Raw genomic sequence first — 51,522 nt, forward strand, 5'->3', positions numbered from 1 at the left:
TCATTCTGTCCTGTCTCGTTCAGCTGGGCTGTGCTTTGTTTCTGTGTTTTGCTTTTGATTCTTGGTGGAATCCAGCCCTGCAGAGATAGATGGATACAGGAATGGCAGAGAAATAACATTAGACAGGAACCACTTATTTTTCTTTTTGCTTCAAAATGTGTGTCATTCATTACATATTTTCCATAAGGAAGGGCTGATGCACTATTTAGGCACCCTTTTCCTAGGTGCATTTTATAGACATGGTAAGTCAGTGCTGCCCCAGCACTATCCCACTGTACTCAATTGAATTCTTCAAGTGTGGAAACAGGAAGAAGCAGTGGTAATTACATTTCAATATAGTAACAGTGCAGAGTCCTCTTAAACATTTAATTTAACTCCTTCACTTAACAGAACTGTAAGATGAAAAGAAACATTGCAATTAATGAATCAGTTTTAAGTGATAAATGTTACACTTTTTTTTTCCTTTTCCAGTCATTTTAGAAAAAATCCTCTGAATACTTGTCATGTCAATGGATGGTGTGACAAATGAACTTGACTTGACCTTTCAACCTCACTGAGCTGTTTAAAGCTGGTGGTGGCAGAGGTTTGTAAAGACTGAAACTTGTGTTGAATCCAAAGAAACACTTCCTCAAGATGAGGTGTGCTGAAATGGCAAATTTGGTCTGCATGCAGTAGGACATCTCACTTCTCTCCAACACCTCCCTTCCAGGACTCAAGAAAAGTGAAGAGCAGGGGGAAGAACAGGGAGAACAAAATCTCCTTTTTCCACTCAGTAGACTCACAGTTGTTTTAACAATACCTGAGTTTACTCAAAGGAGACTGTGCTGGTTTTGGTTGAGGTTGAGTTAATTTTCTTCAGAGTGGCTGGTGTGGGTGTGTTTTGGGTTTGTGCTGAACTCAGGGTTAATAATAGAGAGTTGCTGTGCAGAGCTCACACAGAGACAAGACCTTTTCTGCTTATTTTACTTGCCCACCTTGAAATCAGGAGTGCCATTTGCTTTCCTGCAGCCTTCAGGTTATGTTAGTACTATTTGCCATGTTATTTAGAAATGTATTTATTTAGGGAAGAAATAAGGATTTACAAGGAAATAAGTACCACCAAAGTAAAGACTTTATCAATTAATTTGTTTAAACTATAAATATTATTGTCGGAGAGCTTTTTGGATGCCAAAACCTAAAACTGGTCTTCAATTAATAGTGTCAAAGGAGCAAAAGTCTAGCACTCTTGAACCCACTCATCCTTCTATGAATCTCTAACCTCAGGATTTCCAGAATATCAGAAAATATGCAAATGAATGTTATTTTATATTTATAGAAAATATTTATATATTATATATTTATATAATATTTATATATTTATATCCAGTGATAGAATACAACTTAAACAGTACTTAGAATGGTTCAAGGTGGCTATTCTCCCTGAGTGTGCTATATTATGTTACAACTGACAGAAGTGAAACAGAGTGATATGTAATAATCTGACTAAGGTAAGCAATGCAGACAACAGTGAAATCCACGTATCATATCCATCTCTGTAAGTAGAGAGCTCTGTGAAAGGATGACTGTCATCAGACATATGATGTCCTCAGAAAAAGTTGAAGTATGCATCCAAATGTCACTGTGCTTGCCCAGGGAATGGTTGTCCCTTGCTCCCTTAGCTCAGATTCATGGAGCATCCATGGCCTTACAGTTATTAGTGGTTACCCTCATTCCTCTAGTCATCATTAGCTGTATTTCCCTCCTTAGGAATCTTCTCATATTATTTATAGGCGATTTATTCACATAGCTAGGAACAGACCAAAATTTTCTAATTATATCTAGTAACATCACTTTCCAGATTTCAGTTCATTCAGTTTGCCAGACAATGCTTTGCCAGAAACAAGGTTTGCCAAAAATGCTTTGCCCAAAGAAAGAGGAGGCATCTGCAGCATGCGCTGACCAGACCCTATAAAAGAGTCCTTGAATCTGGGCTGTTCTGCCTGCAGAGGAAACTTCATGGTAAGTGCACGTCTGTGCTGGCAGAAAGGGGCAGTGTCCCTGCAGTCCCACTTCAGCCCTGCTGTCCTGATGTTTGGACATGTACCTAGAAGGATTTGACATCTGTATGATAAAGCACGTTGGTATTTTCACTCTGTGACCTGTCTGTGGAATTCTGTGCAGCAATAATGAGAGATCTGCTGTTTCTGCTTTGCAGCACTGATCACCTCCCAGCCTGCAAGGCATCTTCTCGTAGCAGAAGAGGTAAGAGCCACATTTGCTTGCATTTAAGGGGCACAAAAAGGTGGAAGATTTCTGCAGAACAGATTTCTTCTTGGTGACAAATTACTGCTAAATTTTGTAGGCTGTTGCTGTATGCCCATGTGTTCCTTGCCACTGCTCTGCTGTGACAAATGAAGCATGCTGATGGTTGGGCAGGCTGCTCACAGCTAGCAAGATTTCCTCAGTGGCTGTGCTTGAAGACACCAGCCACTATGTAATGCCAGGAAATGCTTCTTGGGGATTCCTTGTGTTTAATTATGGAACAGTGAGGTAAATGATCTGCTCTGGCATGAAGTCCAGACAGACAGAGATAGCCAACAGAACAGAACACTGCAAAACCTTACAGACTTGTAACTTGTAATTATTACTGCATATGAAACTGGCTAGTAAATGTTATGAAAATGCTTTCCAAATGGTACTTCAGGGTTATAATATGCATGTATGCCTCCTACTAGTAAACTTGATAAAAATGCAAAAATAACTATCCAACTAACCAAACAACAAAAAGAGGGAGGTACTGGTCCTCTTCCTCTGAAAGAGGACTGAGTAAAATGGAGAATCTGCATGCTACTAGGAGCAGCTGCAAATGTTTGTTAACATTTTTGTTATTTACCTAACTAAAAATTATGACATCTTATCAAGCTGCCTGTTTGTCTAACTTCCTTGGAATTCTTTCTATTACTGACCACGTGTATCTCTTTGGAAATCCAGTACTGCATTTAGATATGTGTCTTTGATTTATCAATTCTTCAACTGAGGTTTCTAGCTTTGCCTATAGGTATTTCCACAAACAACGTAAGAAGAAACAGTTGGTTGTACATTATTTTAACCTGATGAATTATTTGTCCTTACACGGCAGTTGCTCACATAGTACTTAAATCATTTGGGATGAGAAGCAAACAACTCTAGTGAATGATTCAGAGCATCAGCAAAAGAGTAAAACATTATGCCCTAGATAGTCCTCAGAACATCTTCTGGACCATTAGCAACACAAATGGTGCATGGGATGCATCCTCAGGAACTGTAGATGACAACAAACAGCGATCTGAAATTATGCTACAGAGCAATGTTACCTTGGAGAGGATCTTCATAGGACTTCATCCCAAAGCTGATAAAAATGTCACAAATTTTAGAAAAGGCAATGTAAAATCCTGCATGTGAGAAAGAATATTCCCATGCAACAGAGTGGTATTTCATTTTGGCTGGAAAGCAACTTTGCAGAAAAGGGTAATGAATTCTGGTGCAAGTGTCACAGTGTGCATTTGGGAAAAGGAAGGTCAGCAGCACATTGTCAGACACTCATAACAGCATGGGCAGCAGGTAAAGACAAGTGATTCTTTCCCTGTATTCAGCTCCCATATCTGCAGCACCATGTGCAGTTTGGCGCTTTCTGGTGACCAGACAGTGACATTCTGGAATTAATCCAGTGGAGATATTCCAAGATAAGCAGGAGAAAATTATGTATAAGAAGAGCCTGCAATGGTGAGGTTTATCCACACTGGGCATGAAATTAAAAAGTGGATATCTTAGTGTTATCTGCAACAAAAAGATGGTTATACCATAGAAAGAGTCAGACTCTTCTCAAATGGGCAGAGTGAAAGGCTGAGGGATAAAAACCACAGGTTTCAGCCACATAAATTTTGATTAGGCAATAAATAAGGGAAATAATCACCATCAGGATCATCAGACATTAAACTGGGATGCAAGGGGACTGATAAATATCCATTCTTGGGCGTAATAAAAACTCCACTGGAAAAAGCTGTGAGAAACTGCATCCAACATTTGTCCTGGTTGCACAGAAAGGTGAACCAAAGAACTACTCAAGATTCTTCGCAAATCACACTTCCTATTACGCTGTTAGGATCTATCCATAAAGAGTGTGACAACAAAAAGCATTGGCTCATTTGGGTAACAAATCTGCTCTTCCACAGTGTTCTCTGCTCTGGCAAGCCCCCCCATAGAGTGCAGCCATGTCGTCAGACGCCGAGATGGCCATCTTTGGGGAGGCAGCTCCTTACCTCCGAAAATCAGAGAAGGAGAGAATTGAAGCCCAGAACAAACCTTTTGATGCCAAGTCATCTGTCTTCGTGGTACATGCAAAGGAATCCTTTGTGAAAGGGACAGTCACGAGCAGGGAATCAGGCAAAGTCACTGTCAAGACTGAAGGGGGAGAGGTGAGTGAAAACAAGGCTGAAGGAAAACATTTGATCCCAACACTTGAGCTTTTCAGTGACACATGTGGATCTTTTGTTTCCTTGGCAGACCCTGACCGTGAAGGAAGATCAAATCTTCTCCATGAACCCTCCCAAGTATGACAAAATCGAGGACATGGCCATGATGACCCACCTGCACGAACCCGCTGTGCTGTACAACCTCAAAGAGCGTTACGCAGCCTGGATGATCTACGTAAGTGGCAGCAGCAGCTTCCTCTGGGCAGCCTCAGGAGCTGCTGGGCCAGGCCCAGGGGAAGCCAACGTGCTGTGTCCCTTCTCCACAGACCTACTCGGGTCTCTTCTGCGTCACTGTCAACCCCTACAAGTGGCTGCCGGTGTACAACCCCGAGGTGGTGTTGGCCTACCGAGGCAAGAAGCGCCAGGAGGCCCCTCCACACATCTTCTCCATCTCTGACAACGCCTATCAGTTCATGCTGACTGGTGAGTGGCTCTCTCTGTCTCAGAGGCACTGGAGCATTCATTTCTCTCCAGGGATACTCTGTCTCAGCAAAGGGAAGAGGCTTTTTCAAAGCTTTCTTGGTTCTGACACACACAGCTGTTGTGGGGTTTACTATCTTCATAGCATTGTTTCTACTGTTTTAAATGAAAGACACCTCTGCACTCAGTGCTGAGCTTTGGAGGCTTGCTTGTTTAAGTCAAGCTGACATCAGGCCAAAGATTAAACTTACTTAGGCTTACTATGTTTCATTTTTTCTCTGTTGTTGACTGAGTTTTGAGTGCTGTGTTTCTGCCTTGTTCCCAGATCGGGAGAACCAGTCCATCCTGATCACGTACGTACACCCCCTGCGCGGGTCCCTGCGGGGCTGCCCGGTGCCAGGGGCCCTCCTGCCTGACCACGCTCCCTCTGCTTCTCCCTTGGCTTTGGCAGCGGAGAATCCGGGGCCGGGAAGACTGTGAACACCAAGCGTGTCATCCAGTACTTTGCAACAATTGCAGCCAGCGGAGAGAAGAAAAAGGAGGAGAAGTCATCCGGCAAAATGCAGGTGAGTCAGGAAGAACAGACTGAATGCTTGGCCTGTCATTGCCCTGTCAACTAAACACAGTCACTGAATACTCATCACCCTGCAGGGAACGCTTGAGGATCAAATCATCAGTGCCAACCCTCTGCTGGAGGCCTTTGGAAACGCCAAGACCGTGAGGAACGACAACTCCTCACGCTTTGTGAGTTTTTGACTAGAGAAGTTGTCATTTATATGGGAACAAGGATGTCAGAACATGCTGTCATGTCTGAAGTGTCAAAGTCAGATGACTGTATTAATTAAAATAAGATTTTCCACGTATTTTTGCCAATTAAAGTAGACTATCTAATTAAAAATACATCCTTAGAAGTACAATACAGCATACAAAGGGGGATAATTTAAATAAGTTTTAATAACTATATTATTATCTATCTACAAATATATATACACATATTCTTAGTGTCTATCATATTGACTGAAGACACAATTTTGTAGAAATTGATGTAATACAGAAGAAGAGAAGATGAGTCATACAGGATAGAAATTGCTGGATGGAAATTTTTTTCTGGTCTTCATCAGACTGGCAAAAATATGAATCTCTGGGTTTTAGGCACAAAATTGGGCAGATGTATTAATCTGACTGTTCAGACCTTGATATATGTTGTCTAGAAACGGTTATGGAGAGGTTTCCTTCAGTACATCTTACCAGAAAACCAACTACTCTATGGAATGTTCTTTCGATCATTTTAATGCAAAAAGCCATTCTTAATTTCTATTAGTTTAACTGGGACTTTCCTTGAAAAACCACAGTGCCATACCACAATTTCAGGCTAAAGTTCCTTGTTTTGGGTGTGTTGCCTCTATCTCTACAACTCAGACAGTAACAGCTGACTTCTGTTTTCCATAAGACCAAAAATTTAATTTTTAGGCCATGAAAATCTGTCATCACGGCATGCTTTCTGATTAGGAAATGGCTTTCACTTTATCCATGTTTGAATTGCAACAAAATTGCAACAAAAGTGACCGAATAGAATGTGCTATTAGTGGTCTTTTCATTCATGTGCATTCATGGTTATCCATTAAATAGTAATGGATAATAAAGCTCAGATTTATCCACTAGTGCTGGCAGTATAGAGAAGTTCCTGAATTTAATTTTGTCCTGTTTTGCTTTGTTAAAGAAAAATTAAAAGCAGAACAACTTCTAACTTTGAAGCCTATCCTCTGTGTAAAATGTAAGGTCACATGCTTACAGTCATGGTGAGATTTCAAAATGTCTTTTTTTCTTTCCCCTCTAAAAGGGCAAATTCATTCGAATCCACTTTGGGGCCACAGGCAAACTGGCTTCTGCGGACATTGAAACATGTAAGAGACCACCTGACCTGATCCCATTCCTTCCTCCCTTTCCACCTCAGTGTCCTTTCTCAGGCCTGACTCTGTCCTGCCGTCCTTGCCAGATCTGCTGGAGAAGTCCAGAGTCACTTTCCAGCTCAAGGCGGAAAGGAGCTACCACATCTTTTATCAGATCATGTCCAACAAGAAACCGGAGCTAATTGGTATGAAGTATTATAAATTGTAATAAAATCTGAATGTATTTAATATTTATCTTCATCCTCACACCCAGATACGTCTTATTCCTCTTTCCAGACATGCTCCTCATCACCACCAACCCATATGACTACCAGTTTGTGAGTCAAGGGGAGATCACTGTTGCCAGCATCAACGACCAGGAGGAGCTGATGGCCACAGATGTAAGTGTCACAGAGCATATTGGTGTGGTGAAACTTCCTTGTAATTATCCAGAGGTTTATTTGACTGATTCTGTTGCCAGAGTGCCATTGACATCCTGGGTTTCACTGCTGATGAGAGAACAGCCATCTACAAGCTGACAGGGGCTGTCATGCACTATGGGAACCTGAAGTTCAAGCAGAAGCAACGAGAGGAGCAGGCAGAGCCTGATGGCACCGAAGGTATTGAAACCTTGTAGAACTGCTAATAACAGACAGAGTTATGTAGCTGGAAGTTGGCAATCATCTATTTTCTTTCTGTTTACTTTCACAAATACATAAATCTCAGCTTCCAGACTCTTCATGCTTCTAAATTTCCCTTCATGATATCACAAAATTTCAGTGCTGAGACCAACAACTACATCTTAGAGGATATAATTTTTTAGTTATCACTCCTCTTCTGTCACTTCCTCCCTCTCTCTTTGTGTTTAGTTGCTGACAAGGCTGCCTACCTGATGGGTCTGAACTCAGCAGACCTGCTCAAGGCCCTCTGCTACCCCCGAGTCAAGGTGGGGAATGAATACGTGACCAAGGGCCAAACTGTGCAGCAGGTAACAACTTGACTGGGAATCTCTGACTTGATTTACTCTCTTCCTTTGGGTACTATTTTTCTTCTTCTCCATTCTGCTTTGATTTAGGTGTACAATTCAGTGGGTGCCCTGGCAAAAGCTGTCTATGAGAAGATGTTCCTGTGGATGGTTGTTCGCATCAACGAGCAACTGGACACGAAGCAGCCCAGGCAGTACTTCATTGGTGTCCTGGACATTGCTGGCTTCGAGATCTTTGATGTAAGCACCACAGAAATCATAGTCAGATCTTGTATAGGCAATTCGGTGCCAAGAGAAATTGGAGATTTATGCTGATTTTTTTTTCTTAAACATTATACTCAGTTGTATATTCAAATTAGTAGTTCATTTTTTGAAAAACATTTACTTGTTATTTTCTGGAAATATTTTCCTTCTTTCTATATGTCAGTGCTTTTTCCATTGAACTTCAGTGGATCTTTATATAATATCTTTATAATGCACACAAGGAAGAAGCATCTGCTTTTTATATAATTAACACAAATGTCACAGTTTTTCAATAATTTGAACTTAATATTCAAAACACTCCAAAGGAAAAAAGGACAGAAATACTCAAGATAGAATATTATAGAGTAGAGGAAGAGAAAGGTAGACTTCAATCTCACACAGAAGTTAACCAAGTCTTTGGGAAAAGAGACCAGTATATATATACTTTTCTTCTTAAGAGCCAAAGGGTGATCCCAACAAGAAGGTAACATTGGCTGTTCCAGTTCAGACTGAGCAGTTCTGTAGATATTTATGGAGGGTATCTGAGTCCAGTTCAGAGCTGGCAAACACTGGGAACGTTTAATGTTTTTATAAGGGCAATGGGAAAATTTAATATAAATTAAGAGAAAGGAGTAAATTGAACCTTGATGGGACTAACAAAAAATAAGAAATTCAATTTAGAAATAAGTCATAGATCCCCTACAATCAAATAAAGCAACCTTTTTAAAAATAGATAATTGGAGGTTGTAAAATTAAACCCTTTGTCTTAATTTGGCATCCCTGCATAGGATTCTGAGATGGGATTCTGAGTGTGAAGGAGAAAGCTCTACAGGCAGCTCTTTGTCTTGAAAATGAGTAAACCTTGTCTTTGCCTTCTGCAGTTCAACAGCCTGGAGCAGCTGTGCATCAACTTCACCAATGAGAAACTGCAACAGTTCTTTAACCACCACATGTTCGTGCTGGAGCAGGAGGAGTACAAGAAGGAGGGCATTGAATGGGAGTTCATTGACTTTGGCATGGACCTGGCTGCCTGCATTGAGCTCATTGAGAAGGTATTTCTGTAATTCACAATGTGAGGTATTTTCAGAAATGCATTCATTTTCTGTATCTTTTTAAATTAAGCTTGAAATGGTAAATATGTTACTAGAGATAAATCAGTTTGTAGTATTTTATGATTTGCTGAGCAGAACAATCCCTGCAAACAGTAATATCATCCCACTCAGGAAGTTAATTTATCTCTGAGTCTTTCTGCCTTTTCATCTTGTCCTGCCTCCTTGCTTGTGCTTCTCCCAGCCCATGGGCATCTTCTCCATCCTGGAAGAGGAGTGCATGTTCCCCAAGGCAACTGACACCTCTTTCAAGAACAAGCTCTATGACCAGCACCTGGGCAAGTCCAACAACTTCCAGAAGCCCAAGCCTGGCAAGGGCAAGGCTGAAGCTCACTTCTCCCTGGTGCACTACGCTGGAACAGTGGACTACAACATCACTGGCTGGCTGGAGAAGAACAAGGACCCTCTGAATGAAACTGTCATTGGGCTGTACCAGAAATCATCTGTGAAGACCCTGGCTTTACTCTTTGCCTCTGCTGGAGGAGAGGCAGGTGAGTTCTCTGAAATATCATCTCTTTGATGTCCCCAAAGGAACACATGTTTCATTGTCTTTACTTTATCAGAGGCTAGTGGTGGTGGTGGTGGCGGCGGCAAGAAGGGAGCCAAGAAGAAGGGTTCTTCTTTCCAGACTGTCTCAGCTCTTTTCAGGGTACGTAAACACCTTTTCTTTTCATATATGCAGAGAATTATTCTGCATTTTTAGCTGGCTCAGACACAGAAAAAAAACCAAAAAATACCCAACAATTAACCAACCAAGCAAGAAACCAACTAGCCAACCAACCAACAAAAATTTCGAAGTATAACTTTTCTTTAGACGACCATTGGAAACAAAAATCTTATGGAATGAAAAACGGCACTCTAAAAACCTAAACTTACAATTAACGTAAATTTTGTCATAAAACATGCCCACTTTCTATCCTTCATAAGGTTGATGGTAAGTTTTTTCTTATCCTACAAGGTGATTTTTGATGCTGAGATTCAGGAGGAATTGAGAAACTGATTGAGGCATTATTAGCTGACAATTTTCAGCCTAGTCTATATCCATTGATGGATCTTTCATGTTAAATTCAAAGAATGCAAAGGGTTACTTTTTCCACTTTACTTATAAATGCACAATGAATCATGATCCCACAGGAGAATCTCAACAAGCTGATGACCAATCTGCGGAGCACTCACCCCCATTTTGTGCGCTGCATCATCCCCAATGAGACTAAAACACCTGGTAAGATGCTCAAGCGGAAAGATCCTGGCTCTGATACACCCGTTCATCCCTGCCTTCAATCTGTGCCATTCCTTTGTGCTCTGCATTGCCAGGTGCCATGGAGCACGAGCTGGTGCTGCACCAGCTGCGCTGTAACGGCGTGCTGGAAGGGATCAGGATCTGCAGGAAGGGGTTCCCCAGCAGAGTCCTCTACGCTGACTTCAAACAGAGGTGAGAGCATGGTGCTTGTCAGCATCATTAAAAGCAGTGTTGGTTCACTTATGGGTCCATGGTCTTTAGTGACTACTGTGTGTTGCTTGGAAAAAAAACATTCTTATCTTCCTCTGATTCCACAGATACAAGGTGCTCAATGCCAGTGCCATCCCTGAGGGACAGTTCATCGATAGCAAGAAGGCTTCTGAGAAGCTCCTTGGGTCAATCGATGTGGATCACACTCAGTACAGATTTGGACACACCAAGGTACAACCCCCTCCATTCACTGCCTGCCTGGGCTTTGCTCTGCCTGGCAGTGATGTGCTGCAACATTCCTTCTCTCCAGGTGTTCTTCAAAGCTGGGCTGATAGGGCTGCTGGAGGAGATGCGGGATGAGAAGCTGGCACAGCTCATCACCCGCACTCAAGCCTTGTGCAGGGGCTTCCTGATGAGGGTGGAGTACCAGAGAATGGTGGAGCGGAGGTACACCTTCCTCTTCTTCAGTTAAAGGCACTTTGCTTGGGGGAAAGTGTTGATATTTATCAGACTGAGAATATTCATTATATGTTTTAATTATGCCTCAGGGAATCCATCTTCTGCATCCAGTACAACATTCGTTCATTCATGAATGTCAAACACTGGCCATGGATGAAGCTGTTCTTCAAGATCAAGCCCTTGCTGAAGAGTGCAGAGTCTGAGAAGGAGATGGCCAACATGAAGGAGGAGTTTGAGAAAACCAAGGAAGAGCTTGCAAAGTCTGAGGCAAAGCGGAAGGAGCTGGAGGAGAAAATGGTTTCCTTACTGAAGGAGAAAAATGACCTGCAGCTCCAAGTGCAGGCTGTGAGTATCACCATTTATTTCCCACTCAGAAAAGGCACCTAGTTGTTCCGACCACTCTGTCTCGGGCAGAAGGTCAGGTGTCCATTATATTAAAAAGGAAGCTTAGAAAGTAGTGTCTTACGTAGTATGCTGTGCTCCCTGATAGACAGGAAAAGAAGCAAGGGACATCAAGTGGGTGTAAAGGCTCCTGCTTTTCTGAGGAAGATGCCATCTATAGATATCCAGGACAGGATTGTACCCTCACCCCCTACTCCATTTAATATTACCACAATTTCAAACTCTGAGAGATATTTTTGAAAGAGTAAAAAACATACAAAAAAATTTGAATGTTACAACTGAGAACTTGCATATCTATTTCCCAGGCAGAAAAGCTGCCAACATTGTAAAGCTGTTTGAGTGGATAGGCAAAAAGACAAATAAGAGAAACTTTCTAATATTATAAACAAATATAATCTTTTTCTACCCACCAGGAAGCAGATAGCTTGGCTGATGCTGAGGAAAGATGTGACCAGCTCATCAAAACCAAAATTCAGCTGGAAGCCAAAATTAAGGAGGTGACTGAAAGGGCTGAGGATGAAGAGGAAATTAATGCTGAGCTGACAGCCAAGAAGAGGAAACTGGAAGATGAATGTTCAGAGCTGAAGAAAGATATTGATGACCTTGAGCTAACACTGGCCAAGGTGGAGAAGGAGAAACATGCCACCGAAAACAAGGTATGAGGCAGAACCTGTCACAAGCACTCCAGAAAATGGGCTGTGTGCTATTACAGAACTTCCATATCTAATTCCTTGATTTACATTTGCTTCCTTTCTTGTCTTAAGGTGAAAAACCTGACTGAGGAGATGGCAGCCCTGGACGAGACCATTGCCAAGCTGACTAAAGAGAAGAAGGCCCTCCAAGAGGCCCATCAGCAGACCCTGGATGACCTGCAGGCAGAGGAGGACAAAGTCAATACTCTGACCAAAGCCAAGACCAAGCTGGAACAGCAAGTGGACGATGTGAGCAGACAGACATTGGGCAGGAAGGGGACAGGTATGGAGCCTGACGTGGCTGGTAGAGGCCTGATGGTGTTGTTGTGTTTAGCTGGAAGGGTCCCTGGAGCAAGAGAAGAAACTGCGCATGGACCTGGAGAGAGCCAAGAGGAAACTGGAAGGAGACCTGAAGCTGGCCCAGGACAGCATCATGGATTTGGAGAACGATAAGCAGCAGCTGGATGAGAAACTGAAGAAGTAAGTGTGGCCCTGGGGCAGCTGAGTGCTGGGCTGCAGCACTTGTCTTTTTTCTTTGAGCTCTAACACGGTTCACTTGGCCCAAAGGAAAGACTTTGAGATCAGCCAGATCCAGAGCAAGATCGAGGATGAACAAGCCCTGGGCATGCAACTTCAGAAGAAGATCAAGGAGCTGCAGGCAAGTCTCTGTTGCTTCCCCTGCCTTGCTGAGGCTCAGGCCCGAGGAGGGCAGGGGTGTGAGGGGTCCCTGGTGTTGTGCAGGCCCGCATTGAGGAGCTGGAGGAGGAAATTGAGGCCGAGCGAACATCTCGCGCCAAAGCAGAGAAGCATCGGGCTGACCTGTCCAGGGAGCTGGAGGAGATCAGCGAGCGCCTGGAAGAAGCAGGAGGGGCCACAGCAGCTCAGGTTGAGATGAACAAGAAGCGCGAGGCAGAGTTCCAGAAGATGCGGCGTGACCTGGAAGAGGCCACGCTGCAGCACGAAGCCACGGCTGCCGCCCTGCGCAAGAAGCACGCGGACAGCACGGCTGAGCTGGGCGAGCAGATCGACAACCTGCAACGCGTCAAGCAGAAGCTGGAGAAGGAGAAGAGTGAGATGAAGATGGAGATCGATGACCTGGCCAGCAACATGGAGTCTGTCTCCAAAGCCAAGGTATGCAAATATTTGATAGGCTCATTGGCCCAGTGGAATACAACACACCTCTTGCACCTGGCCTTCTTTAGAGTTTGGATTGTTAACTCCTCACCTTCCATATGCTGGAACACAGGCCAACCTGGAGAAGATGTGCCGCACCCTGGAAGATCAGCTGAGTGAGCTAAAGACCAAGGAAGAAGAACATCAGCGCATGATCAACGACCTCAATGCTCAAAGAGCTCGTCTGCAGACAGAGGCAGGTGAGACACCCACACCTACATGTGCAGATCAATAAGGTCTCAGAGTTATTGTAAAATTACTCTCCTGGGCGTATGGGCTTTCCAACACACTTTGTGTCACATCTACTGCAAAATACTTGAAATAGGATCATAAGTTTCAGCATGGACTGCAAACCATCTAATTTTACATCTCCAAATGTTTTCAGTGTCATGATCAAGGTCATTACAACTGTTTTGTATCTCCAAATTTTCTCAGGTGAATATTCACGCCAGGTGGAAGAGAAGGATGCTTTGGTTTCTCAGCTGTCAAGAGGCAAACAGGCTTTCACTCAACAGATTGAGGAACTCAAGAGGCATCTGGAGGAAGAGATAAAGGTGATTTCCTCATCTCAGAGGTGTTCCAGACACTTATGTGACTACTGAACCACCATGATGTGACATGGAAAAAAATGTAATGTTATTTGGTTAATGTCACGTCACGCCAACTTTTACCTAGAGTTTAACTGCAATTCCTTTTTCTCATTCCCAGCTTCTTTCCACATTAAGTGCATGGTTGTCTGTTTGAATAGAAGCATAATCCAGTGTCCACTTAACATTCAGTCAGATTTCCTGGGGTGTTTGTGTTCCATGATCCAATACCCTTGTTCCTGCAGGCCAAGAATGCCCTGGCCCACGCCCTGCAGTCTGCTCGCCACGACTGTGACCTGCTGAGGGAACAATATGAGGAGGAGCAGGAGGCCAAGGGGGAGCTGCAGCGAGCCCTGTCCAAGGCCAACAGTGAAGTGGCCCAGTGGAGAACCAAATACGAGACGGACGCGATTCAGCGCACGGAGGAGCTCGAGGAGGCCAAGTACGTGGGGAAGCAGGGTGGCAAATGATGGGAGCAGACTGAAACTGGTCAAGGGAAACTGGAATCTCTGAGAGTGGGTTAAGACAAGAATGGGATGAAGGCCAGGACATACTGTCTTGATTAAAAAAGGGAACAGAGGAAAGGGAGGGAAAAAGAGAGAGATTGGAAGGGAAAACATAGGGGTAGAAGGGCTAAGACAGGCCTAGTCTTCCATGAGTGATAAGACAAAGAAGCGATAGATCTTGTTGGCTGCATGCACTCATGGACAATCAAAAACATTGTGGAAAACATTTGCATCAAAACCTCCAAAGTGAAAAAGAGTTGATGCCTTTGCAATTTCCAGCATGGCACTGTGCTTTTCTCCTCCCAGGAAGAAGCTGGCCCAGCGCCTGCAGGATGCAGAGGAACACGTTGAGACTATCAATGCCAAATGTGCCTCCCTGGAGAAGACAAAGCAGAGGCTGCAGAATGAAGTGGAGGACCTGATGATTGATGTGGAGAGATCCAATGCTGCCTGTGCTGCTCTGGATAAGAAGCAGAAGAACTTTGACAAGGTCCTTTGGCCTCCAGCATCAGCACTCCTGGCCACAGCAGGGCCCCTGTGATGGCCACAGCCCAACTCACACCCCATTTCTCTTCAGATCCTGGCAGAATGGAAGCAGAAGTACGAGGAAACACAGGCTGAGCTGGAGGCCTCCCAGAAGGAGTCACGCTCTCTGAGCACAGAGCTGTTCAAGATGAAGAATGCCTATGAGGAGTCCTTGGACCACCTGGAAACAATGAAGCGGGAGAACAAGAACTTGCAGCGTAAGTCCCTGGCCCTCTGCTCCTCACTGGCCTTGCAGTGAGGTATCAGCCATCATCACCATTTTTCATGGGGCTGTGCCTGCAGATCTGCAGAGATTCCTGTCACCTTGGTGGGACAGGACCCTTCCCATTCTGCTCTCTGCCTGACCATGGCATTGGTCTTTGTTCCCACAGAGGAGATTTCCGACCTCACGGAGCAGATTGCAGAGGGAGGAAAGGCAATTCATGAGCTGGAGAAAGTCAAGAAGCAGATTGAGCAGGAGAAATCGGAACTGCAAGCCTCCCTGGAGGAAGCTGAGGTAAAGCCCTCTGATGATAATTGATTACTTTCAACACAGTTTGATAACTTCTGATAACATTTATGTAACTCTATGCATTGAGAATTGAGTGGAGCCATATAAAGCAGGGTTTCTCCACACCCTAAAATCTATGAATCCACGGGTATGCTTTTTGTTCTTCTTTCTTGAAATCTCAGAGTATTATCTCTGGTGATACATTATTATTTAAGATAACAATTCATGTAAAGTTGATGACACTGTTATTTTTTATAATTAACTGGATTTTATACTTTATTCAGGCCTCCCTGGAACATGAGGAGGGGAAGATCCTACGCCTGCAGCTTGAGCTCAACCAAGTGAAGGCTGAGATTGACAGGAAGATAGCAGAGAAAGATGAGGAGATTGATCAGATGAAGAGAAACCACCTGCGAGTGGTAGACTCCATGCAGAGCACCCTGGATGCTGAGATCAGGAGCAGGAATGAAGCCCTGAGGCTGAAGAAGAAGATGGAGGGAGACCTGAATGAAATGGAGATCCAGCTGAGCCACGCCAATCGCATGGCTGCAGAGGCACAGAAGAACCTGAGAAACACCCAGGCAGTGCTCAAGGTATGGCATTACAGACCAGGTGATCACTGGTTTCCTGCACAGCTACAAATAGTTCTCTTCGACTGTTCTAGCTTTTCTATATTAATATGAAAATGGAAAATAAGTTGATGGGGAAAATATGCCTCTTGTGTCTCTCTTTCCAGGACACCCAGATCCATTTGGATGATGCTCTTAGGACACAGGAGGACCTGAAGGAGCAGGTGGCCATGGTGGAGCGCAGGGCAAACCTGCTGCAGGCTGAAGTTGAGGAGCTCCGGGCAGCCCTGGAGCAGACAGAGAGATCAAGAAAAATGGCTGAACAGGAGCTTCTGGATGCCAGTGAGAGAGTTCAGCTCCTCCACACTCAGGTAAGTTCTAGATTTGAAGACAAACAACACCTAGGCTATTTAGAAAAGGGAAATTACTAAAAAGTCTCTCTTCCTTTTTTAATTGTAATATAACATTTATGCTTCAGCAGTCTACCATTGCCATTTATCAGTTATTTGTATCCTTCATATAAAACTGTAACAAATATATAAATAAAAATAGGTAATATTATTTTTCTAAAAATGGTGTGAAGCAACAGGAGAAAAAAACATACTTTTTTCCTTCAATAGAACACCAGCCTGATCAACACCAAGAAGAAGCTGGAAACAGACATTGCCCAGATCCAGGGTGAAATGGAGGACACCATCCAGGAAGCCCGCAATGCTGAGGAGAAGGCCAAGAAGGCCATCACAGATGTGAGTTGGACACTCCTGCTGTTGCTGATGGTGAATGCACTCTCCCCAAAATATCTCCAGCCCCCAAATGGCTTTGCCCCTTTGCTCTGCTCAGGCGGCCATGATGGCAGAAGAGCTGAAGAAGGAGCAGGACACCAGTGCCCACCTGGAGAGGATGAAGAAGAACCTGGACCAGACGGTCAAGGACCTGCAGCACCGTCTGGAAGAGGCCGAGCAGCTGGCACTGAAGGGAGGGAAGAAGCAGATCCAGAAGCTGGAGGCCAGGGTGTGTAGGGCTGGGGTTGTGAGTGAGTTGTGTCTGTGTCCCTGCAGAGACATTGTCAGGAGGCTGCAGGGATGGGCTTGTCCTTGCAGGTGCGGGAGCTGGAAGGGGAGGTGGATGCTGAGCAGAAGCGCAGCGCTGAAGCCGTGAAGGGAGTGCGCAAGTACGAGCGCAGGGTGAAGGAACTGACCTACCAGGTAAGGCAGGAGCACTCCTGCTCTGACACGCTTTGCTCACAGCAAGGCACACTTTGTACACCCCATCCCCAAGGGGAACTGTCAGCCTTGTGTGATGCAGAACCAAGAATTGACTCTCTTTCCTGTTTGCCAACTACTTTAGTCTGAGGAAGACAGGAAGAATGTCCTCAGGCTGCAGGATCTGGTGGACAAGCTGCAAATGAAGGTGAAATCCTACAAGAGACAAGCTGAGGAAGCTGTGAGTATTGCTTAGGGAAATAAAAAGCATCACTTCCTATTGGTGCAACACAGTTGTCCAGGACATGAATATCAGAAATTGTGAAAATATCCAAAATCATCAGTTGAGGAGGGGGACCTTGTCATCCAGATGTTCCCCCAGGCACATGAGCACCAAACTAGTGGGAGAAAAAGTATAGAAATGACAAATTGAAATTAGGAAGTTGCTCCTCACATGTGACACAGTCCTGGTGAAGGTTGTCCCAGTAGGGTCCTGAAAAGGGGATGTGAGAGCAGTGGTGGGAGGGGGATGGAGATCTGCAAGGCTCCCTTATAGCAGGAGTGAAAGCCCTGCCCTGACCTGCTAACCCTGACTCCCTCTTTCCTCACAGGAGGAGCTGTCCAATGTCAACCTCTCCAAGTTCCGCAAGATCCAGCACGAGCTGGAGGAAGCCGAGGAGCGGGCTGACATTGCAGAGTCACAGGTCAACAAGCTCCGGGTGAAGAGCCGGGAGTTTCACAGCAAGAAAATAGCAGAGGAAGAGTGAAAATGTCCTGAGGCAGCAAAGTGACCTGAGGGTGGCACAAAATGTGAGCCCTCTGTCACTTCTACAACTAAGCTTTATAAATTTGTCAGTGTCTTAAGACTAAAGACTGTAGATTCCTTTGCATAAAAAGCAGTAGTTACATTTTAGTTCTGCAGTTATTTAAGTTTGTTTGTGTTCAAATAATTAGTATTCAGGAGTAACTCCTGAATTTTCTGGAGTAAGATTCAGAAGCTCCAGTACTCCGACTATAGTCAGAGTAATAGGCATGAGAGTGTTTCCCAGCAATGGAATTGTGATTTAAAGTTAGAAAAGAACCAAATATTAAATAAATAATGTTCTTTAGGAAGAGAAATTGTTGTTCTATGTTTTACAAGTAGTTTACAAGCATACATGGCAAAGGGAATCGTTTTTGTTTTCTAACACTGGAATTGGGAGCAACCCTGGTAACACGACACCATAATGAAATCTCCAATTCTGACACCCTGAGAATATAGATAAGCACTAAACATGGTGTTTCCACATTGCCAAGCAGTGCTTCCTGAATTCCTTTTGCAGCAATGCACGAGCTTTGTTGTATAAGGGAACAGAAAACTGGATGGAAAAAGAGTAGCTGATAGACCCTGACCTTTTTTTTCATCCCACATGGGGTAACATTACAGAATATAATGCATGAGCAGGACAAAAATGAGGAAAAGATGACCATGAGGAAGAGCAAGGCAGCAAGGATGTTTCCCTCTCTCAGCCATTCTCATCAGTGCCCCAGGGGGGGCTGTGCACACTGAGCAGGTGGGGAGTCAGGAGAGCACAGGTACCTCCCCCCTGAAGCAGAGAGATCACAGTGACATTCACACAGGAGCTGCCTTTGTCTGCAATAGGTGTTCAGAGGCACCCTGCACAGCAAGCAGCAGTGCAGCTTCACATAACCATTCACTAGACCCGGGCACTACATTTTCTACAAGATTCTACAAGCAGATATTGGGAATGGTAAATGAGACTTGGCTTTGACTACAGGGACGCTTACAGGTCCTTCAAGGTTCCTGGCTATTTCTACACCTCTACATTTACAGGGGGTACTTCAGAGAGCTGTGAAATGGCTGGGAAAGAGAGCTGGAGATACTGCACAGCCTTTCGCAGTGACCATAGCAGTCTGTGTTTGCAGTAACAGCTTTCAGGACTGGGAGGTCCTCCTCCTCCCAAACACACTGAGGTTTACACCCATAGCATCCTCCCATGTTATAACCAAATATGGAATAGTTTGCTAGGCAGGAGCTAAATATATTTAAGGAAAAGATGACACCGTGTGTTGACTCCTGTGTCACTGTAAGTGATGCTCCTCAGAGACATCATCTCTATGTGTGAATCTGTGAAAACTTCATCAGTGCCAGTGATATCTGGGCAACAAGGAAAAGATACCTTGGGTACCTTTTTAAACCTGCTGACAGACTAGCAAACATCACAACAGCTCTGGGGACCATATATCAATGCCAAAACCCCCTGTTCCCTTGGGACAATGTTCCAAACACCCTCCAAAATGAACAAGCTGTTCTGACTGTGAAAGAATCAGGATGCACTTGAAGGACCTGAAACTCTTGGGGCTCCTCTCTCACCTGGAAGAAATTACAGCCTGGGGTAATGAGGATTTGTTACTAAATGCTCAGCTGATGAAAGGTGACATTGCAGGTCCTTTCAGAGACACCACCTTGGGCCAGAATTCCAAGTGCACAGGTGGGAGAGGGAGAGAAATCACACTCACTGCACTGTGCTGAGCTGCCCTTGCCTCCAGCCATCCTGGAAAGCATGGCTGGAGACTTTTTGGAATCAAAGTGCAATATGAAAGGGATGAGTAAGGAAAAGCAGTTTCCCCTCACTTTTGATTTGCTGCCTTGGCTGGAGGACAGGAGTCATTTTGCATCAAGACACTATTTCTGGAGTCAGGCTGCCTGTGATCTGAAATGTGCTGATGCACAGGTAACTGATCTTGGAAGAAACATGGGCCCATAAAAGGCATAAAGGACCATCTGAAAGAGAAGATTTAAAATAGATGCAACTGATGAGCTCCACTAGAGCTGCTGCCCCATGTGGACAGTGGTGTTGTCTGACCTTCAACAGCCTGGGCATGGACAACTGTGTCTGCTGGGCACAAAAACATCAACACTTTACAAGGCACTACAACATGGAGAAAGTATTTCTGACCTGAAGACACAGGTTCCTCACAGAGGTTTCTTGCCAACAATTCAGCTTTCCAGTTCTCCAAGCACTCATTGTCTATGCCCTCAGCCCACAGCAACATTGCCTTGACCAGAAAGGGCTTTCTTCACCAACAGCAGAAAATAAGGGGCCCAGGGAGAGAAGGACAGAAAGGAAGAGAGAAGCAAAGGAGGGAGAGGAGAGGAGAGGAGAGGAGAGGAGAGGAGAGGAGAGGAGAGGAGAGGAGAGGAGAGGAGAGGAGAGGAGAGGAGAGGAGAGGAGAGGAGAGGAGAGGAGAGGAGAGGAGAGGAGAGGAGAGGAGAGGAGAGGAGAGGAGAGGAGAGGAGAGGAGAGGAGAGGAGAGGAGAGGAGAGGAGAGGAGAGGAGAGGAGAGGAGAGGAGAGGAGAGGAGAGGGTAGATGCTGTGAGAAAAAAATGGAGAAAGACAGTGAAACAGAAAATTACAAACAAAAGAGACAAAGAGAGGAAGATACTGAGAAAGATGAGAAAGAAAGCAAGACTGAGAAAAAATATTGAGATGGGGAGCAAGAAAATTTGTGAATAGGAGGGGAGAAAGAGACAGAAAATAGAAGTGGAAGGAAGGAACAAAAAGAAAAAGTAAGAGAGCAAACAATTTAGCATCATTTGGGTGTTGCTATCTGACAGCCTGACTCTGGACTTTGCTGCTTTTGACCACTGCTCTTGTGAACCCCCTGTCCACCCACCCATATCACGCCCAAGACCCTACAATTGTTGCCTTCCTAAGAAAAGTAAGAGAGTGCCTTGAGAAACAAATGTGTTCTCTGAATCTCTGCTCTGTCCTGACACTGCAGGAGAGACAGACAAATTGTGTCTGGTGCCTCCTCACGTCCCAAGGCCTTGTGAGCAGTGATGTTAAAAGAAAAGGCTGAAAACACTGAAGTGGGGCAGCTTGGGAAAGCAGAAATGCTTGTGGGGACTGGGAGGGATGAAAAGAATGTGAGACACTCATGGGAGAGTGGATAGAATGGGTTCACACTGCAGGCTTTGCATGACAGCTGACTGCTTTGCAAGCTGCTAATACTTCTAGACACAGAGTCCAAATGTGATGGTGTTCATGGCAGACACACAAGTCAGTACACAGAGTATTAGAATTTAAGCTAGGCAGGAAGTTTTCCCATCCTTAAATGCTCTTGGAAATGTTTGCAATTTCCTCCTCTCTTGGTATTCCAAAACACTTTTTAATGTTTTTTCCACCCTGAAAGATACCTGCCTCAGTGAGCCAAAAATCTGGCCTTAAGGAAGAATAGACTATGTTCATGCCTCCACATTGCAGTACAGAACTACTGAAATCAAACAAGGAGATGCTTAGCATTAACACAGAGAAAAACCTGTTTTTCCTAGGAGTGCTTTGAGATTGTGACTGAGCCCTTGTGGAAGTGAGGGGAAAACTGGCATGAAAAACATACTACAACATAACCCACAATAGTTCTGTGCATAACTGCCTGAGCCTTACTCTGTTGCAGGAGGTATTATAGGTGTTAAAACCAGTTTTTAGGTCATAAGTAACATGTGACAATTCTTAAGAAGAGTACAGCCACATCTCAGACAAGGATAATATGTATGTTTCTTCAAATCATGGTATTCAAAAGCAAAGTTATCAAAACCAGATGCCTTTATGGCACCAGTTATCTGTCAGTGATTTCGACTGCTCAACATGTTCTCTGATGTTTTCTGGGAGAAGCAGTCACCTTTTCAATATTGCACTATTTTAGTAACCCTGATTTCCTTTTGATCCAGATCCTTCTCCACCTTCAGCTCCTTCTACCACCTGTTGCCTTTCTTGTTGACTGTTCCACCCAGACACCACCCAGGCTGCTCACCCCACACACCTGCTCTGTAACAGGAGCTCCTCAGCTGCTTTGGTGAGTGATGGAAAGGGCATCCTGAAGGTCATGTCCTCATCCAGGACCCACTCTCCAGATCTCTTCCATGGATGCTCCCTGGAAAGACAGGAGGAGCCTAAGTAACTGTGCAACTTTGATACTCACTCAGCACCTGCCCAGGTGTTATTTTTTTACCTCCTGCTGCACTTCACCATTAAATGATGCTGAGATATCTTTGGAGTTGCAGTTTCTCTCTTCCTTCTCTCTCTTCTGAAATACAGAAATGTGAAACATTTTACATGCTTATCTGGCATATTATGCTATACCATTAAGCTATACCATAAATGCATTGAAAAAAAATTAAGCTTGAGGCATTCTCAAGAGAGTACAATTAGGAAACAGAAGGATCTTCAAAGTCCCTCCATCCTTTGGTGCATGGGACAAGGCAGTCTTCACAAGTAAGTTCTAGCACCAGAAATACGAGCTTACCTTTGCCATGGCCAAAATTCCCCTTTACCTATTCTGTACCTCCCCTCCTGAATATTTTTAAGATTCTGGAGGTTCTGTTCATCCACCTGTTTTACTCAAAAACCAATTAACCCTTCCAGACTTACCTCATACGGAACTTTTGAACTACATTGCACTATGCCACCACTTTGGACTAGACTCTTTCTGCAGGGAAGCATGCATTTCACCAAATCCATGCACTTCATTAGTCAACAGGAGAAAGGGATGTTAGGTTAAGGAAAGTGTGTCCTACCATCTCCTGAGTCCAGTGCCCAGCTGCATCTTAATACTGGAAGTGTTGGGACGAGGAGCCTTGCTCTGAATGATCAGTGTTTCAGCAATTCTGTTTCTTTGGTGCTAACATTCCTGGCAGCTCTCGTTTTACACAGAGGGCAGCAGAAATGCTGCTGCAGCAGGAGCTGAGCATTCCCTGTCAGAGGGCTCATCAGGGTTCCACAGAGCACACTGATGCCTCCAGCATGCCCTGTCATACTGAGAGCATGGCTGCCAACAGCACAGGCAAGCTGAAAATCCCACGGAGAATGTTTTTCAAATAGTGTTGCACTGAATAATCCATAGATCTATAAGATCTGACCACCTTTTTTTCTTTTTTTTTCTTTCTTTTTCCATTCTCTGGAGATCTTAATGGTTTTTATTACTTGTGAATCACAGTTTAGTCTTTTGTCTGACAAGATTCACATCTGGCACAGTTGAGTGTAAAGAAGAAAAAATACTGTTCATAGCAGAGGAATAAAATTGCTTCTGTGATGAGATTAGCAATAGCAGCCTGAAGGCATAATTGTTTTATGATTGACCATTCAGAGACATGTTGTAATAGCAACTGAGTGCTGCACCAAGAATAATTTTTATCAATGTGATTAAGAGAAAATGAAAGCTGTTTGTGGAGCTAGCTCTAGACTACCAAAAATCCCACGGGAGTTACTTGTGAGTTTTTTGGTTGTAATGATGATTTCAAGAACATGGGTTGGGTGTGGACCAGCTTTAAATATCTTAAAATCAATGTTTACTAATATTATCAGGTATTCTATCCTGATCAACCCATGGGAATGATTGGCAGGAATGGGTTCCCAGCAGAACAACCTCAGAAAGGATGTAGGTATAAGTAGGCCAAGAGACAGAGAGAAAGAAATTGAAAAAAAAAAGAAGACAGAGTTCCAAACTGTGGAGTGGACTAAGAAAATTAACATCATCTTAAGAAAGAATTTCAAAAAGAAAATGTATAAATAAAATAAAATAGTGAATAAGACTCTCTCTGAAGTTAAATGTAATAGAAATTAATGGGAGTAGTACAGTCTCTGCGGTGAATAGCAGCATAGGCATGCAGTGCCTTTCTGACTTTGTGACACCAAAACTGGGCACAGTGCAGCCACAGCAGAAATTTGCTATGCAATTTCTGCAAGCAGATAGCATCATCACAAAAAATTTGGGGAAGAAAATCCACTGGGATGCCCATATAGGCAGGGCTCTGATTTCTGACTCAGATGCCAATACACACCACAAACAAACCCTGTCTCCAAATGGCAGGAAGGGCTCTTCCAACAGGAATCTATACACTGAAGTCAAGTCCAACACAAAGGAAGGAATATGTAACCCCAGTTCATTTCCTCCTTTTAATTATCCAGCCATTCAGCCCTTGCTGAACAAGGAAGAGTTTTATACATATGAGTGACAGCAGCTGACCCACCATGCAGTACAGTTAAACAGCAGCACACTTGTCCTCTGCTCTAGAAAGGCAAGCCCAGAACAATGGCAAATCTGGTGACAACTGCAAAGGAATTACTGTCACCAGAGAACTGGAGCTGCTGGAGCCCAGACATACAAACACTTCTGGAAAAAATCATGAGCTGCAGGTTTCTGCAGGTTTCAACAAGATGTAACTCAGGAGCGTGGGAAGACAGTATTTTGCACAAAAAAAAAGAAAAAAAAAAGGAAAAAAAAAAAGCAATTGTTTTTAACAGACCAGTATAAGAAAATATTGAAGCACACCCTAAAAATTATATAAATTATATCCCTAAACCTTGCTTTGTACAATGGCAGTAGGTAATCAAACACAGGTTACCTGAAGAAGTGGGAAGGTCCTCTGATTCCTTCAGATATCCAACACCTCTCAGAGCTGCCTTTGTACAAGTCATGAGGAACACACCATGTGTGGCATGAGGAGATTGGGCTCCAGGGACTGGTCTTGGGCACATGGAGTGTCTATGCCCGGGTACCAGCAGGTTCCCCTTGTACTTATGAGCATCTACACTGATTCTCCTGGGACTTCATCCTGAGCTGCCCAAGGGGAACGTGGTGAGTTCTCTTGTGCCCTCGGTATTTGTGTGAGTGCTCAGAGTGTTCACCTGGTCTGACATGTGGCCAGCTGTGTGTTTATGTACATACGTGTTGCACATGTGTTCCCCATGTGCCTGGGCCTTCTGGGAGCTCTTGCTCAGCCTCACTACTCGGTTGGACCTGGACTTGGATCTGTGGCAGTCTGTCCTGTCACAGTGCCAGGCTCAGCCTGGTTATCTGACAAGAAAACCTCGGGAGCAAATCCTGCATGGAAACTGCTGTTAAGGTGGAAAACAGGCACTGAACACTGGGAGACAGGGAAAGGAGTGCTTCCACTAGACAGCCAAGCTGCCAGCTGATGCCCTTCAGCTAGCAGGGCTGCAGGGGCCTTTGCTGCTCTAAATATTCTGGCAGTGTCTGAGACAACAAGGGAATGACAAACATATTTAGCAAGTTCCTCTGGCTGACCTGGCTGGGAAGGCACCGAGCTCCCTATTTCTTTTCTGTATTAGCCACACGTGTTTCTTGCTCAGTGCTGACAGGGAGGAAGCTCGATGGGAAGCAAATAGATCAAAATCAAAGGGAGATAAAACACCAGAATGGTGGGCTTGTGATCAAAGTGTCCAGCCCAATATGCTCTCAGAGAATTATTAGTAAAAACCTTTTGCCACAGGCAAACCAGGCTTGTTTATTTGAGACCTTTCCTGGCAGAAGAGATGGCAGAGCATTTGGTTCAAGGCAATAGAAAATGCAGGTGTGTGTGTGAGAACCCCTGTTCATTTCCACAGAGACACAAACCCTCACACAGACGCACACTCTCCTGCACAGTTATATAGCCTAAAAATGGCTCTGCAATTTGACCATTGCAATTCAAGCAACACATTTCCAGCATTTTCTTCTCTGAGTCCAATGGCTAATCCATTCATTTCCTTTTACCTTTCTGAGAAGACAAAGCTGTGCTAGTATCAGCCTGTGCCCTGTCCTTGCTCTGAACTTCTTGCCCTGTGCATACCTCCCTGCTAACACACTGCCTGTGCTGGAAGCACCCTGAATACTTTGCATAATGTGGAAGCCAATCTTCCCTGTTATGCAGATTAATGGATGCCATGCCACAACCTGTTCCCAAACAACCCAGGTAGCCACGTGGGTTGTTTCCTGGGCATGTCAACAGCCCTTTGCCACTGGCAGGATTGCTGCATGGACACCTCAGGTGAGGACATGAGGGAACTGCTGCTTTGGCAAGAGCAAACTGCATGAAGCCCAGCACCTTTCCTGTAGCTAAATTCAAGTCACTGACAACCATAGCCCAATATTGTCCAGTCTCTGTGGTGCATTGTCAAGTTCCCAATAACACGACTCCCTTTTCTGCAATACTTCTGTGAACAGGGAGCACATGCTGTTTCCTCTGGCACTGATGTATCATTCCCAGCTGAACAGGAGGATAGAACTCATTTGAGCATGAAATAGGTTGCTAAGTGAAATCTTCCATGACATTCAGTCTACAATTTTCCTCTGTTTTTTTTTTTTTTCTCAGTTGGTGGCTCTGGAGACTCCTGATATCGAAGACTCAGAGAACAGAGATGATGCTGGAAACACTTCTCAAGAGCCAAACACATGATGATCCTGGTTCCCTGTGGAAATCTGATGCCACATAGGATACCTCCCTCCTGTTGTGTTACACAGGTAGGAGTTAGTCCAACATGATACAGGGACCCTTTTTCTGCAGTTCCAAACCACACTTCTACCGCCACAGGAGGAAATAATTTCAACTCCTGATGCAAAAGTAGAAGTGGAGAAATCGCTCTCTCTGGACCAATTTTATCACCTGATAAGAGGAAAAAGTTTACTCTGGGACACACAGGAACCTCTTTTCTTATCAGAGAGAGCTATGAATGCTGTTTCAAATACTTAAGTTAGAATTGGGATGACAAAACAGGAAAAAAGGGAGTGAATATGGCCACAGCCAACAATGTCCATAGTTCTCTGAGGAAAAACTAATCCACCTCCACAGTCTCAGAGATTCACTCCCTGGAGGGCTTCAGACTCTGCACAGCAACAGCAAGGCAAATACAGATCAGAAACATTAGAATACCATAAATGGTGTGGGACAGACATATGTTGGTATGGTTGTGAGGAGAACTATCACTTTAAATAAAATTCTAACGTCTAAAACAAATGTATAAATCCCTGAGTTTTTATATTTGGCCCAGATCATATTCCCTTTGCAGCTGGTGGAGTCAAATACTTCAGAGACCTCTAACCTCCCCCTCAAATTTTACAATGTCAGCGAAAAATTAGATTCTTTCTTCTGAAACTTGACCCCTGAGAGCACTGATATCAATAGTCTTAAAAATAGGCCCATCAGCTGGGGTCATCAGAGATATGTTTGTATTGCAATTACTAAGCCAAGAGATTTTCATACCAAATCAAGCTCCAGTGGGTTTCCCCACCATAGGCGAGTTCATTTTGAGAACTCCATAGGCTTTATGTACACTGCAGACAGACAGCTTTTTCAACTCTTCAACACTAACATGAATCAGAATGAGGAATATTTTCAAGCACCTTGCACCATCCCTCCCACTGAAAACAGCATTCAGTGTCATCTGACACAGGCATCTGAAATGTCAGCTCTTGAAAATGCTCCGTCAGCCTTGGCCCCTTCAAGCTGAAGAGGAGGCAGCCAGCAGATGTAAGATACAGTCTGTAAAATCTAGATGGGACAATGGAAGGGAGTGGATGGATTGCTGAGCTTCCCTGTACCAGAAGTAGGGGCATCAGGTGAAGTCAGCTGGTGGCCGAACGCAGAGGGACAGGATAATTCAAACCAGCTATTGTTATCTACTCAAATCATCACCACCAACAAAGTAGGTGCTACTGAGAGTTTTCATTAATTCAAAGATCTGCCACACAAATGCAAGGGAGCAGAACCAGGTGCAGACTCCTGATCCCTCCTACAACAAAGACATCAAGATTGGCATGTGCCTAAGCCAGGAGCACTTGAGGAATGGGGTAGTGTTTAGGGAAAGCCTCAGCACATCTGCCTGTCTCATACTTCCCATACTGTCCAGCCTCAGGCAATGCTCTGGGCTGGCCTTTGTGTCCTGACATGTCTGTCACAAGAAGCCAATAGGCAGCAGCAGGGCAGGGATGTCCCCTTTGCCAGGAGGCCATGGAGAGCCTGGAGCCCAGGTGCTGCTGCTCTGCAGCCAGGACAGCCCTGTGTTTGCACAGACAGTGCCAGACACAGCCACTGCTTGTGGCTCTGGGCAGAGCACACACCTGACAGGGGAAAAGCTCCATACATCCATCCCATGGGGCTTGAGCCACATTCTCAGATGCCCACTGGGTTCAGGTGCCAATGTATGACCACAGCACAGCTGGGCCTGCTCACAGCTGAGCAAATCCCACTTGTGGGCTTGTATGGGCAGTGGGGCACATCAGCAGGGCTTTCAGCAAAGCTGCTGAAGTTTATCATAGATCCTGGGTTTCTTCTTCAGTGCCTGGCCCATAACCTCAGTGTTAATGCTGTCTGATGAGACACAAGCTAACTTAGTGAGCCATGGTGATATTCCTCTTCATCAGATTGAATAAACATATATCCTTTAGCTTCTCCTTACACCATGTGTTCCAACCCCCTGACCTTCTTGGTGGCCCAAAGGCTACAAAGTAGTCTTTAGAAACCAAATTCTCACCCTCAGTTGTTTTCGACCATGTTATTTTCTTGGCAGATTTATAGTGCTTTTTTTTTTTAACAGTTCTTCAGAGCAAACACTCTTTCTTTTCACTGGAAAAGTATTTTCCATGTATCTTTTTTCACTGACAGGTTTGGTATTGACTACCCTCCAGAAAAACTGGTTTTGGCTACTTCTTAAGTCAGTGGTTTCTAGATCAATTTTTTCATGCATCAATTCCAGCTTAAGCTTCTTTTTGTGTAGAGATTGCTGCCCAGACAGGCTTTTAACCAATTTGTGTAATGTCCTCATGGCCATTATAGAGTGGGAAGACAATTCTGTCAGCAGCTTGGGAAGGACATTCCTTCAGATGGCCCTCGGTGATGGTGACTGTGTGGAGCTGGGTGACAGGAATCCCAAGTGATTTGTGATCCCACTCGATATTGCAATCACTCTGTTGTGTTTGCGTTGTGACTCCACCACACTGCTGTGTCATGGTGCTGAGTCAAAATCACACGGAACGTCAAACATCTTCAAATAAGTAAATCTGGTGTTAAACATTAAAAACCCTTCACATGTGGAATATCTAAAAGGACCAAACCTGGTCCCTGTCATAATTTCCAAGGAGGTGTTCACCTATGGATTTGTTGTGAGAGGTGGGTGATAGTAGGCTGCGTCTCACAGCAGATAAAAAGGAATTAGGCTCTGGCATGATTTACTTTTACAGGAGAGTTAATGACATAGCTGAATCTATATAGGAGACAAATCCCTCTTGAAACTTATGTCAGCAGGAAAGGGTGAGAAAGAACAAATAAGAACTCGATGAAAGCCAAGAGTTCCAAAGAATGCCATGACAAATGGTGAGACAAATGGTGATCACATTGTTCATTTTATCTGAGTTTATCTTCAACAGACCATAAAGCAGATGAGAAAGCTTACAGGCCCTTTTTTAACTGCACCCAGACTGGCAAATCTAAATAATTTCATTCTATTCCCACTTCCTAATAGACTACTTTGCTTGCAGGAGAAGTAGGGAAGGCAGTTAAGTAAATTGTCCAATTGTCCTAGCACACCTAGTTAGATAGTTATTTTTGTCTTTGGGAAAGTCGTGCTCTTTCCAATTAGCCCGCAAAGAAGGATTTTCACAGTAACTCAAGATGACATCATGGCTTGAAGTGAGAAGGTGTGAACAAGCTGCAGATTTGCAGGCTGATGGGAACGGGCAGGGAGGAGGAGATGGACAATGCAGGGGTTTTTGTAGATCTCAATGAGAAAGGTCCAACAAAGTCTGGCTTAATAAAACAGCCAGTTGAATAAGAGCCTGTTGTGAATGGTATTCTCCAGTTTAGTACTCTTTCTAAAACCATGTGCCCTTCCTCTCTCTCCCTCCGCTGCACCATGCAGGAGAAGGGGATTGGAGGCACAAAAAGCAAAGATCAGAGATTGAGATAAGGACAATTTACTGAAAATAGCAATGAGATAAGAAAACCAACAGCAACAGCAACCATACTAATGACAGAGAGTACAAGAAAAGATAGGATTCACACAGAAAACAACCCCTAACAATACTGGATGGCTCACTCAGCCACTTTTACCCTGCTGGAAGGGACCCCTTCTCCTCAGAAGAGACTCTCTTCCCCTGCCCCTGGCAGTGATGTGAGGTGGTACAGAATAACCAGATTCTGAGTAAATATCTTCAGATGCTGGCAATCCCAGCTCCAGATGGGCCCAGGGTGGGTTTTCTCATGGTGCACCACACAGATCCAATTTGTGGCGAGATTTCCTGTTTTCAAGTCATTCTACCACATGCTACCACAATTATCTTTAAAAACACGATTCTATTCATAAAGGATGTCCACATCAGAGCTTCTCTGTGCACTTTTAGATACAGGCAAGACTATGCAGGTGATGCAAAAACATTACAGAGAGGGAGATGCCTGCAGGGATGATCTGGCTGAGTGTGCCCTGCAGCTCAGAGATTTGTGATGCACAGCACAGCCCTAGGGTGGTGCAGGATGAGCAGCACAGCTCAGTGGGGGCCCGGGCACGCTGAGGTTAATTGTGATGCAGATTATTGACTTCTCCATGTGCAATGGTCTCCTGGTCAGGATTGAGACATTCTACCCCTTGACACAGACACAATTCACCTTCTTTATAGATATTTTAAGTTAATGCATACATTAATAACATATGGAATTCTGAAATCCACAGTGCGAGGACCAGCTGAGTAGGTATCACCAACTCCTGGAATACATTTGATTTACACAAGGCTTCAAAGGCAAATGGTCTCTAATAAGAGTAATTTTTCCAGTTTATTGTAACTTATATATTCTTTTCAGTTTGAAATGGAATGAATTTTCAACTCTTGTTTTACTTTCTCCTCTGCCTTTTGGGGTTATTTTCTCTAATTATTGCAACATAAGGAGAAAAAATAGAGGAGCAAGTTTTTTATTTTTTAAATTAATTTCTCTTTTTTCTCTGTAGCTTTTTTATAAAAAATAAGAAACACTCAGAAGTTACAGACCACCTAGTGAAGTGAAGAAAAATTTGTGCTGAAAGAGATTGCTTCTATGATTAAATAGATAAAGGGATGAGGGGAAAAAAGAGTCAAGTTCAGTAAGGATTTCAACCTTGTATCCTCCAGAAATCTTTTTCAGAAGAATTTTTTGGATAGATGGAGTATTAGGTTTGTTAAAGACTGAGATCAAGGGGTGGTGATAAATTGCTTGGTGTTCAGTTAGCTGTCAATACCAAGAGCAGCAGTTAACACCCTGCCCCACATCGTTCAAACATCTTCCTCAGCACCTTGGACAATGAAGATTCCTTGATTCACTGAGTGTCTTCTTGTTAAGCCGGAAAGACAAAACTGAACACAAGCCAGAAGTGAACTGCTATTGTGAGGGAAACAAAACATATGTTAGTCTACACGAAAAGGACTGTCACCATCAGATTGAAGGACGTTTTTATTTTCCCTTTATTCAAGAATGGTGTGTGGAAACTTGAGGGTGCAGTGGTAGGCTACCAAATTGGTCAGTACACGTGGTCTACAAGGATTTTAGTGTGGCAAAGAGCCTGGGGAGTGGTTACAGCCTGTAAGAACATCAAGGAAGTGGGGAAGACAAACTCTTGGTAGTTTTAGCTACTTTTACTTTACTACTTTACTACTAATTTACTACTAATTGGTAGTGTTACCCACTAAAGCACAAGAAGCAGCTTGGAAGCTTCAAGCTTCATATTGTTTTTCAGTTGTGGAGAGAGTACCATGGCAACAAATATTTGAGGAATGTGAAATGATTTCACTGAAAACATGACTAGGGACCCATAGCAATCCCACATCACCAACTCTTCCATGGTCTTATGAAGTTATTATTCTTTTTCCACTGTAGACAGATGAATTTGGTGAGTAAAAACCTGCAAAGCATCAAGCAGAAGCTGTCAAAGGAGGAAGATGAGTTGAAGACTGAGGTCAATAACTTGTCCAGTAGCATGAAGTCCATCTCTACAGTCACAGGAGAAGTAGAACCCTCATTTCTCTATATTTATGAATCTTTTTTCCATCCACAAGTGAAAAACCTTTGTGAAAGCCTTTCCAAAATTTGAAAAACCAGAAAATAACTTAAGCACAAGTTGACATTATCTCATCTTAGTTAAAAAAATTCTGTAAAAAGTCTGAAATATAATGGGCTCGTGAGATGTCACAAAGATGGAAAAACACTCCGAATATTTGCAGAACATGAAAAGGCAAAGCAATCTACAAGAACTCAGAGACCTCAAATGGCTTTTGGACCTGATGTTGTACTCACTGTGGGAAAATTATATCTGAGCTGCTATTTATTGAATAAGGCAGATGAAAATCAGGCTGTAGAAAGTGGTCCTTTATTGTCAGGCTTCTAGGTCAGGAAGAAACAGAAAAACAAGTCATCTGTCATTCCTTCTTGAATCTGTTGCCTTCCCAGATGATTCCCATTACTCCAGGAGGTGAAACAAAATGCAAGATATCAAACTGACAGAGAGGATGATATACTACCAGTTTGATCTTTGAACCAGTGCACTGGAATCCATGTCATCTTCTTTAATTGACATGTGCAGAGAACCCAGGAGGGAAAATGAATTATGAAGAATCATTTTTGCAGCAGCAACTTGACACCCAAACATAGTAATAACTATGTAAAAAGGGTGGCATTTGTGTTTGTGCTTGGGAAGGCTGGAGGAGGACAACTTGGGATCCAGATCCCATTCTTGCATTTGCATTTGCATTTGGTAACCACAGCCACTGTCCAGGGTTTCTAAAATAGCAGGAGGTTGGTGAGTTAAAACTGCCAACAAACCTAAAAGATGAAAGATGCAGAATGTGTCCTTATTCCTGCTAGTGTGACCTCACCGAAGTTTCTGCTGGACATACATCAGAGCAAACCAGAACAGCCAGATATGGAGAATGGCAAAATAATACCTTTAAAATTGAATTTCAAATCACAGCCCATCATTAATACTTCAGAAGGAGGTAAAAGATGTAATTAAATGTATTAATCAAGGGGGATAATCTTTCTTATCTGATTTTTGAAAGTACCCACCAAAAAGCTAAGGAGTTGCAAATAGGTGCAGTAACACAAGCATGATATGGTCATCCAGTCTTGGAATTAGACTATACTAGATTATTCCTATTCTTTATTTCCAGAATATTTAATAATAGGTTCCCTCCAAAGCTCTTTTAATAGTAATCCTTCTCACTACTGCTGAGTCCTGAGACACACAAATCTTATATGTCAAACAGCAATTAACATGAGAAGAGAAGCCAACAATCCCAAGATCCAGTGTCGTGCTCTTTTTGCTGGACAGCACTTCCTCCTTCCTAGATTCCGAGTCATAATATTTATAGGAGATTTATTCACATAGCTAGGAAGACCTCAAATATTTCTAAATATATCCACAAGCACGAATGGGAATCATGCACTCAGTCAAGTTTGCCAAACAATGCTTTGCCAAAAATTTTTTGACCTAAGAAAGAGGAGGCGGGAATTGAATGTGCAAACCAGAACCTATAAAGGTGCCGGTAGCACAAGCCTGTTCTGTCTCTGTGGAAGGATTAAGGTAAGAATAGGGACAGTTGGGTGCTGGCAGAATCCCACAGCATTCCTGCTGCCTGTGGAACTGCTTTCCTCAAAGAACTGTCTGTCTCAATAGACATGTTCCCTCTCTGTTGACGTCACTAGCACGTTTTTGACCTGTGACTTATTTTAAAGAGTCTGTGCAAAGATAAGAAAGTTTTCACTTCTCTTTTTCAGTATTGACCAGGCTAAGAGTCAACTGGTGACACAAGAGGTAAGACTGATTTACTTACTCCATATGAACAGACTCCAGGTTTACTTTTTTAAGGCATTTCTAAGGACACTTTCCATACCCCATTACATCTGTGCACACTAAAGCAGTGCCATTCTAACTGAGCTGTGCTGTCTAAAAGAGCAAATTTCCTTTCATAACTGTGTTGGATGCATTTGTTTGGTACCTGCTGGGAAATAATTGACCTCTTACACACAGAACTCTTTTAAAAGGACATTGACTGTAAAGAGAAATCCTGGAAAGAAGAGGTGAATGAACAGCGCATGTATAGTTGAGATTTTTTCAAATCCCTCCAAAGGTTTTTAATTGAGTTTTCCTTTTTTCTATACAAGTTAATATTAAAGAATGGACTTGAACAGGAAAAGGCAGAACAATTGGAGAAGACAAAACTCTGATATCTCTACAGCGGAAAAAGTTTTGCATGGACAACTCAGACCTCTGCTTCTGCTTACTCCACATTTTTTCCCTGATGATACTCCATCTCTATAGCTGGCACAAATTACATGGGCTCAAATGGGAGAGAGAGAAACAACATAAGTGGGCTTTCTTAATTTTGAGAAGATGACTTCTCTTGGTATCTCTTCTGCTTCTACTTGTTATTTCTGTTGCATCTTTGATTACCAATGAATTTTCCAATCAATCTAATTGTCTGCATAGCCTACTAAAACACAGTGAGATCTAATGAACTGAAAGTGTAAATTGGAAAAAGGGAAAAAACCCTCAACCACAGACACCAATCTTCTTTAAGATTAAAGTAAATAAAAACACATCTAGCGTAAAAGGCAGGTAAAGCAGAAGGGAAGACCATAATAATAGGCAGAGCAGAACACAACGAAGACTAAGGTGGCTGCTAAAAAGAAATTTCTCCCTTCACACAGAACTGCCTCTCCATTTCAGCGCTGTGCCTTGCTGCACACAGTAAACTACAGCCATGTCGTCAGACGCCGAGATGGCCATCTTTGGGGAGGCAGCTCCTTACCTCCGAAAATCAGAGAAGGAGAGAATTGAGGCCCAGAACAAACCTTTTGATGCCAAGTCATCTGTCTTCGTGGTACATGCAAAGGAGTCCTATGTGAAGAGCACAATCCAGAGCAGGGAGTCGGGAAAAGTCACTGTCAAGACTGAAGGGGGAGAGGTGAGTTAAAAACAAGGCTGAAGGAAAACATTTGATCCCAACACTTGAGCTTTTCAGTGACACATGTGGATCTTTTGTTTCCTTGGCAGACCCTGACCGTGAAGGAAGATCAAATCTTCTCCATGAACCCTCCCAAGTATGACAAAATCGAGGACATGGCCATGATGACCCACCTGCACGAACCCGCTGTGCTGTACAACCTCAAAGAGCGTTACGCAGCCTGGATGATCTACGTAAGTGGCAGCAGCAGCTTCCTCTGGGCAGCCTCAGGAGCTGCTGGGCCAGGCCCAGGGGAAGCCAACGTGCTGTGTCCCTTGCCCACAGACCTACTCGGGTCTCTTCTGCGTCACTGTCAACCCCTACAAGTGGCTGCCGGTGTACAACCCCGAGGTGGTGTTGGCCTACCGAGGCAAGAAGCGCCAGGAGGCCCCTCCACACATCTTCTCCATCTCTGACAACGCCTATCAGTTCATGCTGACTGGTGAGTAGCTCTCATCATAAGCATCAGATCACATATGTTCTGCTTTTTCTTGATAAAACCCTGCCATGAGAAGTGAAATAGGATTATAGAGTGCTACAAGTTATGCTTCTACATTTTTTATTCCTTTCTTTCTCTATGTTATTGAGTTCCAAAGTGTTATTCATGGTCAGGATTCTTTTGCCATGGGTCTTTACTCTCCCTTTCTCTGCTGTTCTAAAAGCAGTCTGTGTAGCAGAAAATTAAAACATTTTACTGTATGCAGTAGAAGGAAAAGAACATGGAGTGAAATAGAGAAGCAGCATGTGGCTCTTCAAGAGTTTTCAATGTCCATGGCAAAGCATTCTAGAATAAGAGAATGTTTTGTGCTAGAAGGGATCTTTAAAATTGTCATGGGCCTTCCCTATGACATTTCGAGGGACATCTGTGAATCTGTTTCAAGGAAAGAGTCCAAGTGCTAAACTGCTTTGCTAGGAATTGAAATAGAAAAAATGGCTAACGAGCAAAAAAAGAAAAAAGTGCAAGTTTTTTCCTTGCTATGATTTACATTCATTTTCAGTGTTTTTGTTTGCTTCATTTACAACTCTATTTGTTTCTGCCTTGTTCCCAGATCGGGAGAACCAGTCCATCCTGATCACGTACGTACACCCCCTGCGCGGGTCCCTGCGGGGCTGCCCGGTGCCAGGGGCCCTCCTGCCTGACCACGCTCCCTCTGCTCCTCCCTTGGCTTTGGCAGCGGAGAATCCGGGGCCGGGAAGACTGTGAACACCAAGCGTGTCATCCAGTACTTTGCAACAATTGCAGCCAGTGGTGACAAGAAGAAGGAGGAGCAAACCTCCGGCAAAATGCAGGTGAGGTCCGAGGGCCAGGAACCTGCAAATATTCCATTTCTGAATGAGCTATATCATGACAGGAAGACTTCTCTTTTAGGGGACACTTGAGGATCAAATCATCAGTGCCAACCCACTGCTGGAGGCCTTTGGAAATGCCAAGACCGTGAGGAATGACAACTCCTCACGCTTTGTGAGTTGTTACTTGGGACAACTGTCAACACCAATTGGAATACTCTTGCTGTCCAGATGGGTAAAACAGGTCTTGATTGACTTTCGTGCTGCTTTCAGGGTAAATTCATCAGAATCCACTTTGGTGCCACAGGCAAACTGGCTTCTGCAGATATTGAAACATGTAAGACACCCTTGTGGCCTGATCCCCTTCCCTCCAGCCTTCTCCCCTTCTTGTACTTGACTCTGTCCTGCCATCCTTGCCAGATCTGCTGGAGAAGTCCAGAGTCACTTTCCAGCTCAAGGCGGAAAGGAGCTACCACATCTTTTATCAGATCATGTCCAACAAGAAGCCAGAGCTAATTGGTAGGGAAGATCACGAACTCCTCCAGGCAAAGGTCGTGGAACAACATTGAATTCCTTTCCATGCCGATCGCATTTGACCTGGGTGGGTTTTGTCTTTCTCTCCAGAGATGCTGCTGATCACCACCAACCCCTATGACTATCTGTACGTGAGTCAAGGTGAGATCACAGTTCCCAGCATTAACGACCAGGAGGAGCTGATGGCCACTGATGTAAGTAGCAGAAGTTTTCTTGGGTGAAGTTTCATTTCTGTGACCTTTAACAGCTGGGGCACTCACCTTATCAACTCTTGTGTTAGAGTGCCATTGACATCCTGGGCTTCAGTGCTGATGAGAAAACAGCCATCTACAAGCTGACAGGGGCTGTCATGCACTATGGGAACCTGAAGTTCAAGCAGAAGCAACGAGAGGAGCAGGCAGAGCCTGATGGCACCGAAGGTACCAGCACAGCTCATCCCAGAGCACGGAAGAGAGTGAACACTCTTTTAGTTAAAGGCAGCATGTCAGGGTCAGAATGACTGACCCAGCCTGTGCATTTACCCTGTGCCAGTATTGTAGAATAGCAGTGTATAGCTATTCTATATTGTAGGATAGCAGAAGCCAGAGGACTTCTCTGGAGGAACATAAGTCAGATTATTTTTAATAACCTAAATTAAAAGGTCCAATGTCCCCCAAAGAGCTGCCATTAACACGTATCCCTTTCTTATCTTTACTAATATTTTGATTTTTACTGGAATTGCTCTTTATTATATTTTTAAAGGAATAGTAACACCTACTGGTACCTTAACAACTGATTGTTTTGCTGTTTAGTTGCTGACAAGGCTGCCTACCTGATGGGTCTGAACTCAGCAGACCTGCTCAAGGCCCTCTGCTACCCCCGAGTCAAGGTGGGGAATGAATACGTGACCAAGGGCCAAACTGTGCAGCAGGTAATAAAACCCCCTGTTCTGTGGATAGGTTCTCTGGACTTTCTCTTTTGTCCTGCATGATAACTGCATGCTTTATGTTTTACATTTCAGGTATACAATTCTGTGGGTGCCCTGGCAAAGGCTGTGTTTGAGAAGATGTTCCTGTGGATGGTTGTTCGCATCAACCAACAGCTGGACACGAAGCAGCCCAGGCAGTACTTCATTGGTGTCCTGGACATTGCTGGCTTCGAGATCTTTGATGTAAGGAACAGGGGTTTATTAGCATGCTTTTAAAGTCACATTGTTGTGTGACAAAACACTTCAGAAGTAATACTGCTGGTTTGTTTTATGGTTTTTTGTTTTTGTTTTTGGTGGTTTTTTTGGTTGGGGTTTTTTTTTTTTTTTTTTTTTTAGTTTGTTGGTTTTTTTCAATGGTTTGATCCTTTATAGTGTATTATAGTGTATTATAATGTTTTAATTGGAAATAGGTTTTTGTTTTGTACATATGCCAATGAAAACCATAAGGGCAGGTTTTTTTCTGAAGGCTTGGCACACGATTTGAAATCAACATTTGTGAATGTTGGATATAGTGTTTTGCTGTGGACTCTCCTTGTAACTGAATTAGTACAGTCTAGTAGATATCAAAGCTGACAAAGTCTGAGTCATTAAAACTATCTAAGCTTCTAGAGTAATAAATATATGTATAAAGTTCAGGTTGACAAGAGAGACACACTAAGAGAAGTTCCAAACTGCTGGATCAATAGAGATAGAGCACTTACAGATCCTCCTGCATTTGGTACAGATAGCCAGCACTGTTATTTATCCCTAACTTACCTAATTTACATTACTAATAATCTTGATTTGTAATTGTGCAGTTCAACAGTCTGGAGCAGCTGTGCATCAACTTCACCAATGAGAAACTGCAACAGTTCTTCAACCACCACATGTTCGTGCTGGAGCAGGAGGAGTACAAGAAGGAGGGCATTGAATGGGAGTTCATTGACTTTGGCATGGACCTGGCTGCCTGCATTGAGCTCATTGAGAAGGTATTTCTGTAATTCACAATGTGAGGTATTTTCAGAAATGCATTCATTTTCTATATCTTTTTAAATTCAGCTTGAAATGGTAAATATGTTAGTGGAGATAAATCAGTTTGTAGTATTTTATGATTTGCTGAGCAGAACAATCCCTGCAAATATTGTTTATAATATTGTTTGTAATATTGTGCCACTCAGGAAGTTAATTTATCTCTGAGTCTTTCTGCCTTTTCATCTTGTCCTGCCTCCTTGCTTGTGCTTCTCCCAGCCCATGGGCATCTTCTCCATCCTGGAAGAGGAGTGCATGTTCCCCAAGGCAACTGACACCTCTTTCAAGAACAAGCTCTATGACCAGCACCTGGGCAAGTCCAACAACTTCCAGAAGCCCAAGCCTGGCAAGGGCAAGGCTGAGGCTCACTTCTCCCTGGTGCACTATGCTGGAACAGTGGACTACAACATCACTGGCTGGCTTGACAAGAATAAGGACCCTCTGAATGAAACTGTTGTGGGGCTGTATCAGAAGTCATCCCTGAAGACACTGGCTTTACTCTTTGCCTCTGCTGGAGGAGAGGCAGGTCAGTTCTCTGAAATTCATATTTGGGATATTTATTTAATGACTCCACCAGAGCCATGAATATCAGCTATTGCTCTTTTCTACGTTCTTACCATGACTGATATATATGAAAAAATTTGGTCTTTGCAAGCTGTAAAACCTTTTTTTTTTTTTTTTTTTAATTTTTATATATTTTTTTTTTTCTGTTCTTCAGAGGCCAGTGGTGGTGGTGGTGGCGGCAAGAAGGGAGGCAAGAAGAAGGGTTCTTCTTTCCAGACTGTCTCAGCTCTTTTTAGGGTGAGTACAGAAGTTATTCTCTCTATTTTTTTCCTTCTTTTACTCAAAATTATGCTTTTTGCTATGAACAGCTGGTCACCATACTCCATAGCATTCCGGCTGAGCGGATATATCCCCCCAGTCTTGTAAGAACACACTGCAAATTTTGTGACTTTTTCTATTGCTCAAAAGTGAAAGACATTAAGATAGCTATAGGTGGGAATTACAAATCTATGAATGCTTTACAATTCTTTTCTCACATCTGAAAGTGTAACTCGGGAGGTACTATTTGTTAATTAAAAACCTTTATTCATGATCCCACAGGAGAATCTCAACAAGCTGATGACCAATCTGAGGAGCACTCACCCCCATTTTGTGCGCTGTATCATCCCCAATGAGTCTAAGACACCTGGTAAGAACCCCAAGCAGAGAAAAAAATAGTGTGATGCAGCCATTATTCTCTGTGTTTTATCATGAATTAACAAATAATTGTCTTACTGCTTAGGTGCCATGGAGCACGAGCTGGTGCTGCACCAGCTGCGCTGTAACGGCGTGCTGGAAGGAATCAGGATTTGCAGGAAGGGGTTCCCCAGCAGAATCCTCTATGCTGACTTCAAACAGAGGTCAGTTTCCTTTCTGATTTCCATTCTGTCTTTCCTGCCGATGTTTTACCTCTGAACTATTTTATTGCTTGGCGACATTTTTTAACACTAGCTCTTTCTGGTTATACCTGGAAGAAAAGAGGAGGTTGGAGTGCATTAAAAAAGGCAACACATATAGCTAGCAAAAGAAAACCTCTTGACAAATGATGAGTGTCAGGTGTCCTCACTGACTGCTGGGGTATCTGAGTATGGAAGTACAGTAGAGCTGCAGAAGCCAGTGATTACAAGATTAATAAATGTAGTTTGGGATAGGTGGCAGCAGATTCTCAGGTAAAAATTACAAACTAGTTCCTTGGCCATTGCATCAACTGCAATTTTCAGGGAAAGAGGCTTTTGTCCAATACAGATAGTATAGGAGAGTGGCAATGTTCCTCTCACGCAGTCTTCTACAGCATAGTATCAGTAAAAGGATATGGATTGAGCTGACTGGAAATCAATGTCCTCTTCATCATGGCTGGTCCCCTAAAGACTGGAAAACTTTCCTTAAATTTGTTACCAGTTTAAAACTTCATCAGAAGGTTGTCTCTAAACAAGGGATGAAATTCCGACTTCCTCAGCCTGATTCTGCGGCAAACACTGCTCTTGGTTTCAGTGAACAGAACATTCTTATGACTGGACATTGTCTTCATTTCTATTTCCTCTGATTCCACAGATACAAGGTGCTTAATGCCAGTGCCATCCCTGAGGGACAGTTCATCGATAGCAAGAAGGCTTCTGAGAAGCTCCTTGGGTCAATCGATGTGGATCACACCCAGTACAAATTTGGACACACCAAGGTATAAACTCCTCCATTCACTGCCTGCGTGGGCTTTGCTCTGCCTGGCAGTGATGTGCTGCAACATTCCTTCTCTCCAGGTGTTCTTCAAAGCTGGGCTGCTGGGACTCCTGGAGGAGATGAGGGATGAGAAGCTGGCACAGCTCATCACCCGCACCCAGGCCAGGTGCAGGGGCTTCCTGATGAGAGTGGAGTACCAGAGAATGGTGGAGCGGAGGTACACCTTCCCCTTCTTCAGTTAAAGTCACTTTGCTTGGGGGAAAGTGTTGATATTTGTCAGACTGAGAATATTCATTGTATGTTTTAATTATGCCTCAGGGAGTCCATCTTCTGCATCCAGTACAACGTTCGTTCATTCATGAATGTCAAACACTGGCCATGGATGAAGCTGTTCTTCAAGATCAAGCCCTTGCTGAAGAGTGCAGAGTCTGAGAAGGAGATGGCCAACATGAAGGGGGAGTTTGAGAAAACCAAGGAAGAGCTTGCAAAGTCTGAGGCAAAGCGGAAGGAGCTGGAGGAGAAGATGGCATCTCTAATGCAAGAGAAAAATGACCTGCAACTCCAAGTGCAATCTGTAAGTATTGTTAGTGTATTTCTTTCAGGTACCCTCATATCACATAACTCTCATGTTACACAATAAATTTTCTGAGAAAATATTTTAATATGAATAATGGAAGATAAAATTCAGAGCACTCAGTGTTGCTATTATGATATGAGGTTCTAGCTTTGGAATGACTTTTGAAGCACATACAGGTCTGTTTCTCCAGACTCACAGTATAACATCCAATGTAGTCACTAGAGATTTAGTATTTACAGTTAGAGTCTGTAGAGCAATTAATTTGAAAACTTACTCTGGTTTCAATCAGCTGACCAGATAAAATACCTCTATGCCATCTTATATGATGCATGTTACATCACCTCTCCCTCTCTCTGCAATCACTTTTCCAGGAGAACACAAAAACCTTCTGCATTCTGTCAAAGCCCTGTATCTATCTCCTAAGTCCATTGGGAGATCAAGGGATTGGCCAATATTTAAATATTACCTTGTCTATTTAGATATTAGCTTCACAGATTCAAAATAAAGTGAGGTTCAAATTGAAACCTCTGATTGTACCTAAACTATATATATATTTATGTCACTCAAAGAAAATTAATTCAAAGTCAGTCTTGCCAAGAAAAGCTTCCAAAAATAAAGAAAAAAACACTACACATATTCAGCTTTTGCAAACAGTTGTGATTAGTAAACAAATCCATATTTCTCTAATAGGAAGCTGATGCTTTGGCTGATGCTGAGGAAAGATGTGACCAGCTCATCAAAACCAAAATTCAGCTGGAAGCCAAAATTAAGGAGGTGACTGAAAGGGCTGAGGATGAAGAGGAAATCAATGCTGAGCTGACAGCCAAGAAGAGGAAACTGGAAGATGAATGTTCAGAGCTGAAGAAAGATATTGATGACCTTGAGCTAACACTGGCCAAGGTGGAGAAGGAGAAACATGCCACCGAAAACAAGGTATGAGGCAGAACGGGTCACAAGCACTCCACAAAATGGGCTGTGTGCTATTACAGAACTTCCATATCTAATTCCTTGATTTACATTTGCCCCCTTTCTTGTAAAGGTGAAAAACCTGACTGAGGAGATGGCAGCCCTGGACGAGACCATTGCCAAGCTGACTAAAGAGAAGAAGGCCCTCCAAGAGGCCCATCAGCAGACCCTGGATGACCTGCAGGCAGAGGAGGACAAAGTCAATACTCTGACCAAAGCCAAGACCAAGCTGGAACAGCAAGTGGATGATGTGAGCACACAGACATTGGGCAGGAAGGGGACAGGTATGGAGCCTGACGTGGCTGGTAGAGGCCTGATGGTGTTGTTGTGTTTAGCTGGAAGGGTCCCTGGAGCAAGAGAAGAAACTGCGCATGGACCTGGAGAGAGCCAAGAGGAAACTGGAAGGAGACCTGAAGCTGGCCCAGGACAGCATCATGGATTTGGAGAACGATAAGCAGCAGCTGGATGAGAAACTGAAGAAGTAAGTGTGGCCCTGGGGCAGCTGAGTGCTGGGCTGCAGCACTTGTCTTTTTTCTTTGAGCTCTAACATGGTTCACTTGGCCCAAAGGAAAGACTTTGAGATCAGCCAGATCCAGAGCAAAACGGAGGATGAACAAGCCCTGGGCATGCAGCTTCAGAAGAAGATCAAGGAGCTGCAGGCAAGTCTCTGTTGCTTCCCCTGCCTTGCTCAGGCTCAGGCCCGAGGAGGGCAGGGGTGTGAGGGGTCCCTGGTGTTGTGCAGGCCCGCATTGAGGAGCTGGAGGAGGAAATTGAGGCCGAGCGAACGTCTCGCGCCAAAGCAGAGAAGCATCGGGCTGACCTGTCCAGGGAGCTGGAGGAGATCAGCGAGCGCCTGGAAGAAGCAGGAGGGGCCACAGCAGCTCAGATTGATATGAACAAGAAGCGCGAGGCAGAGTTCCAGAAGATGCGGCGTGACCTGGAAGAGGCCACGCTGCAGCACGAAGCCACGGCTGCCGCCCTGCGCAAGAAGCACGCGGACAGCACGGCTGAGCTGGGCGAGCAGATCGACAACCTGCAACGCGTCAAGCAGAAGCTGGAGAAGGAGAAGAGTGAGCTCAAGATGGAGATTGATGACCTGGCCAGCAACATGGAGTCTGTCTCCAAAGCCAAGGTATGCAAATATTTGATAGGCTCATTGAGCCAGTGGAATACAACACTCTTCTTGCACCTGGCCCTCTTTAGAGTGTGGATTGTTAACTCCTCACCTTCCATATGCTGGAACACAGGCCAACCTGGAGAAGATGTGCCGCACCCTGGAAGATCAGCTGAGTGAACTTAAGACCAAGGAAGAAGAACATCAGCGCATGATCAACGACCTCAATGCTCAAAGAGCTCGTCTGCAGACAGAGTCAGGTGAGACACCCACACCTACATGTGCAGATCAATAATGTCTCAGAGTTATTGTAAAATTAATCTCCTGGGTGTATGGGCTTTCCAACACATCTTGTGTCACATCTACTGCAAAATGCTTGAAATGGGGTCATAAGTATCAGCATGGACTGCAAACTATCTGTTTTTACATCTCCAAATGTTTTCAGTGTCATGATCAATGATATTACAACTGTTTTGTATCTGCAAATTTTCTCAGGTGAATATTCACGCCAGGTGGAAGAGAAGGATGCTTTGGTTTCTCAGCTGTCAAGAGGCAAACAGGCTTTCACTCAACAGATTGAGGAACTCAAAAGGCATTTAGAGGAGGAGATAAAGGTGAGAAGGTTTTTCCTAAATATGAAATCAGTTAATCAATAAGATGAAGGGGACAAAAAAAACTACTTAGACAATGGAGTGCAAATTTTTCCCACAGTAGCATTGCTTCTCTTTCTCTGCAGTCTATCCATTAATTCTTTGGCAAATTCACAGATATTTTTCATCACAGGTATTACTCTTAAGGAGATAAATCTTCTCATTAAGGAGATTTCCCAGAATATTTCCACTAATTGTCAAACTGCTTTTTTTTTCCCAAGGCCAAGAATGCCCTGGCCCATGCCCTGCAGTCTGCTCGCCACGACTGTGACCTGCTAAGGGAACAATATGAGGAGGAGCAGGAGGCCAAGGGGGAGCTGCAGCGAGCCATGTCCAAGGCCAACAGTGAAGTGGCCCAGTGGAGAACCAAATACGAGACGGACGCGATCCAGCGCACGGAGGAGCTCGAGGAGGCCAAGTACGTGGGGTATCTGTGTAACACTGGCTGGGACCAAGAAGGAAATTTGAGGAACTGACTGTGACATTGTCAGGAAGAAGTCAGTGTCCTCCTTTGGGCAGGATCACAAAGAGACAAAATATGACAGAAAGCAGTTACACATTAGGGAAAAGCAGAAAAGTCCAAAATAGCAGAGAGAGGCCAGGAGAGAGGAAACTGCTGCAGGAGGATTGCTCTAGAATTCAGAACGATGGAAATAGAGTAGCTGTCTGGGAGAAGTCTTACACCTGTCTGTGAATGCGGGTCACACAGTACCAAGAGGTGAACTTTGCTCTGGTAAAAAACATGCTGTCTCACATCACAAGCTCCCATTTGCTTACTTACGCTTACCACTTTGCAGGAAGAAGCTGGCCCAACGTCTGCAGGATGCAGAGGAACATGTTGAAGCTGTCAATGCCAAATGTGCCTCCCTGGAAAAGACAAAGCAGAGGCTGCAGAATGAAGTGGAGGACCTGATGATTGATGTGGAGAGATCCAATGCTGCCTGTGCTGCTCTGGATAAGAAGCAGAAGAACTTTGACAAGGTCCTTTGGCCTCCAGCACCAGCACTCCTGGCCAGAACAGGCCCCCATGATGGCCAAAGCCCAACTCACACCCCTTTTCTCTTCAGATCCTGGCAGAATGGAAGCAGAAGTATGAGGAAACGCAGGCTGAGCTGGAGGCCTCCCAGAAGGAGTCACGCTCCCTGAGCACAGAGCTGTTCAAGATGAAGAATGCCTATGAGGAGTCCTTGGACCACCTGGAAACAATGAAGCGGGAGAACAAGAACTTGCAGCGTAAGTCCCTGGCCCTCTGCTCCTCACGGGCCTTTCTCACAAGCTTGTCTGTCTGCCACACCCAACAGCTCTGGGCCTGCAGGGTCAAGAACTTGCTTGGCCCCTTGATGCACCAGAGCCCTTCCCATTCTGCTCTCTGCCTGACCATGCTGCTCTTCACACTTCCTTGCAGAGGAGATTTCCGACCTCACAGAGCAGATTGCAGAGGGAGGAAAGGCAATTCATGAGCTGGAGAAAGTCAAGAAGCAGATTGAGCAGGAGAAATCGGAACTGCAAGCCTCCCTGGAGGAAGCTGAGGTACATGATCATAATGAGTGGTATCTGCAATAAATGAATGAGGAAATCATCTGAAAAGGCCTGGGTTCCCCTCTGTTCTGTCTGGGCAGTATAGAGAGCTGAGATTTCTGGAAATATTTTGCAGTTCCCTAGAATGTAAGAAGGACGTTCATCAACGTTATCAATGTTTGTGTCCACTTGTCCAGGCCTCCCTGGAACATGAGGAAGGGAAGATCCTGCGCCTGCAGCTTGAGCTCAACCAAGTGAAGTCTGAGATTGACAGGAAGATAGCAGAGAAAGATGAGGAGATTGATCAGATGAAGAGAAACCACCTCAGAATTGTGGACTCCATGCAGAGCACTCTGGATGCTGAGATCAGGAGCAGGAATGAAGCCCTGAGGCTGAAGAAGAAGATGGAGGGGGACCTGAATGAAATGGAGATCCAGCTGAGCCACGCCAACCGCCAGGCTGCAGAGGCACAGAAGAACCTGAGAAACACCCAGGCAGTGCTCAAGGTATGGCACAATTAAAGATGTACTGATTTCTGACACAGCTATAATTTTTTTCTGTGTTATGATTCTTTCAGTTCTAAGTTGATGGGAAAAAAAAGTGAATACAAAATAGAAAACACTCACCTCCCAATCTGTCGTATCTCTCTTTCCAGGACACTCAGCTGCACTTGGATGATGCTGTCAGAGCACAGGATGACCTGAAGGAGCAGGTGGCCATGGTGGAGCGCAGGGCAAACCTGCTGCAGGCTGAAGTTGAGGAGCTCCGGGCAGCCCTGGAGCAGACAGAGAGATCAAGGAAAGTGGCTGAGCAGGAATTAATGGATGCCAGTGAGAGAGTTCAGCTCCTCCACAGCCAGGTCAGTTTATAAGCATACTTAGTATTTATACTATTGCTCCATACATGTAAATGAACTTAAGACTGGCTGAGCTGTAAAAGCATTTTGTTAAGTGCAGTGGCTTTCACAGTTAATAAGAAGTAATAGATAATATTACGACTCATTTCAGATGTAGATACAACATGAATTTCAGTAGACAACAATATAGATACCTTAATTTTAATAGTTTCAGAGGAGTGTGTGAGGTTCTTCCTTGTATACTTGAGTTCAACACCTTTTATATTTCCATTTGAGACTTTAAAGGGCAATGTAGGCTGACCGTGAATAAAATCGAACCTCACTAACTCTGTCATTATTATAATTTAACATTGTCATTGTAAGTATTCTACAGAACCATCTCAAAGTTTTATGGTCACTAGACTGAAAATGGTAAGGAAAGTATTTCTTTTCATTTTTCAGTCTAAATTCCTTCTTTGTTGTATAAGAACCTATGAGAAAAGACTTCATGGAAGATGCTCATGAAATAACAATGCACATCATATCTGAGAAAATAATAGCTACAACAGTAGTTCTCTTAGAATCCAATGTGACCTGATGGCACAACATGCTGTACTTGATATGATACTGCAAGTTAACAAAACCAATATCTTGTTCATTCTTTTAAACAGAACACCAGCCTGATCAACACCAAGAAGAAGCTGGAAACAGACATTGCCCAGATCCAGGGTGAAATGGAGGATACCATCCAGGAAGCCCGCAATGCTGAGGAGAAGGCCAAGAAGGCCATCACAGATGTGAGTTGGACACTCCTGCCATTGTTGATGGTGAATGCACTCTCCCCAAAATATCTCCAGCCCCAAAATGGCTTTGCCCCTTTGTTCTGCTCAGGCGGCCATGATGGCAGAAGAGCTGAAGAAGGAGCAGGACACCAGTGCCCACCTGGAGAGGATGAAGAAGAACCTGGACCAGACGGTCAAGGACCTGCAGCACCGTCTGGAAGAGGCCGAGCAGCTGGCACTGAAGGGAGGGAAGAAGCAGATCCAGAAGCTGGAGGCCAGGGTGTGTAGGGCTGGGGTTGTGAGTGAGATGTGTCTGTGTCCCTGCAGAGACATTGTCAGGAGGCTGCAGGGATGGGCTTGTCCTTGCAGGTGCGGGAGCTGGAAGGGGAGGTGGATGCTGAGCAGAAGCGCAGCGCTGAAGCCGTGAAGGGAGTGCGCAAGTACGAGCGCAGGGTGAAGGAACTGACCTACCAGGTAAGGCAGGAGCCCTCCTGCTCTGACACGCTTTGCTCACAGCAAGGCACATTTTGAGCACCCCATCCCCAAGGGGAATTGTCAGCCTTGTGTGATGCAGAACCAAGAATTGACTGTCTTTCCTGTTTGCCAACTACTTTAGTCTGAGGAAGACAGGAAGAATGTCCTCAGGCTGCAGGATCTGGTGGACAAGCTGCAAATGAAAGTGAAATCCTACAAGAGACAAGCTGAGGAGGCTGTAAGTACCAGTTTGTCCAAATTGGACCTTCTTCTGGTGGAGGTGGAATTCTGTATTCATGTTTTCCTCTGTACAGCTTTTTCAAACCTTGACTGTTTTGATGCAACATGATGATATTTTGATACAATGGGGAACGTGAGAGTAAGACTTGCTGGGTTTGGGAGGAAACATACTTTCCCAACCCTATTTGTTTCGCTGTAAGCCTCATTTCCCACTCTATTTCTTTGCTTATATCTTGCCCTGGATGTCAGAAGCAGTTGTCTGTGTATTCAGGACTATGACATGAACTCTGCCTAGACCATGTTTTGTATAATGTATTTTTGACATTCCAATATTCTTTTCTTATCTGACACACATAACACTTTCAGCAGCTTCTCATCTTGGTTTTGAATCTGCTCTGCTAGCCCAGCTGTGGCATTTGAATTTTTGTTTGCCCAGTTTTTTGATAATGTCCACATGCTGCCTGTTGTTTTCACAACTCCCTCTTCCCTCACAGGAGGAGCTGTCCAATGTCAACCTCTCCAAGTTCCGCAAGATCCAGCACGAGCTGGAGGAAGCCGAGGAGCGGGCTGACATTGCAGAGTCACAGGTCAACAAGCTCCGAGCCAAGAGCAGGGAGATTCATAAGAAGATTGAAGAAGAGGAATGAAGTTCCCAAGACTAAAAAGTGACCTGAGGCATGCATAAAATGTAAACCTCTGTGTTGCTTTCTCCAGTAGTTATAATTTGTGTCTAGGTAATAAAGACAGTAGAGACCCTTGCATATGAAAAGTGACTATCATGTTTTATTTGTTTATTCTAGCATGCTTTACTTTTTGAAGTACATGTTCAGAGTTCATCTTCACATTTAGAAGTATATCAAAAAGCAAAACATATTTACATTTGCATTTTTAAAAATGCATGAAGAATGGTAATAATTATATGGATTCATTACTCCTCTTGCAGTGAGAAGTATGCATTTCTTTGATGGACTAACATTGCATTCTTTCAAGTGATTTTTGTCTTCTTAGGCAAAAAAATAAAAATAATAGGACTAGAGATTCCTGAAGCATTTAACATACACACACATATATATAAATCTAATTTTGATTAATTGAAAAATGTTGCTTATTTAGTTAGGATTAAAAGTATGGGAAACTCAAATTTCATTCCAGGCAGTGACAAGCTTGAGAACAGATTATTAGTCCACAATATTGTATTTTACATTAAGCTGAACTAGACAGTCAACATTTATATGTTGATTGGAAATGTAAGGTAAAGTACACTATTGGTTGGATAAGGTATCTAAATACTGATCACACTTTACAGATGGATAAGTACATTAGATGGTTTGGGAATACATTCAACATGTTTAATGCCCTGGTAAATTAGAAGCAAAGCTGGATAGGTTCTCTTGCTGCTGATAGACTTGTTTTTGCCAAGACATAGAGTGGGATACTGACTTGGTTGGTATTTTGTGTCAAGCTTTAGCAGCTTTCTCAAACTTGCTGTTTATTTCAAGCAAGTCCTAAACATCTTTGGCCACCTCACCAGAATTGTCAGTCCCTAGCTGACCTTCATATGTCCCTTTTGAATATCCTTTTAATCCTTCAGCCAGTCTACTAGTGCTGTACAACCATTGCTTTAAAATTATAAACATTTCTTGTTAAATATAAAAATAACATTTGAGCAGCAGATGACAGCTGGAGTTGGGAAGGAACACCATCCATGGTAGAAATGATAGTTTGGGATCCATCACAGCTGAGCATCTCAGGGATTTTTTGGTGCTCTCTTGAACTCTTCGGACCCTTGCAGCACATTTTGTATGAGCAGGACCTGTCTTCCCTGTGACTCTGGTGATGCCAAACACAGCCCAGCTGCATGGCCCATCACAGGATGTGTGCTTCTAAGTGCCCTGCTGCTCTAAGGGCTCGTCAGGAACTTCCATTAACACATCACTGACTTTGTACCAGCTGCATTTCAGAAAGGGTGGCACGGTGAATGAGGGAACTGCACTTGAGCTGAGCAAAAGGCTCTTTTCTTGCAGTTCTCCTCCATCCATAGGTTTTTTGCTGTGCCAGAACCCTTGTGTGGACAGATCCCGGCTGGAGACGGGGCTCCACAACACTCTGAGCACCACAAAGGCCACAATTTCCACAAAAGGTGGACATGCTCCTGGAGCCAGCTTCAGGAGCAGCAGTAATCAAAGAGGGCTCTGCCAACCAGCCACATGAGGGAGAACAAAACTTCTGGGGGTCCGAGCTCAGACAATCAAATGGCCCAAGCCCTTTGAGTTTCCTCAGGACTCTGCCCTGATGGGTATTTGATAGAGAGAGGCAGCCTTGATCCAATTGTCTGAAAAGGAATTTTAATAATGCAAAAATAACAAACAATAGGGCATACACTATATTGTAGTGAACTGTAACAAGGCAGTAACAAGTGGAAAAAGGCAGCGGACTGGGGTCAGACAGGGGTGCTTGTGCATCCTAGTGTGGAGAGGAGTTAAGGCAGGGTCTGAAGGAAGGGTCCAATAGGGGAGAAAGATCAGGAATATCAAAATTCCTGCACCAAAAATCAACCTATGGTAACACAAAGAACTAGCAACATTCTAGCAATGATTTTCATACTTGAACTGAGGGAGGGTGTGAGCACAATTTGCATATTTGAACTGAGGGAACATTGTGAGTAGGCCTCTTGTACTTACAACGGGGTTTCCCAGGGCACCAAGCAGGGGTTTCCTCCTCCTGAGGGAAATCACTCTCCACAGGAGAACTTGGTTCTGCTAATGCTAATGCATTTGTGTTTCCCCATGCAGCTGCTCACCTACAGCCAGCTCCTTCTGCTGGAAAAGCAGGGCATGGGAGAGGAGCTGAGGGAGGCAGGGAGAGGAGTAGTAGGAGCAAGACGGTGGTTGGGCACAACAGGAGAGATGGGCAGCCTCCACCAGGATCTTGAACTGTAACGATGCAGAGTGATATGGACCCTCCAGGCAGGTGCAAAGGGGCATCTGTTCATTGCAAAACCCAGGCAGGTGCAAAAGGGAATCTCTCCATTGCAAAACCCAGGTCTTTTCAAGCAATTAGGCTTTATCAGTTACATTTGATTTAAGCACAGCAAGCATAACTCAACCAACCACCATACACCACAATGTGAACATGTAATGGTTGTATAAGTTGTTTTTCTACTTCTGATTCAGCTGAACCATTCCCTGAGTCCTTTTCTACTTAGCTGAAGCAACAGCAGGGAGCCATGATCTTACAAGGGTAACGAGGCCTTCATTTTATAAAGTTTTATTCATCTTCAACATTGAACCACCCTCTCCTGTGCTGTTGGGCCTTCCCAGAGGCAGTACAGAATGACA

General features: G+C 44.0%; 2 protein-coding genes across 2 annotated transcripts; both read left to right on the forward strand.

The window, feature by feature from the left end:
- The first annotated feature begins 4,229 nt into the window (after positions 1-4,229).
- On the forward strand, positions 4,230-18,251 carry LOC134557333 (myosin heavy chain, skeletal muscle, adult-like). The gene is made up of 38 exons (XM_063410261.1): positions 4,230-4,433; positions 4,522-4,665; positions 4,757-4,913; positions 5,236-5,263; positions 5,362-5,476; positions 5,562-5,654; positions 6,751-6,814; positions 6,907-7,005; positions 7,097-7,200; positions 7,281-7,419; positions 7,669-7,787; positions 7,875-8,024; positions 8,909-9,079; positions 9,321-9,627; positions 9,700-9,785; positions 10,271-10,358; positions 10,451-10,568; positions 10,694-10,817; positions 10,897-11,033; positions 11,135-11,390; positions 11,861-12,103; positions 12,212-12,388; positions 12,474-12,619; positions 12,707-12,797; positions 12,881-13,270; positions 13,386-13,512; positions 13,748-13,866; positions 14,145-14,341; positions 14,712-14,895; positions 14,983-15,148; positions 15,323-15,447; positions 15,726-16,034; positions 16,178-16,381; positions 16,631-16,756; positions 16,851-17,021; positions 17,111-17,215; positions 17,358-17,453; positions 17,824-18,251. Exons 1-38 carry the CDS (start codon positions 4,230-4,232, stop codon positions 17,977-17,979), a joined length of 5,835 nt encoding a protein of 1,944 aa, XP_063266331.1. The 3' UTR covers positions 17,980-18,251.
- A 15,472-nt stretch (positions 18,252-33,723) lies between these two features.
- Positions 33,724-48,938, forward strand: LOC134557331 (myosin-1B-like). Its single transcript, XM_063410252.1, has 39 exons — positions 33,724-33,823; positions 34,720-34,976; positions 35,066-35,209; positions 35,301-35,457; positions 36,065-36,092; positions 36,191-36,305; positions 36,385-36,477; positions 36,576-36,639; positions 36,723-36,821; positions 36,927-37,030; positions 37,117-37,255; positions 37,628-37,746; positions 37,837-37,986; positions 38,601-38,771; positions 39,031-39,337; positions 39,530-39,612; positions 39,916-40,003; positions 40,097-40,214; positions 40,906-41,029; positions 41,109-41,245; positions 41,347-41,602; positions 42,296-42,538; positions 42,645-42,821; positions 42,907-43,052; positions 43,140-43,230; positions 43,314-43,703; positions 43,819-43,945; positions 44,181-44,299; positions 44,557-44,753; positions 45,133-45,316; positions 45,403-45,568; positions 45,741-45,865; positions 46,051-46,359; positions 46,509-46,712; positions 47,360-47,485; positions 47,580-47,750; positions 47,840-47,944; positions 48,087-48,182; positions 48,679-48,938. Exons 2-39 carry the CDS (start codon positions 34,773-34,775, stop codon positions 48,829-48,831), a joined length of 5,829 nt encoding a protein of 1,942 aa, XP_063266322.1. The 5' UTR covers positions 33,724-33,823; positions 34,720-34,772; the 3' UTR covers positions 48,832-48,938.
- The last annotated feature ends 2,584 nt before the right edge of the window (positions 48,939-51,522 follow it).

The sequence above is a fragment of the Prinia subflava genome, chromosome 12 (assembly GCF_021018805.1).
Source record: "Prinia subflava isolate CZ2003 ecotype Zambia chromosome 12, Cam_Psub_1.2, whole genome shotgun sequence".
NCBI classification, from domain to species: domain Eukaryota; kingdom Metazoa; phylum Chordata; class Aves; order Passeriformes; family Cisticolidae; genus Prinia; species Prinia subflava.

Bases quoted from the DNA above. Each gene is read 5' to 3' on its own strand.
- LOC134557331 (XM_063410252.1), top strand. From the start codon at position 34,773: ATGTCGTCAGACGCCGAGATGGCCATCTTTGGGGAGGCAGCTCCTTAC. The intron at 34,977-35,065 runs GTGAGTTAAAAA...TTTCCTTGGCAG, and splicing joins TCAAGACTGAAGGGGGAGAG to ACCCTGACCGTGAAGGAAGA. The intron at 43,053-43,139 runs GTAAGTGTGGCC...CTTGGCCCAAAG, and splicing joins CTGGATGAGAAACTGAAGAA to GAAAGACTTTGAGATCAGCC.
- LOC134557333 (XM_063410261.1), top strand. From the start codon at position 4,230: ATGTCGTCAGACGCCGAGATGGCCATCTTTGGGGAGGCAGCTCCTTAC. The intron at 5,477-5,561 runs GTGAGTCAGGAA...ATCACCCTGCAG, and splicing joins AGTCATCCGGCAAAATGCAG to GGAACGCTTGAGGATCAAAT. The intron at 15,149-15,322 runs GTAAGTCCCTGG...TTGTTCCCACAG, and splicing joins GGAGAACAAGAACTTGCAGC to AGGAGATTTCCGACCTCACG.